The following is a 72,089-nucleotide window of genomic DNA, read 5'->3' as shown; positions in this document are numbered from 1 at the left end:
AAGAGACCTAACTAAGCCCGTGGAAGAGCATCTAGGCTAGGTGGGCTGAGAGCATTTCTGTCCTTGCCCTGCAACTTCTCTTTATGTTTCTGACTTATTAGAAAACCTTGAGTCTGTGGCATCTCCTTTTACAGTGGTTGTCTTTGAAACATAGAGACAGGAGGTCCTTGTTAGTCATTTAGTGTCTGTATAGCCCTCGCATCCTACTAGAAGTGGGCAGTAAAAATTGATCTCACTCCTTCATTCTTTTTTCTTAGGTTTAGTGTATACAGTAGCCAGTAAAATCATCTGTTCACTTGAGCTTAAGAAAGCTGGGATTTAAAGCTTCATTCAGTAAGGAAGACACTCTAACTGGGCGTCAAGATTGATTTTGAAATAAGATCCAATATCACAACCCTGCCATTTGTGATTTAGCATTGAAATCATCTCTCTTCCCTGTTTTCTTGCTTTATACCTCAAATTCCAAGCCTCATTAAAAAAAATGTTTTAAGAAAAAAAAAAGCAACATTAATGGGATTTTTGGGTTGTGAGTTAGTGCTTTTAAGTAGTGACCATTAAAGATTTGAAATGTGAAATTACATCGCTTCCAAACAAGAGGTGATGTAGAAGCTATTGTCTGAAGTGTTTCTTAGCCACTAGGAGAGAGACCTCTGCAGCCACAGACAAACCACTCTGGGGTCACTCAGGGTGTCAGATACTTAGAGGGTTTAGGCTGAACTTCCAATAGGGAGGTGGTTATTATTCAGCTATTTCTCAATATAATACCTCCCCCTCCAAATTCTCAAAAGGGAGAGGTTCAGAGATATTTTTAGCAACATGAACTGTAATGCTAAAAATAGCGAGGACCTGGGGCTGTTGGAACGCCATTTTCAATTTCAGTCAACACTCAGGAATGCCTGGTCACTTCACCACTGCCGAAGGTGGACTTCTCATTTCAAACACAGTATCCCAGATTTCACTGTGGTGCTAGAATTTCAAACTGTTAACACCTTTCCAGTCCTTGTTAAAACTACATAAAACAGCTGTCTTTCTTCCAGGTGAAAATGATTGAATTCTTTCAGGCTAGATCTTTGGAGTGATTTGAGGAAACAGATCTGAAAAAAGGTATTATTAGTAAGGGCTCACTCTGAGCTCACATTTTACGGACTTGAATAGATTTCCATCTTTCTGTATTCAAACTAGCACAATAAAATAAAGGGTTTCAATGCTTCATTAAGTATGCTGGTCATTCAGACCACCAGCCAGCCAGCCAGCCAGCAATAGTCATAGAGGCTGCTGTGTGCCAGGCATCACTCTAGGTGCTTCAAGGATGCCCAGCTGGCAAGGAATACTTAATGAACAGTCACTGAATTCCCCAGTATTTTGAAGAGTGGATTCCTACTGGAGTTTGGGCAGGGCAATGCAACACCACACCCTGTGAAGCAGGTACGGGTCTTAGGAAGGGAGTATGTATATTTCAGTTCATTTTCTTCATCTCAGTAACTCAATATCAGATTTTGGTTTCTAACTGCAAGCTTCCTTCTGCTAGGCTAGTGGAAAGAAACCTTAGTCTCAGTCCTTTCTGGGGTTTCCCCATCTCTCCCCAGGATTGTGTCATATTTCTGGACCTTGTGCAATGTGAAGACACTGGGATAGGCCGTCATCAGCTCCTCCCACACCTGTCCAGTTCCATTGTTTCTGTCTCCTTCGTCTTTCAGAAAGCGTGGCTGTCAAACACTCTCGTGCTCAGCTTGGGGCAGGAGTATCTTGGATGAGTCTGTTGCTGGTCCTATTGGCCTGTTTGCACCGTATAGCCATTCCTTTCCTTCTCTGAGGCTTGCTGTCTCCCAGGTGGTGGTACCAGGGAGTGAGATATAGGTGCCCTCTGCTCCCCTCCCTGATCAACCTCTGTTCAGGCTTCTTTGAGAGCCTCCCTTATCCTGAGAACATTTGTTAAACAAGAGGCAGAAAGGCTAATAATGGGAGCAGTTCTGCCTTTTTCTCTGACACATTTTTTTTTTCCCTGAGGTGGAAAAGAGCAGATGCAAATTATGGGAACATGGGGAGGAGGGTACAAAGAAGGGGTGAAAGGGAGTAATTCTGGGAGGGAAAAAAATAAATGATTATTTCAAAATAATATCCTTTAACAACGCTGTGGATATAAATGTATTTCATCCACTGGGGTTTGCAATGGAAGGAGCAGAGAGGACCAGGAGGAAAGGAGAGCCCGACTCAAACCATCTTAACAAAGTGCAAGACACAGCTGTGCCTACTCAAGGCAGCCTTTTAAAATCAACTCTTAAAACATCACTGTTTAGGATTGGATGGCTCCATAATATAGTGGGCAATGATCAAATGGCCTGAGGTGTAACTGGAACATAGGACACTTTTTGGGGGGAAACAATTAAGTAGAAGGAAGAGAGATAAAATTTCTCAAGAATAATTTCTTCTACTTTGTGAAGATAGACCCACTGACTCAAAGAGTATTAGTGCTAAGAAAGATTGTGGAAGAGACTATAGTTTTATCATTTAATTTTCTAAAGGATGGCCCCATGTTTAGTTCATGGTAAGAATGGAACTAAATCCAAGTCTCTGAGGTCCTTCTCCTTCGTGCTCTCCAGGATATCCTTATATATGGCAAACGTACTCAACATTGAGGTTATTTTAAGGAACAAACTGAAAAAGAACATCTTCATCAATGCCAACACAACACTATTTAAACGGGTTTCAGGATGAAACCCTTGTCCCTAGAACTGTTCCTGGAAGTTTATTTCCAGGCACTGAAGATGTCATCTAAGGCCTTGGATCGCACGCAGTGCATCACCACTGTGCTCTCAGACTCAGAAGCCCAGGCCAGCTGCATGGCCACATGACCCACTGGCCCCACTGGGCCTGTGCTGCTGGTCTGAGAACTAGTAGCAGAGCAGAGAAAGAGAGAGAGAAATAGAAATTACAGCCAGGGGCTGCTGCAGCTGCAGCTATTGATCTGATTCCAGACACGAGGACAGTGATGATCTGATTGTCAAAACAATAACACATATTGTAGCCAGAGAGAGTTGCCAAGAATCTGATGATTGCTTCCATAAATGGGTGCTGTCTCATGAGCATCCAAAAGATGAGTGAAGCTCAGTTTAATTCTTTCCTTCACTGTTACTGAGGCATTGCTTTCTTCTTCTTTACAATGGGAGAATAACATGACTTTTGCCTCAGGATTGCGGTAAGGTTATGAGATACTGCGTCGAGGAAATGATCTGTAAGGTACAGTGCACTTCTCAAATGCAAGAGACTGAAAATTGTTGCAGTTGTTCAGACCTACCTAAAATGGAATTTGGGCTTTTTTTGACTTTGGAAATGAGTCATAGCTCATCTAAGTCAATGAGGAAGAAAATACATGGTGACAGGCAAGAGCGGCCCATGAATCAAGCACCATCTCTGAGGCACTTTCCTCAGAGATGAACACAGAATTCTGACTTGTAGAAATGGATACAGCAAGGCACCATTTATGAGGTTAGCAGTGGTTCTCAGCTTGAGCTGTTTGTAAGCCATCTGGGGGTGCTTTTAAAAGCTATCATTGACTGGGTTCCAGTCCAGACCATTGGAATCAGAACCACCAGGGCTGGGACACAGGTGTTCTTTTTTAAAAGCTTCCCAGATGATTCTAAAGTGTAGCCAGGGTTGAGCACCTCAGCTAAAGTGCTTCACCAGAACAACTTGCACTGTAGAGTTGAACTTTTCTTGAAACGTTCAACTGTGGAATAGAACTAGGATAGGAAAATACTTTTATGTTTCCTCCTCATGTTTCCAGAATCCCTCTTAAAGGAATTCATTCTGAAATGTGACCTTGGAGAACTGAGAAGAAAGACCACAGTCTCATTTCATAGCGCTGGAAACTCTGAACACGAACAATTCTTTAGTTTGTCTATTATGACATGATGTGGCCAACAGGGGCATTGCAGTTCCTGCTGACTCATCATTACAGATGGACCAGCCAATAGAGGGATCTTGAGCACTAAAGAACGGGCACTTGGACTCAGAGGGAACCCAGGCAAAAAAGCAAAGGTATTGGCTATGGAAAGGCTGAGGACTGAGGCAGGAAGGCAGACTCAGGAGTGGCAAGATGCCCCCTGACAACTGGGACGGCACAGTGAGCTACTCTGGAGCAACGTAAGCTATCAGAGGCATCCTGTCTCTGCTTTGGGTCACTGAGGACATGGATCCTCATGCTGGGAGAGAGTCTCGTTCTTGTCTCTCTATGCCAAGGAACTCCTCTTTTCTGACTAGGGCTCCAGCTTCATTGGGGATGTGACTGGCCTCTCTCACACCATTTCTGAGGGGTGTGGTCAGAAAGCTTCCATCTTGTACATATAAGCAAGTCCTTAAGACGGGAGTGGCCTGCCAATAAGAGGAACCAGAATATAGCAGTTACGCTTTCTACCACTTAAAATGCTTTGTTTTCTGCAGCACAAGGCATCGTGACTTTGGTTGTGTGAAGCGCCATTCCCTGTTTCACATGTACACAAACTTCATTCAGTTTCCTTTTCCTTTGCCTACCCCTCCAAGCACCCACTGACTCCAAAATCTACTTGCCTGTCTTGCGGAAGATCCATCTCCTCATCCATCATCAGTATCGTGCCAGCCAACAATCTGACACCTCATCTTGCCCCTTCCAGAACTGGCACCAGCTCAAGGCACCAAACACATTGGACTTGGACTACCCAGAGCAGAGGCAGCACAGAATTCCTTTCTGTTAAGGGTTAGTAACTTAACCTTTCCCACATATCTTTTCTCATGAGAATATCTCTCACTGTCCATCATGAAAAAACCATCAGGATTTGGGAGAGACATTTCCTTTAAAGACATCTTTAAAGAAGCACATTTATTAGTAAAGCAAAGGAGAGATATAGCTTTATTTTCTCTGTACTTTTTAACCCTGAAAAAAAGAAAACTTGATAAATAAGCAGCTATTTGGGGGGTTATTTTAAAATGTAGGGTATTATTAGCACTAGATTGCTTGCATATGTGCATATTAATGGTTATTATTTACAAAATGTCTGGCACTTTCCTAGTGTGAAGAAGATTTTTAAAATTGTAGGGAAAAAAATGAAAAGAAACAAGTGTCTGTTTTAGTTTCCTATATTTTTTGTCCCCTCTCCTCTTCCTTTCCTTAAAGAGAAGTGCATGGTAACTGAAAGGGACAAGCCCTCTAAGGTCAGAAGCACAGCCTTGCCTCCCAGCCAGGCCTCTAAGTTGCTGCTCAATGGTTTGATTTATTTCTCTGAGCCCCACTTCTTTTTTTATATAAAGTACAGAGAAGATAACTGTACCTACCACCCAATGTTATTGTGAGGTTTCAGTGTAGTACTGTTTTTGGCCGTGTCAGTAGTTTTAAGTATTTTAAGCAGTCAGAACACAAGAGATTTATTTTTCTTCTATACAAGCATATCCACAAATCCCGGAGCATTTAGTTCTTGTTAGGAAGAAAACAAAACCCTTATTTCCTGAGGTTAAAATATAGAATTCCTATTTTAATGTCATGCTCTATCTAGCTCAGGAGACCGTTAGCCAAGATTCCTGATGCTCCCTTCCCATTCCCTTCTGCCAGCCGAGGGCCTGCGGTTGGCCTGTGCTGGTCCCCAGGGGGGTGTGCCTGTGCTGGTGGTGGTGAGACTGCTCCATGGGGTGGATCCTGCGAGGCTAACTCTGCTAAGACGGTGATAATTCAGTTCCTTGATGATGTCCTGGACAGTAAGCAGGTACTGGGCATTTTTACTTGTCTCTTTCATTTAATTTATAGCCCGGTTTTAAATTGCTTCCAGTCTTTTACCCCTTGTCACAGTTCTGAACAAGATGTCATACCGGGGACCTTAAGAATTGAACACCTTTTCTCCCTTTTCTTGATCTTGTAAAAGGTGAAGAGATGAATTCTTAGGTAGGATGGGGATCACGTGCACTTTTAGGAGGTTTCCAGGTACATTATTTGGTAGGAAGAAGGTTATCACCCTAGGAGGGTGTAACCAGATTTGATCTCCAAAGTGTGATAATTAACCAACTTCTCTTTAATTTCTTCAAAACAGGATATTGCTGCTCAGGTGTGCTACATTTGTGGTCTTACTGGGTGTTCTCCCTAACATCAGTACTGGCACAAGCCATAACATCACTTCCTCAAATAATGGCCAGATCTCCTCCCCGCCTTCGATTGGACTTCCTAGGCTGTGTAATCCACCTGATGGCCTGAGATGTCCACTAAATATGCAGCCCAAACAATGAAGTTACAAAATGAACTTTCGCTAAAAATAATCCCTATTCATCACCCAAAAGTTTCAGAAGAATTTTTATCCAAGGCCATGAATGGAAGAACCTTCATTTTTATGGGGCCTCGCATGGTTTCTTTAAATCATGAGTTCCTTTTCTGTCTTTCACTTCCCATTAGAAAGTGCTGACATTGCTTCTCGGTTTTTGTAACTTACTACTCTATGTGACTTCTACAGAGCTCCTTCTTATTTTTTCTTCCTGTTATTTTGATTTTGTACACGTACAGGGTGTTAGGTGTCAACACCAATTAACCCCAAACCTAGGCTTTTAATCTTTTCATAGTGGGGCTCCACTTTGTAGCTCTGAGCAGAGAGCTCTGTGGTTTGCCAAAATTCCAGTAAGGAAGAGCCCCATCTCCACTCTATTTTCTATTACGGTTTTTACCTTCCTTCCTTCCTCCAATATACTTGTGAGTACAGAACCTTGGGGGAATGAAAAATGGCTCCTTGTCACCAAAACTTGGGGACCCTTGCTTTCTAGAAAAACCACAAAGACATAGTGCTATTCTCAAAAGACTCTCTGTCTTTCCAAATTCCCTGTTATGATTTAAGAGTAAATTTCTCTAAGCCATTTCTTATCTTATTATTCCTTTTTCCATTTCATTCATAAGTGGTAGGATTTACATTTCAAATTCTACTATAAATGAGGTTATTATTTTTAGCCCTAGTTTATCCACCTTCTTGCTGAACTCCAGAAGAATAAGCCCAGAAAGGAGGTCTTGGTAGCTTCTTCTTCCCCTGGTACCACAGTCCCTCCTAGCTCTGGGCCAGGGTACTTGTCATACATAAGTGTGTTGGGGCTGTGTGTGTACCTCTGCTTCCCCTTTACCCAGACCCAGAAATCCTAGAAATTCAGTGATGACAGATTGTGATGGTTAAATTTGTGTCATTGACTAGGCCACATGGTAACCACATATTTGGTCAAACATTATTTTGGGTGTGTCTGTGAGGGTGTTTCTGGATGAGATTGGCATTTAAATTGGTAAACTGGTAGAGCAGATGGCCCTTTCTAATGCAGGTGAGCCTCACACAATCATGTGAAGGCCTGAATAGAAAAAAGGCTGACCCTCCTGCCAGGGAGAAGGGACTCCTGCCTAACTGCCTTCAAACTGGGCCATCATCTTTTTCCCTGCCTTGGGGCTCAAACTGAAACATCATCTCTTCTTGGGTCTCAAGCCTGCCAGCATTCAGACCGAAACCACACGTGGACTCTTCTGGGTCTCTAGCTTGCTGACGACAGATTTCAGGACTTGTCAGCCACCACAATGGTGTGAGCCAATTCCTTAAAATCTCTCTCTCTCTCATCCTATTGGTTGTATCTCTGGAGAATATGGGCTAATACACAGAGGTGGTGATTTTATGTCTGGATATAACAAAATCTCTTGATGTTCAAAGAGAAGTCTTGATTTCTAGGCTTTCATGATAAGCACTGTTAGGAGACTATGTCTCTTAGAACGCAGATTTTGGATCACTTGGTTTTGTATACAGACTTGGATTTGAGACCTGGTTTCTGATCCCATCTTTACCACCAAGTAGCAGTGTGACTAGCGACAAATTGATTTTCTCTGGGCTCCATTTCCTCATCCACTGAATGAGGAATTGCAGTAGATTGTCTGACATATCTCTTTCACCCCTGAACTCCAAAGATTTTTGCAACTAAAATAATGAATACAAATTCAGATAATCTTTTTAATTGAAATCTGGGAGGGGATCGAAGAGGATAAAGGGAAGGTCGGGCATCTAGGGATTTGAGGAAACAGCTTCTGCTTCTGTTTTACCTCCTGTTTTTGTTCCTCCTGTTATCCGCCCTTAAATTAGTACCATCTGGATCCATTAGAATTAGGGCTTTGGCTACCGGTAACTGAAAATACTGATTCAGACTGGCCTAAACAGTGATGGAAGTGATCAGCCCGCAGAGCAGCAAGTTCAGAGGCAGGGAGGGCTCCAGGCATGGCGCCAGGGAGGGTCTGGCTTCGCTTCTCTGCCGCCTCCCGGCTCCCCAGCCTCGGTGTGTCGGTCACAATGCAACATGGTGGCTGTAGTTTTGGGGGGCAGGAGGCTGAGGAAACCTCTGAGGAGCCCTCACAGCTTTCCACTTACATTTCATTGGCTAGAATTGAATCACATGCCCTTTCTAAAGCAGTTGCTAACAAGGGGAACAAAGTTACCACGACAGGCTAGACAAGGGGTTGGCAAACTACAGCCTATGAATTAAAGCCAACCTGTGGCCTGCTGTTTTATCACCCATGATCTAAAAAAGGTTTTCACATTTTTAAAGGCTTATCAAAAGCAAAAAAGTGAAGAATATGTGACAAGGGCTTATGTAACCGAAAACCCTGAAATATTTACTATCTGGCCCTTCACAGGAAAAGTTTGCTGATCCACAGCTTTGATGAATTGAAGTAGGAAACTGAAGGAACTACGAAGTTTTTTTACTTGAGAAGCGCAGGGCTTTCCAGTGACGTGGCAGTATTAGGTGCAATCGCCACCCCATCTTGCCCCGCCACCAGATGGTAACCAGTAAGAAAAGGTTGTTTCCTTTCAACCTGTAATGAAAGTATACAAGCCAAGGCCCTGCGGCAGGGCCTCGCCTTTGGATCTGAATCCACGGGGCCGGGTCGGCATCAGTAAACGCTGCTGCTCACCAAACGTCTCGGTGTCCCGACCCCTTGTTCTTAGTTCCCGCGGTTCCTGCAACAGAATCAGGACCTAACTCAGAGCTGAGAAGGGGGTCGATTGTTCCCCGAGTTGCATGGAGGGCAAGGTTGGATATCTGAACAAAAACTGAGTTCTATTAGAAGGAAAAAGGGGGATGTTGGTTGTGTAGGCAGCCAATCAGGTCCACAACACTACCTCTTCTTAGCGTCTCCGTTTTTCTCACGTTTGAGGTAGGTCAACTCCACTAAACTGGAACATTGGCAAAGATCAAATATAAGGGGCGAAGAAACCATTCCTGAGAATTTAAGTTTCCAGATGAGATGTATTTTCTCCCCTGAATCTTCTGCTTCCTCTGTTTATGAACACATTTTCAGGTAATGTTCAGATCTTCCTTTTCCTCTGGAGAGCTAAATTGAGTATTTTCAGAACATAGGCACAGATATGCATTCTCGGGCACACGCTCACTCACACATACAAGCACATCGACACACAGACATACAAAGAGACCCCCCCCACCTCACGCTGCTCACTCAGAGAACATCCAAACAAACGCCAAGAACACGTGCACACATTTATCACAGCTTTTACAGAGAAAACTAATTGCGTTTCCTGGTTCAGTTTTGGGTACGCACAGGTTGTATTAGGACTGAGTCTGCATTTAACTGATAATATTTCTAATCAGACACAGGTGCTCTTTTTTGAGTGGCCTAGTATCCTGCTGAATGTAATTGGTTGTTAAATATACTCAGAAGCAAAGAAGACCCTGAGAACCCCCTTTTGAAGTGCTGGTCTTTGAGCATTCGCTATGACCCTAAACGAGCTTGTGTTGGGGATTAAAATTCATAGACATGAAAGCTGAATTCTAAAAAAGCCCTCATTTTCTTTAAGCCTATTATTGACTTTGGCAGATTATTCCATATTCTGCAGTGCTATAAATTCTTAAAACCAACCGAGGACATTGTCATTACAGTGTCTGCTTAGCTGGCCAAGAATAGTGAGTGTGAAACACAGCCTGTCTGTGCCACCAGAAACTCATAATTGAAATTTATTCTGCATATACTCAGTATATTGAACAAGGATGCAGTTTTCCTTGCCCTTTACTAGGCCTTTTCAAGGGGAAAGTAAATATCACAGCACTTTAAAGAGATTATTTTTAAAGCAAAGCAGCTTCTAGTTTTTTATTTATTCATTTAACAAAGATTTATTTGCTGCACTAATACATGGTAGGTCCAGTTTTAGGCACTGAAGAGATACCAGGAAAGGAGCGGACAAGGATTTCTAACCTTCATAGGGTTTATAGTTTATACTCTAGTGGGCTGGAAATAAAATTTGGGAGTTGCAGTATCTATACGGTATTTAAAACATGAGACTGGGTAAGGTCACCAATGAAGTGAATTTAGTTAGAAAAGAGGTTTCCAAAGACTGAGACACACCCTAGTAATATGCGGTGGGAGAGATGAAGAAGAGACAGAAAAAGAGCAGCTAGTGAGGATGGAGGGATCCAGGAAAGTGAGGTGTTCCGCAAACAGACCAAAATGTTTCAAAGAGGAGAAAATGTACAAATGTGTCAGATGCTGACAGGTTGGGTACAAGGGGGGCTGAGATTTACCATACAATTTCATTACTTGGAGGTCATTGTTGACTGATGAAAACAATTTTGGTGGAAGGGTTGGGAGGAAGGACTTGACTGAAGTTTGTTCAAGAAAGTGTGAAAAGAGAGAAATAAATGGCCAAGAAAAGCCCTAGGAAGGCAATGTGCTTGCTTGGTCTTTTTGCTCATTTCTTTTGCAATACCAAAATTATAACTGTAATTGGACACTGTAGCCTGGTAGATAAAATGTTAGTCTTCAACAGCTCGTTGAAAAATTTTTTTTTCTAATCTAGAATTTTAGACAAAGACTGTTTTAGTTAGGGTACTAATTTGGTTGCTATGATAAAGGCCAAAATAGCAGTGGGCCAAGCAAGATAGAAATTTATTTCTCTTTTACTCAATGGTCTGAGTGAAAGTATTGAAGATCAGTGATGTTGAGGACTTGAGGTCCTTATTCTGCCATGCTCAGCACATGGCTTCCATCCTGTGGTCAATGGCGGCTAACTTCCACCACGACTTCCACATTCTCATGAGCAGGAATAGGGAATAGGGAAGAGTATATTTCTATCTTTTTAAGGGGATGAACTCTAAGTTGCACATCACCTTTTCTCACTTCCTATTGGCTAGAACCTAGTCATTTGGCCATATCTAGGTATAAAGGTGGTGAGAAATTTAGGTTTGGGCTGTGTAGTTATGTGCCCACATAAATTTTTCTATTACTAGACAAGACAGAGAGAAGACAGTGGAGATACAGTTAACAATCTCTGCCACAAGAGTGAAAACAACTGAACTGGAATGAAAAGTTTATGTTTTTTCTTCTCTACAGTTAACTTGAGCATGATTATATCCATCAAGTACTATGAGGTTTTTATATTAAACTTCAGTTACTTCCATTAGGAATTAGCCATCACGTCATGCCAGTCATTTTCTGTGCTACAATGATATTTCCTTATGTCTAGCTTGCATCTTGTATTTACCAATTGTATAAAATTCTTGTTATCTGAAAATACATTTGTTTATTATATAGTCTACAAAATGCCTGCTGATAGTTATTTGTTTAATGCATCACAGTTCCTCTATTTTTCTATCTCATCTTGAGATTTTTCTGCTCCCTCTGTCCATTGGTTCTTGCTTTAGTATCTCTCCAAAGAACATTTTCCAGCCCATTTCATGAAGCCAGTATTGTGCTCACACCAAAACTGGACAAAGATGTCTCTTATGAACATAGATGCAAAAATCCTCAACAAAATGCTAGCAAACTGAATCCACCAGTATATAAGTATTATGCACTGGCTAATGAGATTTGTCCCAAGAATGCAAAGTTGAATCAACATACTAAAATCATTCAGTGTAATGTAGTGCATTAATAGAATATAAGGTTATTTGAATAGAGTGCAGAAAAAGAATTTGAAAAAGTGTAACATTCTTTCATGATAAAAACACTTAACAAAGTAGTCATAAAAGACTTTAAATATTTTTAGTCATTCAAATAGGAAGAACTGGGTTAAAATTGTTGATCATTTGGTTGAGTAACAAGAAGCATTTATTAACCTTGGAACAGGCTACTGAGATGCAGCTTGCAGTTTCTGTCCCTGAAGAACACTGGCCAGGTCAGTCCACATCTGTCCAAGTTTCATTTTTAGTGTTCTATTGAGTCTGATTATTTCATTATTACTTTATTCATAAGGATAAAAGCTGGTAAACCTCCGGCAAGCAAGCCAACAAACATTTAAGAGAGGCTAGAGTGTTCTTTTTTCCTTGTCTTCAGTATAGTGAAATAAATACTGCTATCTAAAAAGTCATATTTTGTAACACTGGACTTAGAATCATAGCAGTATTTCTTTTGCTCTGAATGGTACTCTTTACTGCTCTTTTTTGGGTTAAAAAACTATTCGTCAACTATCTACTTATGCAAGGAAAGAAAAAGACCCATAGAGGTTAACCATTTGCTTAAGGTAACACAGTTAGGATTAGAAGCCAGAATTTCTGATTCCTAGCCTACAGTTCTTTCCACTGCATCAAACTGTCTTTGTCAGGATTTCTGCTCTGAGAAAATTAACTCATGAGAATGATTCAAGCACGGTAAGACAAATTATGCCCCATTTCTGAAAGCCTTTTCACTGTTGCTGAAATGATTGCTTTAGCTCTGCACTAATGTGTTCTGACACTGCACATTTCAAGTGGGTTGTTCGATCAAACTCATCTGTGTTCACAGATTTGTTGGAGCCTGGGGGACTTTAGAGATTTTTCCAATTTAGGAGCTTCCAAGTGATTCAAAGTTGCAGAACTCTTTCTTGAAATGAAGATTTTCATAGACACCTACTACAAAAAGCAGCTACAAGTGAAGCTTCTCTCACTGAGGTGGGGGCAGAAGTGGGATCTGTCACCTTCCCTCTGTCATCCCTTACCGCCATGGATCCCTGCACCTATGTTAGAGAACTGGGCTCTGTGGTGAGAAGTATTAAGCCACAGGCCCAGTCTTTGGCCCTCATTTTATGAAATTAAGGATATACTTTGTTTTCTTAAATTATATCTTCAAGTAAATTCTTAATAAAAAAGTGTGTGTAAGGCAAACATTTGATCTCCTGCAAGTCTGAAAATGTCTTCATTTTGCCCTCACACTTGATTTGGGATATGTAAGTTGAACATAATTTTCTGTCAGAACTTTGAAAGCATATTTCATTGGCACAGAAGTCTGATGCCATCTGACTCTCTCTTTTCTTTCTTGGGAAATATATTTTTCCCTTTCTTTGGACAGTTAGAATCTGATGTTATTTAAAAATTTTTCTTTTGTTACACACTTGAACTTTATTAGTAAAATTATTAGTAATTATTAGTATTGTGTGTCACCCCCAGGATTGTGTGTATGTGCACGAATATGTGCATTGCTTATCTCCCTTAGCATGTTTATTTTCCACATAGTCCTTGCTCTTTGGGTCTTATTTCATCTAAATGTTTCTGCAGAAATGATTCATTTCCATAGCAATCAGGATTGTCAATCCCTACTGCATTTCTAGAGATGAGACCTCCTGTTATTGCTGTTGCTGCCCTAGAACCCACTTTAAAAAAACACCTGAGTTATTTAAATAATCTGCAGGTTCAGGGGCACAGGAAGGGCAGATGCTGAAGAAATAGGAACAATACAGAACTGATTCTGAAGCTAGATTCTTAGCAAGGAATTCTTCCTATTCCCACACAGTTTTAATGATTAATTTTATGTGTCAACTTGCGTGGACCACAAGGTGCTCAGGTATTTGTACAAACATTATTCTGGATGTGTTTGTGAGGGTGTTTTTGGATGAAATTAACATTTAAATAAGTTAACTGAGTAAAGCAGGTTGCCCTCCCTAAAGTGTGAGCCTCACTGGGCCTCATTCAGTCAGTTGAAGACCTAAATAAAACAAAAGAGCTCACCTTCCCCTGAAGAAGAGAGAATTCCCCCTGTCTGCCTGCTTTAGTACTGCAGAGCCTGCTGCCTTCAGACCAGAGATACACTCCTGGTTTCCCTGGTTCTCGGGTCTCTGGGCTCAGGATGGAGCTGTATGATCAGAACTGGCTCCCCAGCTTGCAGATCTTGGGGCTTGTCAGCCTCCATAATGATATGAACCAATTCCATATGATAAATCTCTCTCTACAACACACACACACACTCACTTACACACTCACACACACGCATACACACACACCCTGTTGGTTCTGTTTCTCTGGAGAACGCTGACGAATACAATGATGTCCAAACTGACAATTAACTATATGTTTTAACATTCATTTTGTTTTTCATTGACTACAATTATAACAGCCTCGCTTAGTTAACAAGCATTTTCCTTTAAAAAATGAAGAGACTTCCAATTTCTGGTCTCACGCATAAGGAACTTAGAAGCTGCCATTCCATCCTAACAATAAATAAGATGCTGAACAAACTAAAAAAACCCCAGCAGCTCTTAGATCTGTCAGAGAGCTGAGATCACAGGGCCCAACTGCTGTCCCTAAAATTGGAAAGACAAGCAGATAAAGGGAAGCCTGGCTAACTAGAGCAGAAACCTCTGTGGGAAGCAGTACCAGGGTAGGAAAACCTGAACTGTCATTGATGAATTATTGGAAGTTCAATATGGACAGCCGTGAGAGTTAAAAACTCCATGGAGACCCAGCCATAGTGGGGGTGCCTACATTTCTGTGAGCTTTACCTGCAGGAGCTTTACTGGGTCTCACAGTGAATCTTGGAGAAAAATCTTCTTGTGCTTCCAACAGGAGGGGAAAAGGATCCATCTTGAAATATGCCAGAGCTTTCTGTTAGACTCTCAGGAGAAACTATTTCACCAGAACCTAATCTGCTGGGGTTTTATTCAGAGCTTAAGCTATGTGGATAAAGAGAAATACCTGACTCCAGCCTGCTCTAGCCTTTCACATGCGGGAAGGACATACCTAAATCCTAACACATCCCTGCCATACTATTCCACCCAGGAGGAGAAAGGAAAAAGTGAGAAGCACTGCAGGAGTTCACAGTGCAGGGAACACATTACCATTCACATAAACACCCCCAAAATGAAATCATTAAATATAATATTAACATGATCTTTATGAGGAAAACTGCAAGACTCTGATGAATAATATCAAAGAACTAAATGGATGAAGAGATATTCCATATTCATGGATAGGTAGACTTAATATTGTCAAGATATCAGTCCTTCCCAATTTGATCTGTTGCCTTAAAAGACTCAATGCAATCCCAATCAACATCTTAGGAAGTTATTTTGTGGGCAGGAAAAACTGATTTGAAAGTTTATATGGAGATACAAAAGACCCAGAATAGCTAATTCAATATTGAAGAAGAAGAACAAAATTGGTGGACTAATATGTGACTTCAAGACATGATAAAACCGGAGTAAATTATAGTGTGGTATTGAAGAAAGAATAAACAAGTAGATCAGTGGAACTGAAGAGAACCCAGAAATATACCTGCATAAATATAGTCCACTGGTCTTTGATAAAGGAGCTAAGTCAATATAGTGGAGAAAATACAGTTTATTCAACAAATGTTGCTGGAACAGCTGGACATCCACATGGAAAAAAATGAATCTAGACACAGATCTTAAACTCTTCACAAAAATTAACTCAAAATGGGCCACAGACCTAATCTAAGTGTAAAATGCAAAACAATGAAATTCCCAGAAAATAACACAGGAGAAAAACCTAGATGATCTTGGGTATGGTGATGACTTTTTAGATACAGTATCAAAGGCATGATCCATGAAAGAAATAATTGGTAAGCTAGACTTCATTAAAATAAACAATTTCTGCTCAGTGAAAGATAATGTCAAGGGAATGAGAAGACAAGTCACAAACTTGGAGAAAATATTTGCAAAAGACTCATATGATAAAGGACTGTTTTCCAAAATATACAAAGAAGTCTTAAAACTCAACATAAAATGAACAACCTGGTTAAAAAATGGGGCAAACACCTGGATAGGCACATCTCCCAAGAAGATATACAGACGGCAAATAAACAATGAAAAGATGTTCAACAACATATGTCATTAGGGAATTGCAGATTAAAATAAGGAAATACCACTGCATGCCTATCAGAATGTCCCAAATCTGGAACACTGACAACACCAAACAACACTGACAATGCTGGTGAGGATGAGGAGCAACTCTTACTCATTGCTGGTGGAAAAGCAAGATTGCATGGCCACTTTGGAAGACAGTTTGGTAGTTTCTTATAAAACCAAACATTCTCTTATGGTATAATCTAGCATTGTGTTCCTTGGTATTTACCCAAATGAATCAAAAACTTCTGTCCACACAAAGACCTGCATATAGATATTTATAACAGCTTTATTCATACTTGCCAAAACTTGGAAGCAACCAAGACATCCTTCAGTGGCTGAATGAATAAATAAACTGATACATCTGGACAATGGAATATTATTCAGTGCCAAAAAGAAATGAGCTATCAAGCTATGAAAAGACATGGAGGGAGCTTAGATGTATATTGTAAAGTGAAAGAAGCTGATCTGAAAAGGCTACATACTGTATGATTCCAATTTTGTGACATATTGGAAAAGGCAAAACTATGGAGATAGTAAAAAGAGTGGTGGTGCCCAAGGTTAGGGGAGATAGAGGGATAGAGGGGTATAGAGCCAAGGATTGAGAGGGCATTGAAACTATTCTGCACACTGCCACAGTGGTGGATACATGTCATTCTACATTTGTCAAAACTGATAGAAAGTACGGTGCCAAGAATGAACTCTACAGTAAACTATGAACTTTGGGTGAAAAGGATGTGTTAATGTAGGTTCATTGACTTTAACAAGAGTATCACTCTGGTGGGAGATTTTGATGGCAGAGGAGATTATGTATGTGTGGGGACACAGGGCCTATAGAAACTTTCTGTACTTTCCACTCAATTTTGCTGCGAACCTAGAAGTGCTCTAAAGAATAGTGTGTTAATAATAAAAATTCTGTATAAATAAATACATTTGGAATTATAATATAGGAGTTTCAATTGTCATTTACATTTTAGTGTAAATTAGTTTGTGAGGATAGTCATTTTTCTTCTACCAAGGGGGAAAGTTAGCTTGAAAATGGGTATGGAAAGGAAGAAGATGGTAATGTTTTAGGGCTTAAAGAAACATTACACTCTAAGGCTTAGAGGAATAGAAATTAGTAGATGGTAGGTAGTAGAGAGTTAAAATGGCACCAGTGTTATTTTTGCCAATTTTAAAAGGTCTTCCGTTGTGCAAAGGCACTGTTGTCTTGATGTATATATGTATATTTTTTATTTTATAACAAAATGACTTCCAAGTGTAATTTCATGTCTTCTTTTCTAATGCTTTTAGCCTTGAATTCCTTTCTTGTCTTATCGTAATAACCAGAGCTTCTAGAATAATGTTGCATAACAGAGTGGTACTTGGATCCTAGCTTTGTTTCTGGCTTAAATTTGAATAATCCAGAGTTTTAATCTTAAAAAATAATGCTCACTTTTGATTTCTGTTATTAATCCAGAATTATAAAGACACATCTATAATAATAAAGTGTACTAAGAGCTTTGATTAGAAATGGTTATTGAGTTTTATCAACTATTAATGTACTTAATGTTTATATATTATAGTGTCTATAAATTTCATAACTATTTATATGTACATATACTTACACACATGCATAATTTTCATAGATGCATAAGGGTATTTTACATTTTGACCACACTTTCTCCTATAACCTAGATTAACAACCTAAGATGTGTGCTTTCATGTTTTTTTCCAAACATGAGATGTAATTCTATGTAATTCTTTACATGTGTGCATTGTATGTACTTTCTGGATTTGGCTTCCTTATTCAATGCTTTATGGAAATCCCTCCAAGCTAAACAGATGTTACATTTTAGTATTGCCCCCGCTGTTTATTAATTGCATGTTCTTGTGGTGGGTTGAGTAACCTTACTAGCACAGATTTTCCCACCTAAACATGGGGATAATGATTCCTTTCATTACCTGAGCACCCGCTGAGGAGCCATTAGGGTGCCCTGGACTTGAGAACCAAATGATATCATGTATGTAAAGCACTGAACATGGAACCTGGGAAGTAGTAGGCTCTATGTCCAGTACAGGGAGAGCAAACCCTTTTCCTTTAAAGCCCTTTTGGCAGTCCTGGCCTTTGGCCTGAGGACTTACACGACGGCCGATGCCTGAGCATCCGCTGAGGAGCCATTAGGGTGCCCTGAGTGGCTGTTTGGTTTTGAGCAACAGTTCCGGAGCCCCACGGCCCGGGGTTGAAGCCATGTGCCGTCACTTGGAAGCACCGCTCATAACTCTGAACAGGTTTCTTATCCTCTCTGTGCCTCAGTATCTATAAAGTGGAAACAATGACAATAGTACCTAGTTGTTACACTGCCGTGGGTGTCAACGAAGTGCTGCTTGTGACGCGTGTGGCAGATTGCCCAGTACACTGAAAGTGATCAATACAGCAAGCAAAGTGAAAGGGCACAGGCTTTGAAGTCAGTTGGCTTGTCAATGCCATTTGCCAGCTGCGTGACTTCAGAGGGAATTCTTATGAGTTGTCTAATCCTAATTCATCTGAGGAGTGGGGATAATGATACCTATTTTAAAGCTCTGCATAGAGAGTAAAATGAGGAAAGGTATGTCAGTGGCAGCGGCATGTGCACTGCACTCTGTACGCAGGCTGCTCACTCCGCCCACGTTATACATAGTCAGCCTGCAATTTGATGTCCTTTGGCTGTGCAAGGACTCTAACCATCCTTCATGTCTCTTTCAGTTCCAAGCATGGGCCTGCCAATGAACTTTTGGAATGTGAGTTCTCAGTGGGCTGGGGCGTGCCGGCGTCCCGGCTTATCCATTCTTCCTGGGTGGTTCGTGACAGACCCCAGCAGGCGCTGTGGTCATGCTCTGTCCTCAGCAGCCCTTTGCCACCTTGTTTCATTTCCTGCCTGCATGTGGGAATATGCATGCTGTTTCAAGTTACTTATCATGCAGCATGGGGTACGGATTTATTGCTGGTCAGGCAGGCTTTGCAGGCGGACTATGAAGTGCATGTGCAGTTAGAGGACTCCGGAATGGGACCTAGGTGAGCTTGGGGGCTGCATGTCAATTTCAGCTGGCTTTCTTGTCCTCGTTGGGCTATGCCAGCTCTCCAAGGACATCTCAGTTCCTTCTCACATCTCCGAGGAAGCTCTCCCATTACTCCCCAAAGCAAAATGAGAAAAAAAATGAAGGTTTTCAGGCAGTCATTTCTTTCAATGCAAACAGTCTCTTTTCAAAAGAACAATGCAAGGGAAGCTATCATCACATAAGACAATTTGTTCATCTTCTCTTGCTGAGATTTGCTTGCCTGTTGGCGATACAGGAACTCACTCAGTTTTCTGGATGGGCCTATACTGCAAACTGGTAAACAAAAACATGAACAAAACAAAACAAACTTGCCTCTTACACTGCAATGCAAGCAGATCTATGGAATTAGTTGGTGTGTTTGTGTGTGTGTGATTTTGAGTTTAGTATGATTCAGCAGTACCCCCTAGTGGCTATATTTGGGAACTACAGAAGGGTCTGAGATGTAAAGGAATCTTAGGACTTCAAAGCAGGAAACCTATAGAAATCATTTTTTTTTCTTTTAGTACCTAATAATATGAGCCACCGTCAGGCCCTTAAGTATATTTAGTTACATAGGACTCTTTTAAATCACCTGTTATTCTTTCTCTCTCTCTCTCTTTTTTTTTAAGGCAACTCAATTGAACACATAGAAACAACTGCATCTCTGCTTTGGCCTTAGGAGTCATTGGGATATTCTGTTTTGGCCACACTTCCGCCTATCTCCACTTAAGCAGCACAGACCCAGGAAGTGGTGACCAGTTCTACTCCTTTATCAAAGAAGATTCTTCCATTCAACTGCTGGGTGTACTGATGAATGCAATAGATTCCGTATTCAGCCACAAGCAACTCCATTCTGGTATCACTTTTCATGCTATGGATGCCAAGTATCTGAATTACTTATGAAAGGAATTATCCCAGCTAGTTATAAATAGGTCATATGCTCTGGTTTCTCTATCAGACATCCTAGATAGTTGAGAATTACCTTGTATATTGGTTACACAGATGACTACTATGTTCCCTGCATTTGAAACATAACCAGTTTTGTATGTTGTACTAAAGTGACACTGTGACAGTTTTTTCCCTTTGGTAACTGAAAAGGCACATCAGGGTCATTATCAATTATCATAAAAATGCTGAAAGAATCTCTAGAGTAGAGCATTGTTTTTCAAAATTATTAACCATTAAGAAGCTGATAATAATGAAACACTTATAAAGTTTAGCCAGCTAGAGAATATGTGAGTATAATGAAAAGAGCATGAGTGAAATACATGAATCCCAGCCTCTGCCAGTTGCTATTTTCATGAGCCTTAGTTTTCTTGTCTATAAAAATGGAACTGGTATGAGCATTAAATGAGATAATGTGTGTTAAATTCTCAGCACAGTGTACAGAAGCTTAAATAAATGTCAATTCTCCCATTCTATGTCATGTAGAAAAAGAGAAAAAGTTTAAAACAGAAAGTTGACAGTTGGTAAAGCTTGATTTGTAAAATTTTAATTAACTGATGCTATGGCTTTTAAAAAGTATAGCAGTTATAAGCCCTAACTCCGAATTCTCTGCGTGTTCACATTCTGGATCTGCCACCTAAGAAGCTGGGAATGTTGTGCAACTTACAACCTCATTGGTCACATTCCTAGGCTGCAAAGCAGGGTTAATAGCAGCACCTAGCTTATCAGACTGTATAGGAATTAAATGGTTTAATACACGTAAGTGTTTACAGAAGAGCCTGGCATAGAATATGTTCTCAATAAATGTTAGTTGCTATTGATATTAAAAGGCGAAATACACCAAAAGGGCCTAGAAAAACATAGATAATTAAATCCATATATTTCTGGTAGGAGCATGCTCTTTTAAGTGATATACTTAATATTTTATGTGTGGTGTCAACTGGCACTACTCAACAGAACTTGTGAGTCATTTATGTAATTAAAAAATTTTGCCACTTAAATAAAAATAAAAATCAGAATTAACAAGAAATAGTGACATCATGAACTTCTTGATGGGAGGCAGTGAAAAGGACACTTCTCATCTGTGATTTTTCCTGCCTCAAAACCACAACTTCTTTCCAGTTTTGAGAAAATATCAGACAAATCTAAATCAAGGGACATCCTGCAAAATAATAGGTAAGTACTCTTCAAAAGTGTCAAGATCATGAATGACAAGGAAAAAATGAGGAATTGTCATAAATTGGAGGAGACTAGGAGAACATGACAAATGTGATGTGGGATCTTAGATTGGATCCTGGAACCAAATAATGGACAGCAGTGGAAGAAAGTGGTACAATTTGAGTACAGTTTGCCATTTAGTTAATAGTATCATATTGTGTCAATGTTAATTTCTTGGTTTTGATCATTGTACATAACATACTAACGAGAGGAAAGTAGGTGAGGAGCATATGGGAGCTCTATACAATTGTGCAACTTTTCTGCAAGTCTAAAACTGATTCAAAATAAAATAATTAAAAAATTTTTTTTAAAAACATGTGAATTTAGTTCTAATAATATATATTATTTAATCCCATATATCCGAACTATTATCATTTCAATTTATCAACATAAAATCATTTACAAAAACAAACAAAAAAATCATTTGCAATTTCTTTTGTATCACCTTCAAAATCTGGTATGTGTTTTACACGGACAGTGCAACTCAGTTTGAACTAGTCATTTTCAAGTGTTCAGAAGCCACATATATCCAGAAGTTGACTTGTTGGACAACACAGGGGTAGATGCAGTAATGGGATGTCACCCAGAGGCCCAGTGACTGCTTGGCAGCATTTCTCTGGGGTGGCATCTCTTCCAGCTGTGGTCCTAGACCTTCCCATATAAACTTTAGAACCCCTACAGGGTGATTAGTCCCTCCCAAGGAAGAGGGGCTCAGTTTAACTAAAGTGTGGCAACATCGCTGGCTGGCTGAGTGACAAAATGTATTAACAGCTGACCTTTAAACAACATGGGTTTGAACTGCATGGATCCACTGACATGTGGATTTTTTTTCAATAAATATATTGGAAATTTTTTTGGAGATTTGCAACAACTTTAAAAAACTTGCAGATAAACTATGTAGCCTAAATACATCAAAAAAAAGGAAGATAAAGGTATGTTGTGAATGCATAAAATGCTTTTTAAATACTGTTTTATTATTACCATAAAATTATCAGTAGGCTATTAGTAATAACAGTTTTTAGGGAGTCAAAAGTTATGCACAGACATTCAACTGTGGTGGGTGGGCAGGTGTCAGTGCCCCTAACCCACTTTGTTCTTGTTCAAGGGTCAACCGTGATTTGCGAAGAGCATAATCCTTTCTAGAGATGATACCTCACAACCCTAGCGCTTTCTGGAGTGCGGGATGGAAACCACTAGATTTAAGAGGTAAAAGAAAAAAATGACTTCAGGTGGTACTTGGACATGGCATTAAATAACTCTGACTCACAGAATGAGAATATTTTTTCCCATTTCTATTCTCTTCATTCTTTTTTGATTGCCTTAAAGAAAAAGTCTCATTTGATGCCCTTATATCTTTAGACCTCCATAACATTTGCTAATCTCAAACACTCTCTGGCTAGAATTCAATGCATCTGTTTCTGTTTTATTTTTTGTTTTTATCAACTTTTGTTTATGGCAAATAGTGGCTTTCCATATCATTACCAATAGGAACTTTCTGTAAGTTTCAAACAAAAATATAAATAAGGACAAATTTGGTAAAAACACAAATATTAAGATAGTCATAGCCCAAGTGGCACTGGGAAATAAGATAAATAGAAACAGAAACCAAAAGCAAAACAACAATAAAATCATTCAATGACTACAGGAATGTTTCAAATTTGGGGAACTTAACAGATCAATTCTGTTTCAGCAGGGCCCCCGTACAGAAGCCTCTGAGAAAATAATCCTGGGGCTGTGGAAAGCGTGCTCTCAATAAATCAGTTTCCTCACTAAATCTTTCCATAGAAAGATTGCTTTTCTTCTCACAAGCCTCTTTTCCTCTGGCTATTGGTTCTCCCTCCCACTTTGAACTTTATTTCTCATCCTTTCAGTTCTTTCTCAGCTCCTTCACACATTTCCCACTTCCAGTTTCCTCTCCGACCCTTTGGCGGAAGTTCTGCCTCTCCTCGTCCACCAATCCCTGCTCACCTCCAACTGCATGTTCTGCCATCTGGCCAATCAGGGTGTTGCATCTACACCTTGTTCTTTCGGCTTCCTCGGATATCCTCAAAGAGGACCCGTGTACACACGGGACATTACCTGAACGTTTTGAATTCCTTTAAAGTTACTTTAACAATTTCCGGGTTCAGATTCTGGGCAACCGGAGGGTACTGTTCTCCGTAGAGCGTGCAGTTGCCCATGATGCTTTCACTCTTGACTTCCTTGGACCTGACTGGTGAGTTTTCCAGGTTTTGGTGCACACTTTTAACAATTTTATGAACCAGTGGGACTGTAAAAGGAAAATTCTAGAATCTGGTACCCTTGAAGGGCTGCTATTATTGCATTAAATTCTGGGGGTACTTAGGGAAAATATCACTAAGTGAGCCTATTCAACAAGGTAGCCAATTTGGAAACTATTTGAGGGAAAGTAATTTCTATGTCTCTCGTTCATTATTATTATAGAGTTTCATAGGAAGGAAAGATTCAAAGGAGTTTTCCCCACTATGAAATAGCATAAGAAAACTTTCCACCCCAGACCTGAAAAATAATGACAACTTCCTTGTGTCAATTCTTTCACCTCTTCTCCTTTCTCACATTTCTCATGAGTTGTCTTCTCTCTATATTCGAATTTTGAACACACAGTAAGGACTGGGCTTCAACTTGCATGAAATTGTACTGGTCGAACAAGAGAAAGTTTAAGGTTAAAAATAAATTTCTAAAGGTCATTAAATAACCTCCTCATCTTCAATACAAAACCGACCAAGAAAGCTGGTGCCACAGAACCTCACCACCACCGCAGGCCAGGCTCAGGATCCCTCGAGGACAGTTAGAGGTATTGACTACCTAACCACATAGATCACACTTCGGTTCACACAGGCACGCCCAGCCCTTTCATTAACTGTTTGCCCGGCATGGGAGGCGTTCAGCAACGTGTGAATAAGGGATGAGAAATCTTGCTCTATTTCTCTGCTACCTAGTACCTGTAGCAGCTAATACTTATTTATGGACAGATAAGACATATTAGGTACTAATGGAAGTACTTTACTTATGTTAACTTATTTAATTCTCCAACTAAGGAGGCAGGTATGGTCATTATCCTTATTTTACAGATGAGAAAACGTCTGAAGCTCATAAGACTGGAAGCTTGGGTTCCAACGGAGAAGACCTGGCTTCAGAGCCCAGCTCTGAATCTCTGCACCCAGCAGTGGGCCCCTCTGAGTGCGGCACTGCCGCTCCAACAGAATCTATAGCCAACAAGAGTCTGTGAAGGGAATCCAGTTTTTCTGTTTTGAAATAAAGCTGTATTGCACTGGAAAAATTCCTCAGCCCTGGGTATAAGAAACATCATATCTAAGAATGCAGCAAAACTTGTTATTTTATATATTTGAAGGAAAAGTTCACACATATAAACTATTGTTAGGGGCATGAAGCCTCACTAAATGAAATAAAAGTGCAGCTCTGGGACTTGAAACTGAAACAGACAACATAGAAGAAATAACTCCATTAGGGTTTCTGTCACAAATGACATCCCATTTTGGAGGCTGAGATCTCTAAAACATTGGCAATTTGGTTTTGATTTTTTTTGAGTTTATTTTTTAATCAGTTTCAAACCTACTCAATGCTTTTACATTTATTTCTAAGGCAATGAGTTCCACAGCACAAATTTCAAAAGAGAATTCTATTACTTTTTAATAATTGCTATAGAAACAGGAGATATCCAGCAGTATTTATTCCTATATACCTGGGGGTATTTCTTTGCTTAGCTCTCCATTGCTGTTTAGACTTCTCCCTGTTCACATAGGGCACTGACCCATAACCACCTGAATAGACTAATCCTTAGCAAATCCTGCAAATTAATGGGCTCAAGGAGACCCAGTAGTCTCAGATAAGGCTTCACAAATAAGCTTTGTTAGAGTGGTGCCACCTAGGGGTTGGGTAGGGAACTGGTCTCTACATTGCAGGGATTTTACCATATTTTATTATTTTATTTTTTACTTTTCACCCACAGTTGAATTTCTATACCTCTTTTTTCCAATAATCCTTCAACAGTATTATTGTGTGAGAAGTAACCCTTTAATTCCTAAAATGCTAAACCCTTTCTTAGAAATAGAGCTTTGTCCCATTATTTGGTAGGATGGACAGTAGTCCAATCATAGGTTAATTCTCCCAAAGATTGTTGGCAAATAAGTGCACTGACAGATTTGTTGCCCCCAGTGATAGATCCAGTGGCATATATTGGTGGATAGATGGGTAAAAAAATAGCTAAGTCACCTTAAGGTTTATATACATAAATTACAGCTTCATCATGCTAAAGCAATGGATTGATTTTCATTTTTTTAGTCTGGTGGAGGACTTTTTTTTTTTCACAAGAGAAGTCTTTAGTTAGGACTCTTGGGGATGAGTATATTAGTTTTCTACAGCTCCATAAGAAAATGCCATAGACTAGGTGGCTTAAATAATGGAAATTTCTCAAAATTCTAGAGGCTTCAAGATGTCAGGATGAGTTTCTTCAGAGGGCTGCATCTGTCCAGGCTTCTCTCTTGACTTGTAATGGCTGTTTTCTTCCTGTGTCTTCACAAGGCCTCTCCTCTCTCCGTACATCTCTCCTAATATCCTCCTCTCGTAAGGACACCAGTCATACTGGATTAGGGTGCACACCTGACCTCATTTTACCTTAATTTTAGGTCTTATTTCCAAATACAGTCACATTCTGAGTTACTGGGGATAGGATAGCATTCAGATCTCAACTATGGGTAACTTCATTTATTTTAGGCTAATAGATGCTTAGCTTTAGAGGTAGCCTTTAAACTTATAAGTTGAAAAGGTCTATCTTTGGTACACACATCCTTTTTTCCCTGGATCCTTTCTTCATTTTGCTGTCACTATCTTCTTTATCCTCATCAGACTCTGCCTCATTTTATTTCTTACTATCACCAATGCTATCTCTTAACAAAGAATCTGGTATCAGTCATTTATATAGTGGAACGATTTTAACTTAGGGCAATTTGCACATTATACCTTCCCCATTACAGGTAGTGAAAGATGAATTTCCTTTGTTTCCACTTAAAGGAAATGTATCCATCAGTGAGTAGATCAGTCGGTGAGGGGGAAGGTGAAATAAAGACCTTTTTCTTATCTCACCCCCTGAAATGACTATATGTATTTAGACACTTACTAAAACATTCTCTTTACAAAATTGTTCCTTGGAATTAATGGGCACTCTCCCCTCTCCAAAGGAAATAAGCAGTAAACTAAAGCAGGAGTAACTGAGGAAAGTTTAATAAAGAGCTTATTTGCAAAGGTGTGAATAGGGTTAAAGAAACCTGGTAAGAGATGGGGAAACCTCCCTGGGCAATCAATAGCAGGAAGCCATTACCCCTTTTGAGCTGAAGGTCAAAGGTGGAATGCTTACCAGAGCCCAGACAGAGGTGTGGGAGTAGCTATGGCTGTAAGAGAAGGCTCCCAGACAGAAGCTATGGTTTTGAGAGGAGGTAGTTTGGGGAATAAATCCTCAGCTTCACTTTCCTCCTGCCCTGCAACCTCCCACCAGAGCTCTCCCAACTGAACGCAAAAGGAAGCCAGGGGTTAAGGAAGTTGATGCTGTCTGTAGAGTCAGCCTTCCAAAGCACAGAGCAGGGTGGAAAAGGTCCTTCTCACTCCATGTGTTTCATTTTTTGTTGCATATGAGGCCTTGTACAAACAGTGAAAGTTAATTCCAGGCTCCCATTTTCTCCTTCTCTTTTCTGAATAATAAAATGACTGAGAAAAAGTTCCTAGTAATTACTGTCAATTATTTAATCTAAAAGTTTGTTATACATCCTACTACAGTGAGTTTTTATACTATGCTTTGAACATTTATTTTATCCCAAGTGTCAAGATGAAGAAAGCATTTTCCCATCTGTGTAGGCTTCTGCTGTTTTTGTCTGCCCAACATTCTTTTTCTTCTCTTCTGGTTAACAGCACCTTGATTTTCCTTTAGGGGCCACTTTCCCCCAACCCTTAATTCATGTGTTTGGGTGGAGCTGACCTCACTGCCATGGGATAGGCATGTGACCAGACCTAGCCAATCAGGGCTCTTCATCTCCTTTGCCACAGGGATTACTTTTTTAAAAGGCATCTGCCCCTATCAGTCTAGTGCGTCAGACCTGGACTTCTGATAGTGCTCTATACTCTTTATAAACTGTCACATTTGCAAAGCTGGCAGGATATAAATCTGGAGTTCCTTGGAATAACCTGCTTCAGAATGAAGCCTACAGAAAACAGAAAATAGAACAAAGGAAATACAAATAAAGATAGATTACTGGATCTAGCTATATCTGGAGTTCTTTTGAGCTTACTTTTAGTTTCCTTTTCTTTTCTTAAGCCAGTCTGGGTTTCTGTCACTTATAATGGAAATTCCTGACTAATATATTCTCTGTATTCTTAAAATCAAGATTGCAGTTATGTTGGGTTCTACACATTTTGTTTATCATCAAATTTCCTGGATTCAATTTTGTGCTTTAATTTTGTATTGCTGGGATAGGTGGATTAGCATGTTGAAAATACATTTACTAGCAGAAAAAAAAATTCTGTGTAGGTTTTCAGCTGGCATGTTTTCTTGGAAATAGAAGCCATCTATCCATTGTTAGGAATATCACTTGTTTGATGAAGTAAAGCAAAATGAAGACAAAGGCCATCCACCGGAATATGTAGGATTAATTTTTAGTTTGTTTACATAGTAGCAACCAGGCTACTGGAACAATGAAAAAATTTATCACGTTAAGGAGTTCCTCTTGTTTCTTACAGATTTTTAAGTTGCATTAACAATATTCTAAGGCCTCCTTTCTTCACTCTGAGAAAGCAAAGTTTCTGTTACATTTTTCTAATTGTTTTTGCTGTTATTCTCTGCCAGGCCATAAATATGTTTCTAAGGCTATTTCCAGGGCAATTTTTCAAAGCTGAAGTAGTTATGTATTCTGGCACATTACTGTTCAGACTTTGTCCATCCAACACTAAACAATAAAATAATAGAATTCATTCAATCATTTGAATGACTCCAAATGGTCTTAAAGAAGATAAAGCAAGATCTGAATTTTTGGAGTATGTATAGACATAATAATTTATCATGTGGATGTGGGTGCTTATCTGTATACAGGCTTGGGGTTTCCATTAAAGAATCAATGAGGGCCATGATCTGTTTGGAAATATATGATACAGTGGTAGGCAGGCCTTCTGGGAGGGGGCTGCTTGATCAGGAGACCATGTGAGGTAACTCTAAGGCTTCCGATATTTATTATCAAATTGTCCATCAAAAGGTTATATCAATGTTCACACCTACAACTGTGGATAAAAGTGCCCATTACCTTTTTCTTTATCCAAACTGGACAGCAGATTTTAGTTAATATCTTTTAAATATCTCTGCCAACTTGGTTGGAAAAAAATGTTTGCCATGGTTTCATGTATCTCATTTCTCTTTGCTTAGTAGTGAGCTTGAACTTTTTTTCTTTAGCATGGGTTTTGGACTTTTTCATTTTTCCTTTTGTGAGTTGCCTACTTAGGCCTTTTATCTACTTTCTAAACTTAGAATGTTCATCTTATTATGAATGACTTGTAAGAGGTTTTATATGTTGATCACATGGGCATTGTGTTATATAAGTTGCAAATATTTTTTCTGCTTTCACCATTTGACTTCTCATTTTAGATTTTTGATGCACGAAAATTTGTGAATTTTTGTGAATTAAATTTATCAATGTTTTTCCTTTATGTTTTATTTTTCACTTGTTTCTAGGTTTAAAATACTTTCTTCACCAAGAGATCAGGCAAATAATTACCTATATATTTTCCAATAAATGTCTTTATTTTTTCTAACACATGATCATTGGTTTAAAAAAATATAACAGTATAGATGAGAATGTCTGAGAAATGTTTGTGAAGGAGTATATCCTTCCAAACAGGGTATAACTTCCTAATTGAAATTTTCTTCTAATTCTTTTATGATTTTATTGTAAACATATTTAATTTTGAATCAGGAATTTATTTTACTGTATATATGAGGTAGGGCTCTTTCTTTTCAAATAGTTGGTTAATTATTCTTAATTCTTTATTTACTAAACAAATATGTATTTCTGCCACCGACTTGAAATTATTTATCTATCATTTTAGTAAATTCCTATGTTATGTGGATTTGCATCTGGATTTTGAATTCAGTTTAGTTAAGTCTCACACCTATTCTTAGGGCTCAGCCACCTTGACTCTTCACATACCAGTCCATTAACTGTCTTGGTTAGTCTCAAATTAATTTTTCCAAAACAATTCTAGGATCATTTGATAAAAATTCCTGAACATGAAAAATCCAGTTGGTATTTTGGTTGGCAAAACATTATATTTAGAAATTAATTTGGAGAGACCTAATGTTTTTATCACATTGAGTCTTCCCACCCAGAGCCATTGTTTATTCATTTATTGAAATCTTTGTTATGTCCTTTAATAAGTTTCATAGCTTTCTTGATAGTGACTACGTATACTTATTATTTTCTCCCTACAGTTTTCTGACCATTCGGTTTTTTTCCCAACATATAAAAAACTAGGTTTTTCTTACATTTATTTTGTTCTTGGCTGCCTCATAAAACTTCCTTCTTAAGGATACCTTGTCAATTCATTCTCTTTGATTTGTCTTGGTAATCAATTAGAACTAATATCTGATAATTGTTCCTCTTAAAAAATGTAAAGCACTTAGGTGTTTTAAATATCTTCCTGAATATTGAAAAGCAGGGGTAGTAACTTCCTCTAAACTTTAGGGTATTCCTTCAGTTTTTAATATTTAAGCATAATAATTGTCCAGTGATATGAGGTAGAAACTTTTTTGCATCAGATTAAGAAATATCTTTCTAGTTCTGATATATTAATAGATTTTTCCTTTTAAAAATAATGCATAGATGCTAAATTTAATGAAAGTCTTTTCAGTATCTCCCGAGACAATTATTTATTTTTCCCCTTTAAGTTAATAAGACACAAATTTATTAATGTTAAGCAATCTTTGTATTTTGGGAGTAAATCCTATTTGGTGGATTATTCTCTTAATAAGCCACTGGATTAGATTTTTTAGTATTTAATTGTCAGTGTTTGTATTTGTATTTGTAAGTGAGATTGGTCTGTGGATCTTGAGTTTGGTTTGTTAGATTTTGTTATTGGCATTATCTCAGTTTCACAGAATAAACTGAAATGCTTTCAGTCTTTACCTCTAATGGTCCAGAATAGTTTAATAGCATGGGAATTATCTATTTTTTGAAAGTCATTGAAGAAATCACCTGTAGAATAGTCTGGGTTCCCCCTTTTGTAAGGGTTAATTTCCTGGTTCCATTTTTATTTTTTTCCAATGTTGGTAGTCTACTCAGTCTTCTAATTATTTCAATTTTCTGTATCTCAGAAAACTGGCCATTTTAACCATATTAAAAAAAAGGCACATGGTATTCAATGTTGTATTTTCTTAAAAATTAAAAAACCTCATCAGTATTTGTATTTTATTTTCTTCTAATACTGTGCATTTGGCTGTCTTATGTCTATACTAATATAGTCTTGCATGTTATTGATTTTTAAAATAAAAAACAGAACTTTCATTATTCATAATTTGTCTTTCCTAATTCAGTACTTTTTGTTTTTAAAAATGTTAATTCTGTGTTTCTGCTTTTTAGTCTTAGTTTTTCTTGTATCTCTTGATTTAAATGATTAGCTCATTAGTATTATTTTATTCTAATTTAATGATAAAAACACCACTAAATTTCTATGTATACACTTATTTTCCTCAGCTATAGCTCTGGCCACACCTAATATGTTTTGGTAAATTGTGTCTTATTTCATATTCCTCTATTAGTCTACCATTATAATTTTCTATTTACTCTTTGACCAAAGAGTTATTTTAGAGAGTGATTTTTTTTTGCAATTTTCAAGTAGGTATGTCTTAACACTTAAACTTCTCTTAGTAATTTTTAGTTTTATTGTCTAATGATCAAAGAAAGTATAGAAAGTGTGCATTCTACCTTTGAATTATATTGAGGGTTTGAGTCCTAATACACAATCATTTTAAAAATAAATGTCCCATATGTGTTTAAAGAGTAGATTATTCTTTAATAGACTAAAAGCTTAAAATGTATCTAATAAATCAACTATTATAATTTTATTATTCAAATTCTATTTAAACTTTTTACTTATTTGAACTCTCAAAAACTAAGAACAGTCTCTTGTAATTATTGTGTTTGTCAATTTCCCATATATTTATGGCAGTTTTTATTTTATATATAATAACAATGATATACAAATATAAAGATTTATGGCTAGTAAAGCTTTGTTGTGAACTGTGCTTTTTATCAACATGAAAAAACTTTTTGTCTTGGATTTTTCTTTGATATTAATATTTTGACCCCATCTTTCTTTTTGTCACTGTTATACTTACACACATTTTTTACATGTTCCCTCTTTTGTTAATTATATATTCAAGTGCTTTGCCTACGTGTCTATGAGGTCTTAGTGTTTTCCTGTCAATTTGCATGAAGATTTTACATATGAAAAACATTAATTCTTTTCCCCTTTCTTGTAAACATTGTTTCTAATCTGCTTGAAATATAATCCTTAATTATGTGCAGAATTCTTTTGCATCCAATCTATTAATGTTTCCTTATGAAATTTCCTTTGTTGCTTTTATACTTAGAATATACTCCTCCATATTCTTTTTTGTAATGTGAATTCTATAATGTAAATTTTCAATTTGTATGCAGTTTATTTTAATGTATGGTGTAAAGTATAGATCTAAATGAATGTTTTTTCCAAGTAGCTACCCAAATATTCTGGCATCATTTATTAAATATTTCTTTCTTCCTAGCTGATGTGAAATGCTGAGAATTGGCTTGCTCAAAATTCCATTCCAGCCTCCAAGTAAGCCTTCCCTATATTGTAGAGGCTAGGGATCTGAAAACCACATTTTCTGGCCTCTCTTGGCAGCTGAGATTCAGGTATAATTCTGATTCCACCAATCACATGTGCCAACACAACACTTACTTTCAGAATCATGTTTAATGGAAGAAAAGCAGAAGACATTTAATTTGCCACAAATTATGGCAGAGGCAGAGTAGTCTCATAATCAGTGGATTCCTGATGTGACAGCCTCCAACCGTGGCCGTGGTAGCTTTTATGATCATGATAGGAACCACGTAAGTCTAGGGGCTGGGAATTATTTCTGGAAGCTAAGTCCAGAATCTGCTTCTCCAGCCTTTCCAAAGATTTGGTAATATCTGGCAATAAATCCTTTTCCGGCAAAGGAGAAAGAACAGTTTGTTCTCTGCAACTGAATTCCATCCTGTACATTGACTTGTTTTATGTAAGTTTTACATGAAAGTTTTATATGCACAAGGGCCTAGTTTTGATATATGTTCTTTCCCATTGAATTGTCTATCTTTGTGCCAGTATAAAATGAGCTGTTACAACTTTATAATATGTTTTAATATATGACAGGCCTAGTACAAAAAAATTTATTCTGGATGAACTTTAGTATCACTCTTGACAATTTCCTCACCGTCCTCACCCCTGCTTAGTGGGGGTTTTGATTCAATCTGCCATTTGAAGCTGCTCATCCTCTGGGCTGGGGGTCCAGGTTGAACTCACAGTGTCTTGATAATTAACTTATTATATCTGTTGCAAAATAATTCTAAGAATTGAAGGTAGTGGTTTGAATAATAACGTGACAATCTTCATGGCTTTATAATTGCCCCTGCCAAAACTTTGTATCTTTATATCAGACAACTTCTGAAAATTTCCAGTGCATATCAGAGGTCTGGATACTTCAGTACATCCATAACCTGGAGAATGACCAACGGTTATGTGAGGAGAGGCTGGGTCCAAGATTATTTACAGCTGCGTTCTTTAGGCATAGGTAAATCTAGACTCTGAGAGACTGAAATAGAGCCAAGCCTCCAGGATAAACCCAGCAACTTTGTTTTTCTTTCTTTCTAGGTACTTATAAGAGCACTAATCTAGAGGCAAGCATAGGTGGGTTCTGATTTTGACTATAGTCAAGCTAATTGGGGCAGAACATTTAACTTCTCTGAGACTTAAGGTTTCCATCCGACACCACAGGAATGATAACTGTTCTGTACAAGTTATTCATTATGTGTAGGTATCATGTAAACTGTGCCATGCCATACAAATATGAATGAACATGTTTCCTGTCTTTTATCACCTCTTTTGCCTAACTTGATATTCAAGACATTCTGCTTTATTTTCTCCATCAAACTTTTCAGCCATCTCTGATTTTTCTTGACTTTCTGTAAGTCCCAAACAGCTACTCCTTTGGTTTAGTTATCAGTGCACACTTAATTTTCTAGGTTTTGTGAGATCCTTGTCCTCTTCTCAAATGGTTCAGCCCTTACAAATGGAGAAAATTCTTGTTACACATTAATTACTTAAAGCCACCAGTGTCTCCTCAAGCCATGAAACAGTGATCACAAAATAAAGATGGATATTGACAAAAAAATATGAGCTTAGATTTATACCTGCTTTAAACTTTCATTTGCCTTTTAAAATATAATGGTTTAAGAAAGCTATGGATTACTAGGTGTAGAGTGTTCCTGGGATTAGATGTAGTAACAAAGAGGTCTGGGCATGCAATACTGTATTGAATTAAAATCCTAATGGAATTTGGGTGTTGTTGGGGAGGTGAGACAGGGAGAATTTGTGAACACTTGACAGTGCCTCTTAGGCTCATTTGGAAAAACAGCTAGGTAACAATGGATATTTTTTAAGAAGAAAAATCCAGAGGTCTTGCCTGGTCAGAATTGAAAGCTTATTACTAAGCTATTTAATCTCTTCTCTCCTTTGTGCTTTAAGGCATTCTGCTTCCTCATGCATAAGGTAGTTTCATAAAACTTCTAGTAAACAAAAAAAAGCTATCTCACACACACACACACACACACACACACACACACACACACACACACACACACACACACAGTTTATTCCTGTTAGGAGAATGATACATGATTAGAGGATAAAATTTACAGGTACAGACAATCACAAAGGAAAAAGAATCATTTATAATATAAGCAAATTAATATTCTGGTGACTATCCTTCCAATTTTTATATAGAAATTATGTATTTTTTCTTTAGAAATTTTATATAAAAATTTAAATATTAACCTCATATATTCATGATACATACAGCTTGCTTTTACCACTCACAGGCACAAATTTTTCTAATGATTCCGTGGAATCTTCAGCTTGTACCTCTGGCAATCATACTTTGACAGCGTTGGCCTCTGCTGGATGTGGTTTTCTCTTTCTTTTCTTTATTTTGGCTTAAAAGATGAACACTTATTTTTTAAAAAAAAAAACAAAAAGCAGATTTTCAGTTTACACCAGTAGGTGTCATCCATTCACACAAAGCCCAACCCAAGAAACTGAATGTAATTTGACTTAATGTCATTTCTACCAAATTGTGCTCCAGTTTATCTGAGCCTCTTGGGTGAAGGGCATTTAGGTTCTAAATAAATTTTAGAGAAAATGCTACCTTTGCCCTTAAGGTACTTTCAAAAGAAAGGAAGAAAGGAAGAAAGGAAGGAAGGAAGGAAGGAAGGAAGGAAGGAAGGAAGGAAGGAAGGAAGGAAGGAAGGAAGGAAGGAAGGAAGGAAGGAAGGAAGGAAGGAAGGAAGGAAGGAAGGAAGGAAGGAAGGAAGGAAGGAAGGAAGGAAGAAGGAAAGAAAGAGAACAGTTTTTAAATGGAACAAATTTTATAGGCCTGGAGTTATCATTTTATATCCTAAAAATCATTAATTACTGATTACAAATTCTGATTACAAATTTTCCACCCATGGACAGTCAAAGATGCTAGTGGTTTTCAGAAAGATCATCAGTATTGATCCTGTGAATAAAAATTTGAGATGAGCCAAAATATAAGATATTTTTAACACTTAACATTTTTAACATTTCACATTTCATAATTTCAAAAAATCATGACAAAATCGTGAAATGTTAAAATTGTAATAACTAGATTTTTGGTATCATCTAATAGCTCTCTTATGAGCTTTCACACACCTTATTTTTTGATCCTCACAAGGCTCCTCTGAGGTTATAAATGAGCAAACTTCTGTTCAGAGGCATAAACTTCTGTTAGGCATCTTGCTCAGGGCTGCACTGCTGATGAACAATGAAGCTTAGAAGAAGGCTCTTCTGACTTTACATGCAAACTACCAAATGAGTGTTAGCCTTTAGTGCAGAGGTTAAAAACTGATAGGCTATTGGCCAAACTCGGTCTTCAGATATGTTTTGTTTGTGAATCTTTTGAGTTTCAATCTTTTGAGAAAGATTATGTACTTATTTCAATGGTGGTGTGACGGTTCAAAACACTTCTTGGATAGCTTTCAGAATCAGGGTAACAGACACAAGAAAAATGATGCTGATATTTTAGCCCATTTAATATTTTAATTAGTAGTGGCATTATTTTCTTGATCACTTTGGGTGGAATATACAGAGAGGAAAACAGAAGATTGAAGCAACATCTGAATATCAACATCAACATTTAGGAGGAGAGAGAAACTAGAAGAAGTGGAAAAGAAGGGATGTCTGAAAGATGGAGGCTAAAAAAGAAAGCAGTGATTCTGACCATATGACCAACAAAGGGACTTGGATGAAATATTTAAAATTAGGAGGGTAAAGATTTTCTTCTGACAGGCTTTACTCAACACAGAATAGATCAGAATAGAGGCAGTCAAAGTATCCTAAAAAGTCAGAATGGCTCTTAGTTCTGGTAATTCAGTTAGGAATGGGTGGTTCTGTCTCAAGATAAAGTAAGTGTAACATCACCATAAAGTCAGTATTGTGCCAAATGGTTCACAGAGGTCACGGGAGGGAAGGAGAGTGTTGGGTGCAGTCAGCAACGTGCAGCTCATGGGTGAGTTCAGGGAAAGCAGTTTCAATGGGACGATAGAGAGAGAAACCAATCCACAGTGGGCTGAGGAACCTCTAGGAAGCAGCAAAGGGTGGGGACTGAGGGTGGATGTCTCCTTACCAAGAAAGGAGAGAGAGAAGTAGATGGCAGGGGTTGCAGGGTCTGAGGACATGTGTTTCATGTGTTCATGATTGGAGACATTCTAGCATGTGTATGAGTGGAGGGGAAGAAGCTTAGGAAGATGGTCCAGGGGCAAAACACAGGACCCAGGATCCAGAGCCCTGGAGAGGTTGGAGGGAATGGGATCCATTCTAAGCAATGGCACCATCATCAGAATGAATGCCTTGATGACAGAGTGACTAAGATGGGGCTTTTTGTTAAAATTACTAATCATATCACTTTATAGTCACATCTTACACTGTGATTTGTTTTTCACCATTCATGGAAATGTGCAGTGTTCTAGGCTATGTGGATTAATGAACAACTTTTATGGGAAAATATTATTTAGTTGTTAGAATTTAATGTTCTTTTATCTGATGAGTAGTGATGGACAAATTCTCAGAAAAGAGATAGGTCAGGATGATTAACTATTATACTATTGAATTAATTTCTATGTGAATTATGAACACAGCTATATAATATTCTGCCCTCATAAATGATTCAGAAAACAAAGTGTTAATTTGTGATGGACAGTTCCTGAGGTAATATGTTTCCTTCAAAAGTCAAGGATTCTTCAAACATTCATTCAACAAATAGTTGTGGAACACCCACTGTGTCCCAGGTGCTGTGCTGGGCACTGCCAATAAGGCTGCAAAGAAAGCTTTCCAGTCCTTGTTGTGACGCTGCTTACAACTCAAAGGGGTTTCAGGAAAGCACACGGGCCACCGCACGTTGCGGTGGAGGGTTCTACATTTAGGGATAGAAAGGGCCTTCAGGAGGACTCAGGAAAGCTGCCTGATGGACTAGAGTTACAGGAGTGGTTGCTAGGGATATGTCAGGAGAGCCTTCTTTGATAAACTGATGGCTGTGTAAGCAAAGGTCTAAAGAATGCTAGGATTTCTGCAGAAGAAGGGAGGCTGGCTGATGAGGAGGGGAAGCAGGGACAAAAAGAGGGCTCCTGGCAGTTGGAGGAAGAACAGCCTGAGGAATCTGGAGAACTCCCTGTCCTTCAGTATGGCTGAGGCAGTCGGTGCAGGACGAAGAAAGAACAAATGTGGCAAGAGATGAGGCTGCCTTGGAGCCATGTGCTGAAGGGTCTTGTGACGGACAGGAAGCCCATGGAGGGTGTAGCGGGGGAGCACAGAGGAGTTAGATTTACAGTTTACAAAGAATACTTACTCTGGTTGCAGTGTGGAAACAGATGGAAATGGGGCAAGAGTGGGGACGGCAACATCAGGCGAGGGATGCTGGGGGCCTGGTCTGAGGCAGTGACCCTGGGGGAGGAGGGACGATGCCATGGCGGACGGCCCGGAAGCAGAGCAATGGGGCTTATTGGTGGGTTAGTGGGGAGTGGAGGGGGCTGGTGAGCAGGTTTCCGGGTGATTAAATGGTGTCGTTCAGCAATACAGGGGACACAGGAGGAGAAACAATTTTGATTAGGAAGCCCACTTCTTTTCAATGTTTTTCTGTTTCAGATTGGCAGACCGAGCTTAGGTGAAGCACAGATACTTTGGGGGTGCTTTATAACCCCATTGTTTGGACCTAATGGCCCTGGTGTGGGAGCTCTACACAAGCAAATGTTGCTTTCAGTGTGTTTCAGGCAAAGCAAAAAAAAAAAATTTACCTGCAGAGCTTCAAGCAGACCAAGCATATGGCATCTCTGACTCTGGTGCCCACAAGGCAAGTAATAATAAACATTCCCCTTTTCATGTGACAGACTTTCCGTTCCCCACCCCCACTCCAGGCATCTGCATACACAAATCAAAACCCTCTTAAGTCATGGAATGAAACAATGAGAAAAAAATAAAAGCAAACAAAAAGTGCTTCCTGTGGGGCGAATGGAAATTTTGGCCCAGGCTGATTTCCAGGCACATGAAAAACAGTTCTGAATACTTAAAACCACAAGTGATTGTATTCTTAACTGAGATTTTTGAGAAGAGCAGCCCTGAGAAGGATCACATTAGGGATCTTTGATAAAAGGCACGTTTGCATCGGAGCAAGGCCTGCTCCACTTTAAGAGCAGTTCCCACCAAATGCCTTAGAAACAGAGAAGTGTACTGTGTATTGGTTGTAAAAGAGCAAACAGATTCATGTCAAATAAAAGCACACATATCCAGCTGAACTAAGGCTGAATCATAACTTGTAAGATTTTTTCTCCCCTTGAGACAGAAACATTGCACCTAAATTTTATTAGGAAATTTTTTTTTTGCCTTCAGGTATTTTGGAACTTTACCTAAGACCTAAGCCCACCAAAATGTGAGGCCAAAATACCATGCTATCATTAATTTCTGGCCAGATAAATGAGGACTATCTGTGAGTGTAGTGTGGTAATGGAGAGAGTGGGATTTGGTTTCACTGTCTGGGTTTGATCTGACTCCATTACTTACTGGCTATGTGACCCTGGGCTGAGTAGTTCATCTCTCTAACTCTCACATTCTTCATTTGTGAAATGGAAATGATAATGGGGTGTACTTCCTAGAGTAGTTAGGAGAACTGAATGAGATAATTCATGTGAATCACAGTGTCTGGCACGGAGTCTGTAATTAAGAATCCATTATTAGATTCTTGGCCTGTTTTCCTCTGCACAACTGCACCTGAGCTCTAGAATTTATGACAGCTTTTATCCAATGAAGTAATAGCAGGCCATACTTGGTTCCAGAGCTAGACCACAACTAGGTTAGAAAATGTCAGTTATCCTCCACTCCCTATCTCTTTGCTGGAAAAACTCTTCAGCACAATGACAACAGGTCAGGAAACATTTCCTCTTGATGCTGTCAGGGGGCACTGTGGAAGGGAAAGGAAGAAAATTGGGGAAGCAGATTCCCAGGGTGGCCCAGTCTTCATTGCTCAGGCTAGTGGCATTATTTTCTTGATCACTTTGGGTGGAATATACAGAGAGGAAAACAGAAGATTGAAGCAACATCTGAATATCAACATCAACATTTAGGAGGAGAGAGAAACTAGAAGTGGAAAAGAAGGGATGTCTGAAAGACAGGCTAGCTCAGCACCTCAAACAGCCTCTTTTACACCCACTCCTGGGGCCCAGGAGCCCTCAAACAGGGACCTGGAGAAACCTCAGCAACTTAGGGAAATCATGGCAGGATCAGACCCCTTACCTTTGAAAGCCCTTGCCTTGCCTGGTATCCCTAATTGCTCCTTTATAGCCCCAAACCTGGAGTTTGCTTCAGAGTTTGGGCATTTTGGGCTGATAACTGGGTTGCCCTGACCAAGCGATTTTAACTTCTTACCTGGATTTCACCTCTGCAGGCTGACAGTTGGTCCTACCATGCCACTGCCCAGAAACCTATCCTGGATCCATCATCCTGGAAGCCAGGTCAGATCTCTGGATAGTGGGCTCAGGAGTCCTTGCCGGGAATGGTTCCACCTGCTTTGGTTAAGAGCGAGAACCCTGGAGACAGACTCTGCAAATTCTGGCACTGCCACTTACTAACTGTGTGACTTGGGCCAGTACTTCACTGCTTTGTGCCCTGTGTATTCCTTATCTGTAAAATGGGGAGATTAGCAGCTTCCCTCTTATAGGATGGTTCAGAGGATTAAATCAATTAATTAATGTACAAAACATAACAAAAATGTATATATGCAAATAACCCATTTAAATAAATGTGAAACAATATTGATGGAATACTATGTTTATATTATATTATATACATGTTAATATATATCATATGTTTAGCTTTATATAAGTTTTGCATTAAGATGTGTTATTTCATATAAAACATTTAGGTACATATAAATCAAATTACTCATATTATTATCACTGTTGATGTTACTATCTATTCTATCTCCCTGTAGAGATAGAGAGAGCATGCGTAGGCATTTCAACTTTCTTGATTTCATCTGAGCCTATAGGTGCAGAATCCCTGGTTTCTACGGACTTTGCTGTAATAAGCAGAACAGGATTTAAGTTAGGTTAAAACTGACTCCACCATCTGGAAAATTATAAACTGCTCTCAGATTCCTATGTTGCTCCTCTTTCAGGTATCTTCATTTCAGTTTCTGTTGGAATTTCATTTATTTCCTGTCCTATTTCAAAGCCTTCTACCTTTGGAGCAAATAGCATAAGATAGAAATGTGTCAAAATATATGTTATTTACATGGCTATTTTTAGATCCTGCTATCTCCAATAAATATTGATTCAGAGGAATAGGGTAGTTCTGAAAAGAATGGGCATTGTCTCTTTCTCTTATTTCATTGGAACCAGAATGAGGGTAAAATTTTCCTGTCTTCAAAATCATCAACAATCCATGGATTAAGTTTAACCCCCATAAGCAATAATGCCTCCCATCTAGCCATTGACATCAATTAAGAGACATCCCCTTGCCTTGATGGTAAGTGTGATACAACATCAACTTCCTTTCCACAAAACCGCTTCCTTTGCAGTAAATAGGAAACAACTGAGAACATGAATCCATTGTCAGCTCTGAACACTGAAGGGGGAGGATTCTATCTGTTTCTGGCAAACATGAAGTCAGACCTCTGGTACATCTTTCTCTTCTGCTTCCAGGTTGAAGTTCTAACAGGTAAGTGGCCTTACTGAATATTTCTTAAGTTGTAAGTCAGGTGAGCATTAAGAAAACTTAAAGATAGAAAGGTTTAGCACCTAATAGAGAGGTCTTTTTTTCCCCCAAAAGTAGGAACAATTGCAGAAGAACTCACACACATGGCTAAGGGCATTTGTCACCCATGTCACTGTTGATGGCATTGAATTCGTACTGCTTCCTTTGATACTGTGTTTTAAGATGATGAAAAATGTCTCATCAGACCATTACAATTTTAAATTACCTGCTTGGAGTCACCTATTAGTGGATAAAGTAGAAGAGTGACTTGCTGTTCTCAGAGAAAGATGAAAGGCAAAATGACTTGTGTCAACAGAATGAAAATTAAACAGTCCTGGCATTTGGGCTTAGAATTCTTTCTGAAGGAGAATATAAAATGCAAGAGCTTTGAAAAGAAGGATTTTGATTCTAATCTTATCTGGGTGGTCTGTTGTCAGAAATGCCCCGGCTGCTGGAGTTTTTTCCACACTAAGTTGTCAGGGTCCTTCTGAAAGACCAAGGAATAGTGGATGATATAAAAATACTCTGCAGCCCCTGTAGACATTAAAAGAAAAATCATTCTGAAGTCCTGGGTTCTTTCTCTGAAATGGTATATATCAAACTCTACTTGAACAACTTAAATAATGCCACCAACCACTAAATTAATATATGTGTTTCTGCTGCCTCTTACTCAGTACACTTTTCTATTATTTTTGTTTTATCTTCAACTCTAAGCCATATTCTTGAGGCTGGGAAAAGCACAGGAAAATTATTACATTGGGCATTTCCATTAGCACAAACAGTGAAGGCGAAACTTTCAGTAAGTATAATATTATCAGAAATAAATTTTGTAGTGGTACAAAGAAATACACGTTACTTTTCTTTTCCAAAAATTAAAATTAAAAACCACAAAAGAAGAGTGGTCTAATGTTTCACCTTGTGATGGCTCCAGGTGGTTCAAATGCTCTTAAATAAAGAGGAGTGAAGAGTTAGTGTCTACTCATAAGTGCCACGGGCAGTTTGGGCTACTTACTTGTTTAACTATGCCTTTTCTATGACTAATGAAATCCTTTATCAGCATGAACAGCAAATGAATAGCTTAGGAATTGATACTCATTCATGCATGCATTCATTCATTCATTCATTCATTCATTCATTCATTCATGCAGCACCGAGCACTTGCCAGGCAGGAGGCACTGTGCTAGCTGCTCTAGGTACAGTAATGAGCAAAACCAGGCCAGTTCCTGTTCTCAGAAAACTAACTGAATGGTTGAGAGGCATTAATCAAGTAATTCCATGAATGAATGATAATTACAGAAAGAACTCAGTTATATCAGAGAAAATGTATCACAGAAGCTTGTCTAGACTAGCTGGGTATGGAGGTGGGGCTGGAGAGTGGGGCTCATTGAAGTTTTTCCTGTGAAGTGGCCTGAGCTGAAATTGATTTGGAAGACAAGTAGGAGTAAATGGGGAAAGGTGGGGAAGAACATTTCATACCCTGAGAAGAGGAAGTGCAAAGGACCTGTGGCAGGAGGGAATGAAGTAAGTTTAGGGTACTGGATGAAGGAGGATGTGCCTGACCACAGAGTGGGAAGGGGTTTGTGGTGGTATAAGACAGGGCTGGAAAAGAAAGCAGAGGCCAGACCATTCAGACTATATGGGCCATGTGAAGGATTTTGAATTTTCTTCTATGAACATTGCCCAAGTCATTGAAGTATTTGTTAGTACTACAAAAAGGCATTCTGATATGCCAAACCCATTTGGGTATTATGGTTGCTGATCCTGTGATTTGAATTAGCAATGGTGTTATTTCTGTGGAAGGATAGACCCATCCTAGGAAGAATTATTCCTAGTTGAGTCTAAGTTAATGAATAAATTGTACTTCTAGAATGAGATTCATCTTAGATTCTAATGGAATAAAACCAATGTTCACTCTCATCACACAGAAAGCCATGCCACATGACAAGCCATTTTTCTCTTTGACGGGTGGCAAAACTGAGGCATGAATGGCTACATGAAGATAGTAAACTGCTAACAATCTTCATACTCCAAGTATCATCACATTGCATTTATCTAGCAACTACCATTTTTAAAAGCTCTGAAGTCAGAGTTAAGAGCCAAACTGAACTACACGAAGGTCTTTACTTTTCTTTGGCATATTTTTAATCCTTTCAACTAAGTAGGCTTTTTCATCCCAAGAAGAAGTAGGTGTTTCTTACCTTCAGTTGATGTTTGAAGAGTCTCAGACCTGGGAAAGGCTCAGGGATGTGTTACATAGTAATTAGTGGCAAACCAATATTAGAACTCAAATGTGTTTGACTCCAATATCCACATTTTTTCCACACCATGTTGAGATAAAACATAAATCTTTATTAAAGGAGAGAAATTCTCATCAGTTTTATTGTTTGGTTGATGAATTAAGAAGCTGGAAATCTTGGTGATTTCTACCTTCTGTTGATCTCAATGTAAAATTTAAGAAAGTCTTCTTTTAATGATTCTGGAATAATAGGAGGCTCCTCCCTGTAAAAGGACCTCAGAAAAATGTGAACCTCTACCTGCATCTAGAAGACCCTCTTTCTAGACCTTATGGGCAATGGGAACCCTGTGGGTGACCTGCTGACTCCTGGTTTTGCAAAGCCCACTCTGAAAGCAGCGCAGGGACCCCACTTGAGTGGGAATGGCTGATGTCAGGTGGTGCTTGATAAATGTGCACGTCTCGTGCTGTGTTCTGGGAAGAAGCTGGAAGGATGACCCTCAGGCTCATGTTTCCAGCTTTGCTTTTGTCACCAAGGCATTGAGGTAGTGATTCCTGAATTCCACCACCTCAGGAAAAACAGCTCTTTGGTGTCTCTAGACCAGCTCCTCTCCAGAGCTCAGAGAGACCTGCTGAGCTGAGCCTACCTTTGAGCCCCTCCCGGCACCCCCTTCTAGTATTCATTGCTGGATTTTTAAAAGTCCAAATTGTCAGTCTTTTCTTTTGGTAGATGAATTCAGGCCATTCCCACTCAGCGTAAGTCCATGCTTGCTTCTATTTCTTTAACATTACATTTATTTTTATTTATTTTCTTTGTTTTTTTGTTTTTGTATCCTCTTTTTCTGTTTTCTTTTTGTTGTTTTGATGAAGATTCTTTCAACTCCCCTCTTTGCCTCTGTAATTTGGAAAGTTGACTACATTTAATTAGCCAAGTCATTACCATGTTCAGAGCATCGTAATTGAATATCTATTTATTTATGATGGGATTGAAATAAATAAGGGCAATGGCCTTGCCTGATGTGCCTACATCCCAGCTCCCCAGTGACATGGAAGCTTCAGGCTGTTCTTCCCTTCCCACGCTTACACTTCTCTGTTAGTGCACCAGCCCCATGTCTGGGCTTTGTTGAAATAATTGAAAATTTGTAGTTTCAGATCATTGCTTTGTTTCCTGTTACAGTATTTCTCTCCTGTTTCAAGAATCCCTTCTTTGCACTTAGTTCCCCTGTTTTCAGCGATAGCATCCTCCTTGCCATCTGCTTCTGTATTGTGATCTCTGTTCTGATCCAGTGATTAGAAGACTTGCATTATTTGCTTCAGGTACTCCAAGCTCTCTGAATTCCAGTGCGGGCAGGGATGTTTTTCTTTTACTTTGATGGGTGACTAATACCTTTTCTGGGAAGAGGATCCCTCAACTGAAGTCTTTTTATTTAACAGTCTATGGATATTGGTGCACTGTCTGCTGGCTTCCATGGTTGCGGACTAGTAGTTCCTTGCTAGTCTGATTTTTATTCCTTTGTAAGAAACTTAAAAAAAAATTTTCCTCTAGAATCTTGTAAGCTATTCATTTCAATATTGGAATTCAGGAATTCTACCTGGATATGCCTAGCTTTGTGTTTCCATTAACATGACTTGGGACTGGGTGAGCATTTTCAGTCTGCAGACTTCAGTGTTTTGTTTTGTTCTATTAATTTCAGGGATATTTTGTCCCAGTTGTTGTTTAACCATATCTCTGTCTTTTCCCCTGGTTTCTAGAAATGCCTATTATTCTCATGTAAGATCTTGATTCCCTTATTTTTTCATCACCAGTGGACAAAATGGATTTTATAATTTGCCATTGCTGTTAACAACTCCCTCAGATGAAATGGAATATTGTAGTTTTTTAATTACTAGCAGTATATTCCTGTTTCTTGGTTAGAAACAGAATAAAGATGTGTAGAGGGCTTACATTATCATTTTAGCTTTGCTCACTGTAAGATCCATGGCCTTGATCGACTCAGGACTTTTGATTCAGTCGACCTATAGTTCTGGCAGAATCTTGTTTACTTGAGCCACATTGACACAAACATGGCACTTTCAACAAGCAGTTAAAGATCACTTACATGTAACTGCTTTGCATTTGAGAAACCTAACTTTTTACAGCCAACATCTATATACTCCTCAGGCTCAGTACCAAAAAATCCATTCATCAAAAATAGCAACAAACCTAACCTCTATTGCACTCATGAAGTCCTGCTGATTTTGTACTAACTAGTCTAAAGCAAAAATTTCACAGTAGATCCTGTTAGTACTTATATAATTATGATGAAAGTTTCTTGTCTATGTAAATCTATATTCTTCCATGTCTACAGGCAGGTCAGTTACAGAGTAATCCTTAGGAATTCAGACTCCATCAGAGCAAGGACTCAGCCTTTGTTACAGGTTCAAATATACAGGGTAGCTCAACACACAATGGTAGGTGAATGAGGATGTCTAGGGAAATGAAGGTGTTAAGCACAAAGCAATTTCATATCGAAGGAATTATGTTATATATTTTTTGGTGTATGATAACCTTTTCAACCACAGAATACATATGTGGCACCAATGTATTTAAGACAATTATATACCAGGTACTTTAAGTATTTCAGACAATTATGTACCAGGTACATCTTGAAAGAAAGTAAATATCTGAAAATAACTTCCAAATCTAGTTGCATGTTTAAAGCTTCTTTTTTGTTCCTTTTTCAGCAATTAGGAAGTTGACTAAATGATGGGACTAAGAGACTCCTTAAGAATGTAGAATCTGGTCTCAGATTATCTAGGTTCAAATTAGGCCCCACTACATATTGGCTGTATAAACTTAGACCAGTTATTTGAGCCTCAGTTTCCTCATCTGTAAAATAGAGATAGAAATAGAAAAGTTGACTTAGAAGTTTCTCTTAAATATCAAATGATATATGGCACATAATGCATTTAGCACAATATTCAACAGATGAGAAGCACTCAATGCTTGTTGTTATTATCATTATTATTTGGAACCTTTTGAAAGCCTAGATATTCATATAACTTCCAGATCTCTTGGGCTTCAGAAAATTGACTGAGTATCATTCAGTTTGGTCTTTGCCTTTGGAGAGAGAAATAAATGTTCACCAATACACGTACATAGAACCTTTTGCTCTGATTTCCTTGCTCCTCTCCTCAGCCCACTGCAGACATTCAACAATGCTCAGTCTCCATATTCTGCTACACCATCATTTATTTACTATTACTGAGCTTCTAATATGTTTCAGGTCCTGGGATTAGTTCGGTGATGAAGCAGTCTCATTATCCTTGTGAAGCTCTTGGGTAAATGAAGACGATAGACAAATATAGTGTCAAATTGATATGTATTATAAATGTACTGGTGTAAACAAAGTTTTATTGAGAGCATAGAGTTGGAGGCTTTGCCTAGGGGGGTGTTGGGGACTAATTTAAGATAGTTTTTGAAGAATGAATGAGGGTTTCTAGGGAGGTAGAAGGGTAATGGGTGAGTCTAGTTTATGGGAAAAGAAGCAACAATGTGAAAAGAATGGCCAAAAAGTTTACTATGGCTTGAACATATATGGTCCATGAGATGATGAAAGGATTTTGTGTCATGCCAAGAAAAATGGTTTTTACCTTATAAGCAACAATCTAATTAAGAATGGTAAGCTGGGGATTGAAATGTTTTTTAGAAACATAATTTGGGGAGCAGCATAGAGAATGGAGAGATGGATATAGGGAGCAGCAGTCAAGAAGAAGCTCCCACAGATGAGGGAGGACATGAGAAGATCCTGGATTGGCAACAGGAATGGAGAAAAGCAATATAATCTGAGAGATACCTTGAGCTAGAGTCAACAGGACATGGTGACCAGTGGGATCAGAAGAGTCAGAGAGAAGGAGAAATGAGGAAGATGGAGAACCTGAGGGTCAGACTAGTGACTTCCTTAAAGGACAAGGTTTGGGTTTGGTGAGTGAACACTGAGTTCAGTTTGGAAATGTTTCTCATGATGTGTTAGGAGGTAACCAGCCGAGATGTTGGAAGGAAGTTGGAAACAAGGGGAGGCTGGAGATAAAGGTGGCTTACTGGAGTGAGATGAGAGCTGCAGCCTCAAGTACAAACAAGTTCACCCAGTAAATGCTTTGTCTGTGTACCCAAAGGGCTCTTTGCACAGCTGCTGAAGGAAGGGAAGTATAGTAGATATTCTTGTGTGTTGGTAGAATTCTTTCTCCCTTTCTTTTCTATGGAAGAGTTGGGTTCATTTAATCACATGTGATTTCCTGCTAGGACAATTTCAAATCAATGGCAATGAAATAGCTAACAGGTAACTTGTTTGCAAATTAATTACTTCATGAATATTGCTGCAGAATTTTATAGTACCTCTGAGATTTTTCCATTTTTGCAAAGAAAACCAGTTTTTATGAGAAGAAAATCAATCTTTTATTTTTTCTTACTATATACACTTTAGGGGACCACAGGTGTTTTATACCCCACAGAGTTCCTTGGAGAGTAAAAACAATTCACATATTTAGTGTGTATGTGTATGTATGTACTCTTTTGACTTTTGATTTTCTTCTCATTTTTCTTCACATTTTATGTCTTTTCTATCAATATTAAGAATGTAGATAGGATTGAGCTTATTTTGCCTACCCTCTTTAGTGATTTCAATCACTCCTTTAGATTATGGATGCCTTTGAATAGTAACAGAAGTTTAGAAATGATGCATATATAAAAATATGCTGATGAAGATTCTAAAAGTTTTAGCTTACTAGACTCATAAGAAATGACAATGTTTTTATAAAAGGTGAAAAAAAAATAGTACAAAGCACATTCTTTAAAAGGCCAGGATTTTTTTAGTAAAAGATCAGACGTAACAAAATCTAAAACACTTCAGTTTTTAGAACTTCATCTCTTACATCACATTCACGTGTTGCGCTAAGCTAAAGTTTATCATTGATCACAGAAAATGTGTTTAATAAGCACTATCAATAATTGCAAACTCAGGAGATCTTATCTTTTATAACTGTGAGATCTCTGTGGAGGTTTGTGGTTAGAAGTCTGAGTTGAGGAGAATAAAGATAGCTGATTCGTCTCTTACCCTCTACGTTGTATGGGTTTTCTAAATGTTTTTTGGCAAAAAATTTCCAAGCATGGATAATACAACCGCTTATCAAGAAGCCTGACAGGAGAGGTTCTAGCAAGACTTATCTCATACTGAAGAAATGAAATAGTTTAGATGTTAAAAGAATCAACTTGTAAATGAATTCTTCTGAGCCATAGCACCATTCTCAGGTGAATGATCTTTTCTTCAGAGATTCTCTTAGAGTTGCCAAATGGTTTCCCAGATGGAAAACTCAAGTATTGGATGTGTGGAAACTTAAGTCAGGCTTCTTATTACTACATTTAATAATAGAAAGTTGACGTAGGTAGTTTTTAGGTTAAAAATGATCAAATGAATAATTAAGAGTGCCCAGTAGTAGCAGTAACTATGGAGTTACTAGCTAGTCCTCTGACATCAATATCACACACCCTTGGCACTGTCACTCAGAAATAACTTGGTCTTCCTAGACTGAACTAAATACTTCTGTGGTCAAGGAAGATAGTCTCATTCATTTTTCATTTCTCTTAACTCCCTGAAATAGCCTAAGAGGAGTAAGATGAAGGGACAGAGAGAGGCTTAAAGGAACATGGTTTCTCCTCTGGAGGCCCCAACTGCAAATTAATAGCTCTCTTGGTTGTTTGTAGTCTCCTCTGGATATGTTCTGGTCTTGGATCTACAGAGAATTAAGGGTTAAAAAGAACTTTAAGATGTTTTGGTCTCCCTTTCTTATTTCCCAGATGGAGAGACTGAATTTCAGAGGGGTACCTTAGTCACAGAGGCTTGCTAGTGGCAGAGCCAGAATTTTCCTCTGGTTTCCTTGGAAACCATTAGTATTGCTTCACTACCACCTTGCACTGCCAACTATTACATTTCATCATGTGTTGGGCTATAGGTCATAGCGGGCACAAAGGGGGAAAAGTGGCTGAGAAAATAATCTCCAGAAAGAGAAGATATCTGCATTGTGCACATGGTGGCTGCACCTGGTGAGCACATGGTGGCTGCAGACACTTTCACTCCAAGATCTCTTTGTGGTTTACTTGCTGCCATTCTGAAGTCCTTGGGAAAATTTGCTCTGAACGTCTCTAAAGAAACAGAATCAGCCCACTGATTTTATCTTCTGCAGCAGACGGTAGAGACATGAGACTCAAAACCATAGTAGTGCAACATAACTTACACTCAAATAAGTCCCCTACTGTGCACAGCACCTATTCTCATGCTATTGGTTCTTTCCCCTTTGCTTTTTGCTTACATTGTTCCCTCTATTTTAAAAATGAAACAAGAACTATTTTCCTTTTGTAAACTTAAAAAAAATGTATTCTAGAACAAAACATTTATACAGAAAAGTGAACAAACACAGATGTACAATTTCATGAATAATTATAAAGCATGCTACCTTATTCCTATGGTCACCACAGGCCAAGAAATAAAATATTGTCAGCATAACAGAAGGCTTTCCATTTCTGTTTTCCTTCCTGATTTCAACTCTTCTTCCCCTTTACACCAGAACCAATAGACTGAATTTTGTGATATTCATTTAGGTTATATATTCTGTTTCTAGCCTTTTAGTCATCATTGAAGAAATCACAACATGTACATTTCACTTGTCAGAGTTTCAAGTTACATATATCTTTACTCTCCTCCTAGACAGTATGTTCTAGGTTGACAGGTAGTTTCTTTCAGCACATTGAAGATATAATTATAATTCCACTGTATCTTGGCTTTTATTGTCAATGTTGAAACATTACCTTCAAGAAGCTACTGTTAGGCTGAGGGTGATCTTTTCCTGGTTGCTTTTAGAATTTTTATTATGATACATCTAGTTGTGCATATTTAAAAAAAATTTGCTTGTATTTTATTGGGATTCTGAAATCTATGAATTAAGACTGCATTTTGAGTGATTTTTCTAACTTAATTTCCCAGTTCATCAACCCTCTCTTCAGCACTGTTTAATGTGCTTTTAAACTATCCAGTGAGTATTTAACTTCAGTGTGGTTTTTGCCAGTTCTAACTGGTTGTTTTTCAAATTAGTTGATTTTTTTTTTTTAGTTTCCTATGTTCTGCAGATATTATCACCAGTTTGTCTTTTATTTCTTTAAACCTAGTAAGCTCAATTGTTTTATTATGTGGATCTGATAATTCTAATAATGTAATTGTTTATGGGTTTGTTTCTGTAGCCTGTTTATTGTTATCTTGTTTCCTTACATGACTGATTATGTTTCATGGTGCTTGTCATCATATTTAAATATTTGTAGGTAGGATTTGAAGCCTAGGATGTTAAGTCTTTTCTTCCTGGAATAGTTTGCATTTTTACCTTCAGAAATCTTGGGGTACTAATAATCCAAAATCACCTTAAACAAAATCCCAGGATTGAGGTTTTCTGGACCATTAAAGCAAGTTGAAGGTGGGCTATGATCTTCATGAGGGCTGGTTTACATCTGGTTCACCTGTACTGCAAGGAATAAAATCCTTTGGAAGCCCAGCTTACTGAGGAGAGGGTTTTCTACTCTATTTCTCACTTTGAAGACTCTGAGACTTGAGTAATGAAAACCAAACCAAAGTTTGAATCTGGGGGCACATCAAATACTCGGAGTAAGAACAGTTCCTAAGTTCTGCTTATCTCTCTTCTTGTTCTTGTTCTTCAAATTAAACCTCGCAATTTCTCCTCTTTGTGCCAGCTCTTTACTCCTTTCAATATTATTTTTGGACATTTTGTTCAGCATTTTTGGTGGTTTCTGTGTGGAAGTTTGTTTGCATCATCTGTACCGTCATAATGGACAACTGAAATGTGTGCAGATATTTTCACAGTCAAATCCCCAGGTTGAAAATCTGTTCTCTAGCACAATGAGAGATAAATTAAAGCCTGTGGATAAAGAGAAAAACAAATAACATTGGTAATCTTAAATAACATTAAGGCAACTAATACAAGCAGAGTTGTGGCAAATGAATCCTGTATAACGCTAATCCCATTATAAATTGGAGTCTTTTTTTCAGAAAGCAATATGGCAATACATAGTGTTATAATAATGTTTAAACAGTTTGACCACATGTCATAGTATTTACATAAAAGCAAAATGCTGAAAACAATCCTGATATCCAACATTAGGTGGAAGTTTTAATAAATTATGATAGATTAATGTTATGGTCTATTAGTCATTAAAAGGGGTAATTATGATGGCTGTAAAAAATGGAAAGTTTATGATAAAACATTAAATGATAACAGCAGGACACAAAGTAATATGTTTGCTGTATAAAACAGATACATATCTGTAAGATAAAGAACAAAAATACACAAAGAGTGTTTCTGTTGCACTGGAGGTTTAGGTAATTTATTTCCTTAAAAATTCTTACCATTCTTACATACTTTTCTCAAGAGTGAAGATGGAAATATCAGAATTAAGTAAAATATTGTCATGCTAATTATTTTTCTCAATTTCAGCATGGAACTTACTCACATTAAAAAAAGAAAAGGAAAAAAGAAAGGCAAAGAGCAGTTTGAACTTTTAACCTATTAACTCAGAATCTGCAGCCAGGCCCAAACCCTCTCAGTTCTTCCTGCTGTGCTCCCCACATAGCTCACAAAAACAACCTTGTCTTCCTATAAGCTTAAAATTCATTATAAGAAACAAAAGAGTAAACAAAAATCTGGAGTTTTACTCTTATCATCAGACCTTGCTTCCATCCTCAGTGGATGAGGTTCAGAGAAGAAACATTTCTGTCATTTGAAAATGGTTAATCTATTCTTTGACTTTCTAGCAGGAGGGTCTCATGTAAATATATATTTATATATAATCATTCATTTTTAGTTTAAGCTATTTTATACTTTTTGAAGTTTTTTTCCCAAACTACATTATTCCCCAAATCACTCGTTTGACTAAATGCTCATTCTCCTGCAATTTCAATTTTAAAAGCCACTTCTTCAAAGTGGTTTTATCTGATTCTCCTATCAAAAGTAGAACCCAAGCCCACCACCTTGATTGGAATACTAAGTGCTCCATTCTTGCACACATTATGGTGCATTAATACATATTTATTTGTTTACCATCTGTTTCCAGAATGAATGCTGCTAAAGGGCAGGAGCCATCTCTGTTAGATTCATACTATATCAATTTATTAAATAATATATTACATATTATATATCAACATATGATAAACAAGTTTCTGGTTTGGTGTTTCTGAGGGCACAATTTTACCTTTGGTCAAACTGTTGTGAAATTCTTTCATTGTGGAGTGATAGTCGTAACTTTCTGAAATGAAGAGATCATGTTTGTGTTCAAACATAATTACTAGGGCAACATCTTCATGAAGTGCCACTTCTACTGTTTTCTTTTTATCCAGGAGAAATCAAGGATTCTGCCAAGTCTGAGATGTTTACATTTCATAATGGAGGTGTGCAAATTTTATGCAAATACCCTGAGATGGTCTGGCAATTTAAAATGCAGTTGCTGAAGGGGACGCAAATACTCTGTGATCTCTCTAAGACAAAGGGAAGTGGAAACACGGTGTCCGTTAAGAATCCGAAATTCTGTCAGTCTGAGTTATCCAACAACAGTGTCTCTTTTTTTCTGTACAACTTGGACAGTTCACATGCCAGCTATTACACCTGCAAACTATCCATTTTTGATCCTCCTCCTTTTCTAGAGATTCTTAGTAAAGAATATTTGAATATTTACGGTAAGACATTGTTTTCATCTTCTAGACTTGAGTATATAGCCATTTTATAACTTTTCTCACTAATGAAACCAAATGAGTTTCTTTTGCATTAGAGTTCATGTTGGTGCAGTTGATGGTAATCATAGGCAAGGGATGTTTTGTTAATAATAATGATTAGTATTAGTAATATGCCACTTGATCGTGTAGGTTAGAAATAGAAGTAGGTTGCATTGTCGTTAAAACACATATGCCATTAAACGTTGGGGAAGAAAATTAGGACAAATACCCAAGCCCATGGCTTTAATGGGTTTTCATGGTTATTACCTCTACTCACCCACAGTTTAAGATTTTGCCTTTGTGCTGGGTTTGTGGAATGCAGTGAGATGATTGAAAATAGTTTTATGCCATTATTTTTTCCCTTTTTTTGCAAAAGTGTAGGCAGAAAAGTCCTTCTTATTAACCACATATGTAAACGTGTATGTGCATAGCGTCTTGGGTTTCAGTGTTTGGATCCTTGCTCTGATACTGATACGATGCTACCTGCTATTTACTGGATTTCATAAGTGTAATGAAGACAAGCTCCATTTGATTCAATAGCTCTTCTGAATTTGATAAAAGAATTAATGATTCATCACTGAAAGGAGAGATCTGATTCTCCGAGTTTTTCCCTTAACATGTCTTTTTTTCCAACCCAGAATCCCAGCTTTGTTGCCAACTGAAGTTCTGGTTTCCCATAGGATGTGCGGCTTTGGTTGTACTCTACATTTTTGGGTGCATATTTATTTGTTGGCTTACAAAAAAGGTGAGCAATGCCTATCTCTTCTCACATCTGCTTTCTTAAGGAATATCTCAGGGGTTATTCATTCATCAAGGTACATATTGCTCTTGCCAGAGAAATTTGGTTAACAGGTGGATGATGTATTTTCTTCAAGATATGCCTAGTAGTTACACAACTAACTTGGAACAGAAGTTTGATTTTACAGTGGCTTCACTCCAAAAGGATTTAATGGCTTACAGAGAGATATGTTATTATTCAAAGAGATAAGGAAATTGGGGCCAAGGAAAGACCGAAAGTCAGGAGGAAGGTTAAAACATAAAAATAGGTGCTTCTGACTTTTAAAAATTGTTAAACATGCGCTGCAATGGTGATTCTACATTTCCAGAGTCAGGGCAAAGATGAAATAATTAAAATGTTACCAGTTTCACTCAGCAGGTTAGTGGAAAACAATGAGTGAGAAAGTGGGGAAGGCGCTGGGAGTAGCTGAGAAGGAAATGGCTCCCTTCCCTACATGGTGAAGTCATCAGGACTTCTTGCTTTAAAGAAAACCACTGAATCAGCTATGCAGTAAGATAAAATAACAGTAATAATAATGACAACAAAAATCTTTCTGTGTTGGGGAATCTTTTTTTTTAGTCTTCCACGATATATGTCCTCAAGCAAAGACCTTACACCATTTTGCGTATTACGCAGGTATGCTGGTCCTCAGTATATCCACAGCGTGATCACTGGCTAGACAGACAGCCTGTGTATCTGTGCCAGAAGGGAGTTTGAAAAGAGAGAGAAAGGACGAAAAGTGTAAGATAGGGCCCACAATCTAAGTCTACAGGAGAAGGAATGATAAAAGCATAAACAAAAAAAGGAATTCAGCAGAAAGCTTTTTACAGAAACCCCCCTTCATAGTGCTCTCCTGCTCAGCTGACGTCAGGAGCCTCCCATACCCCTTCAACAAAAAAAGTCAAAAACAGGACCATGGATGGAGATGAGGAAAAACTGATGGCAAACCAAGCTTCTGACTTTTTCTTTCAGAAGTACCGACCCAGTGCGCATGACCCTAATAGTGAGTACATGTTCATGGCAGCAGTGAAAACAGCTAAAAAACCTGGACGTGCAGGTACGGCTCCATTTGGCGGGTTGGGCAGAGAAGAGTGCTCTTCATATTAAGCCTGGGTTTTTAATTTTTTATATTAAAGGAAGGTGAAAATGTGTCGAAGGCCTAATTTTAGTATTTTCTGTGAAAATCTGGACTTTCACTTGAACTGATTGGGCATTTTCTGCAGCACATCGGAAACAAACAATAAACTTGTAAACCACTATTAAAAGCAAACAAAAAATTCACAAACCACTATTATATCGTAATTTCCTCATTGATATTTCAAAAATAGGGAGGAGTCTAAGTTTTCCTTGTTAAAAAGTTCAAGTCATACAGTGAACATGCAAATTAAATGCAAGTTCCTGAGTGTGGTACTTGGGGGATACACAGATACATGGAGATTTTTGACTGAGATTTGGAACAAACATCTGGGCTGGAGGTACCAAGGGGAAGAAGGAAAAATTGGTGACAGTATTGTAATTTTGATGAAAGAACGTGCAAGTTGAGAGTGGTGGGTGGCCCCAGTTAGGCGGGACTCTGACCTTCCCATTCACAAAGAGTGTGGTCAGTTTGAGGGCCGTTAGGTGGAGGAGCATCCAGAAAGCCTAAACCTTGTGGAAAGTTTCAAGTCATTCGCCTTTGAGGTTGCAGTGATGTGAGGTGCATTAAGAGACAGAAGCATTTTTGCCACCACTCAGTGAAATGCTTGTATAAAAGGGACACACATAGCATCTGTTGTCATGGAGTTAAAGCAGGGAAAGGGAGCTAAATGCTCATTTAGTCCTCATATTTCAGATGAGAGAAATTGATGCCAAGGTGTTCAATGACTTCTCGGCTTCCCCAGACAGTTAATGTCATAGCTTTGACACTAACAAAGAGCTTGTGTTTCATTTCTTTGCTATTGAAAAAAAAAATTCTTTCTCTCAATCTCTGTGCTCATAATAATGTCAGTCTTAGTCTGGATTCCAGAAAGCAGACCCTGAGACAAAGACTTGGGTGCAAGTAGTTTATCTGGAAAGTGATCCCTGGAAGAGGGGTGAGGGATCAGGGAGAGTGGGGCAGACAAGGAGGAAAAGCGCATGAAGGGGGCATTACCAAGATCTCAGCTAGAGGCCACAGAACCCTGAGAAGTATGCAGACAACTCCAGAGTTGTGGTTCTGAAGGATGGGGAGGGGGAGATTATCCACCAGCTCCCATCCCCACTGGCTTGCAGTTGCCTGCAGGGTGCATTTACTCTCCTTTGTCCCTAAACTGTGCCCTGTGCTTGGGCTAACAAGTCATCAGAGAAAGCCCTGAGGCAGAAAAGCAGAGAAATGCAAGGTGGGGCTCTTGTGCTAGAATGGTCAGCAAGGGAAGAAACGGCTACTCCAGCTGTGCCTGGCATCAAAATGGGCAGTTTCAGACCCCACCTACCAAGCCTAGCATATCATTTTGCAAAAGATGTAAGCAAATAATAGCTGTGAAAATGGCTAGAGTGGAAGCTTCTTGAGGGTAGGCATGGTCTTCATTCTGTATTCTGAAAGCATTGCATACACAGTTCCAAGCAGAGCATGACTAAGGACTCTTATCAAATATTTATTGTATGATTATTACATGAATAGCATGAGCATTATGTGTTGGGGAGGGGAGGGAAGCCTCAAGAGAGTCCTTGTCTTCCATCTGTAATGTAATGTCAGTGGGAAAGTGATAACAGAGGGTGGAGTCACTCAATTGCAAAGTATAGAGTTCAGATAATGCCTGTGACAGGGGTTGAGAATGGACTGGGTAAAACTTCATGGATAATATGGAACTGGTACTGTATCACGAAGCATAAAAAAGAGTTTGGATGGGTTTGGGTATATGTGTGTGTGTGCATGTGTGTTTATAAGAGGCAGAGGAAGGGGGAAAACCCATTGAAGGGTATTGGCACATGGAAAACTTTTAAAGAATTTATGCTAAATTTTGTTTCAGATGTGACCCATAACTCAGAATTCTCTGGCACCCCAGCGTGAACCACATTGGCCAGTTCTCCTGACTTGAAGTGTGAGCTTCCCTTATTCCCTGGTCTGACTGACTTGACTACACACATCTTCCACTGACGTTTTGTTCAGTCTGGACCAGTATGACTGTATCAGTCACTTGGGATTTTAACAGACTGCCTAAGGACTGCTGAGTTCTCTCAAAACAAACACCCTCTTGCAATTAGCTTTCTAGAAAGCCCAACTCATGTGTGCTCAACAAATAGACCTCACTGGGATGGAATCCCTGTCTTCACATCTGCTTCTAGCGATGCACCAGCCAGAAAACAAGCACATCTACAAATATTTTAAAAGATGCCAAGGGTACTGAATCTGCAAAGCAAATGGCTGCCAAGGGCCAGAATCTGTCTGCATTTCTCCACAGACTACCTCTTCTTCCTGTGGGCACAGGCATTCCTTTTTCAGTCAGACTGTAGAGGGAGATGCTTCAAAACTGTAGCTATTTTATTTCTGAGGTGTGGATATGTAAGTGTACTCTGCCAATTCATTAGTACACAGAACCCTTCTCCAAGCTGTGAACCCCAGGCCATCATTCCACCAAGAGTTTTTAGATGCCTTCTGCCCTCCACTTTCCTTTTTAAAGTACTTTTACAAGACTACTTGACAGATACTCTGAGTAGGGAGCTATGGCTACATTTTTTTTCTCTGCTGCTCAATGAAATATTATATATATATATAATATATATATTCTACATATAGTTACAGCCTAATGAATACAATTTGCCTATAGTCTCCCTACAAGAATATTTTTGCTCCAGAAAGACATTTTATTTTCCCAAACACAGTTAAAATGGTTTACTCTGCTGACTTGTTGACATCAGTGGTAGAGAATATTGCCAAGAATCAGAAGCGACTTTATTTTATGATCCTGTTTTTGACCATTATCTATGTTTTCGTGGTGCTATTAATTATAAACTAGGCTATTTCATAGATCACAGTAAAATTTCAAGCAAACAAATCCACCTTTCACTGTCAAGCATTGTCCTGGGGGTAGAGCCATTGGTGTATTCAGTATGAAAGCTGCAGTTCCTGGAGGTCACTGCCAAACTACAGCCATGCCGTCTGTGGCCCCCATCAGCCTGGAGCAGCCATCTAGACCTGGGTGGAATTCCAAGTGTTGACAGATCCTCCTGAGTCCAAGGACAACCACCTGCCGAGGCTGAAGTCCGCCCCAGGACCATACAGGGTCTGCCTGCCTTTGTGTGCGTCCAGGATCTGTGAAGAAGCACAGATGTCAGGGAGTAACCAGCATGATTCCCTCTCCTAGCAACCATTCAGCCTGGAAACTGACTCTGGCCCTTCAAGATAGTTTTCCTTTAAATACAATTTGGTTGGGAAGATTTTTAAATATACGTAACATGTGATTATTTTTAGCTGGATTATTTTCTCCACTTCCTGTCTGCATACCCAAGGCTTCTGAAGCAGCCCATGTGTATGTAACAGCATTTTTAACTTTTGGTAAAATGGGGTTATATGGTAGTTTTAAAATTTGTAATTGCCTGCTTATATTACTTTAAAAGTGAGACCTGATGTTTCATTATGCATACTTACATTATTTTAAGGATGTGTAATGCCGGACATGTACAGTAAAGTACTGAATTTGTAATTTGAATCAAGTATAGTGTTGTTTATTTTCAGCTGACTCAGACAACCTGGCTAGCTTTGCAAAGGCGTTTTCCTGAGTTGTTTGCAGCTTCCTGGGCTGGAGGTCAGGGTGGGGCAGAGAGAGCCTTCATGAGGTCTTCCTGGCCTGGTTGTCCAAGCCGTGCCCTGAAGACCCCTCCCTCTCAGCACTGGACATTTCAAAGCGAGTTCTTGAAGGATACAATTTCTGTGAAATAAAAACTCATGAAATCGATTTTAGCAGTAGTAAGAAGTATGTGAGAAATAAACATCTGATGTTCAGCCACGAAAATACCTCACAGTGTTTTCTTGGGGGAGGGAAGTGATCGCCTTGGCTGGTGCTTGCAAACTGGACCTTGTCCTTGCGGACAGCCACATGGTTGTGGACAGACACTCTTTGCATTTTCTTTCTTTCTCTTCTTTTTTAAATATTGAAACCACCACAAACTTGTAAAAAAACTTAGAAAGACAGCAAAAGGACTAATTTCTGACCTTAATGCCCTATCACCTTTGAATAATACGTGTTTCCTATAAAGAAGAGCAACGTCCTCCATAATCACATTACACCATCAACGCCAGAAAATTCATATTGATACATTGCTGCCATCTAATCCTCAGACTGCATGGAAGTTTTTCCAGGTCCCCATAACGTATTTTGTAGCAAAAGATTCCACCCCGAATCTCCCTCTGCACGCAGTCGCTACTTCTTTGGTCCTTCAGCCCGGACAGTCCTCAGCCTAGACTTCCATGGCCTTGGCTCTGATGTTACTTCATAATTAAAATCAGGTTATTAATCTTTGGCAAAAAGAACACAGAACAGTCTGCATGGTTTCCAATTTTTTTCAATGAGTAAACATTTGTTACTATCATTATATTATTTTGATGCTTAAATTGCCCCATCTTGGGCCAGCAGGAGCCTATTCTGGTTCTGGTGTCCTAGCACATCCCCGTCATCTTTCAGCACTTCTTTGCTTTTTGGATGAACACGACATTCCAGGCTCAGCTTGTGGTTTCCTTGCCTCAGTAGCTGGAATCAGCTGTTTCTCCAAGTAGGCCTAGTTTCTTTGAGTAGGGGATAGTTTTTGGAAGCCAAGATCAAAGCTTAGTGAATGTTCATTGCTACTAGGATTTCCCTGCTCCCAGGCCCCTCAGTGCACAGAGCTGGGATACACACACACACACGCACACAAATATAGATATAAATATTTGTATGTATATGTGTATGTGTGGGTATACAAATATATATATATACATATATTTAAAAATAGATAAAAATGTGTATGTGTATATACCTATGTATGTGTTCAAATTGTGTACTTATATTTTTATAAATGAAACTGTGCACATATGTATATACACACACAAATACATATATATGCATATGTTTTACATCTATATTTATTTCTGTGCCATCTATATATGCTGAGGTCCACAAGTTCACACTAATGCCTTTAATTCCAAAACAACACTGCAAGGTTCATTCTAGATTTATTTCTGTCTGTTATCCTTATTATGTTTACTTATTTGACCAATTCCCCCAGCATGAAACCAGTCTCCCATCCTGGCTGCACCCTCCTCCCCACATGGGAGCTTCCTCTTCCTGCTCAGGTCCTGACTGGTCAGTCCCAGCTGCCCAGGCCTGGAATGGGCCCGCTTGGGCTCTGGCTCCTCACGCTGGGCTCTCCCACCCCATGGATGCCCTTCTTATCCTGTTTGGGCTCCAAGACCCCAGACCAGGCCCCTCTTCCATCCCCAGCTCCGGGCCACAGTGGCTCCCGTGGCCGGGGGTGGCAAACTGTATGGCCTGTGTTGTACACTGGCTCTCGGAGTTTGCCATTGTGTTCAGTTCCAATTGCTTACAGTTTTCTGGTTGATACCCTTTATTGGCAGCTAGTCCTTCCAGGTCTCACTGCCTTACTTCCCTATTGGCGTTTCTTTCACTTGTCACAGAATCTGCGTATCTTGGAATCCGTGTCTCGGCCTCTGCTTCCCGGGCTCCAGCTCAGGCCTGCCTTCACCTGTCCAGGCCTAGCCGAGTGGTTTTCCACTGTTGCTAGTCCTGCTCCTTCATCCTCCCTTGTTTATTCCTTGACTGTATCTTCACTTTTGGAAACAATCCCTTCATTGCCCTCTTCACTTAACCTTTAAGTTATCTCCTATTTTGGCATAGACTCTGACTGCATCACACCCCAGAAATATGGCTTGCTCCTTCTACTCCATCTCCCTTCTGTGTCCATTACTCTGGGACACGGGCTTCCTAGGATCTGACCTCCTTGTTTAGGAATACCAGCTTGAATTTTGATAAATAAAGTTCTCCACTTTTATATGTTTCTTGCTGTGAAATCCACATTCTTCCCAAGAAGGGACCACTTCTTCTTTGTGACCCAACCCCTCTTCCCACTTCCAACCTACTCCATTTTATTTATTTATTTTTCTACTGGGTGGTTAAGATTTCTCTCAGTGCCATGGAAGACTAGCTGGGTTGCTAGTTAATCTTTGTTCTATGAAAATGAGGAACAGGAAAATTTGAAATTTTCCCAGGTGGTGCATACATCAGTCCCAACATTTAATTTCCCCCTTCCAGGAAGGTGAGGAAGACGGTGAATTTACCAAGTCTTTCCTACATGAAGACAAGCTACCCTTGGGTGTCTTTTACTCTATGCCACCTTTTCTTTCTATCTTGTTGATTAGTGTTTATGAGTTCAGTGCATGAATCTGAGCTCTTCTCCTCCTAGCCATGTAATCCTTCTAAGGCAGCGAGACAGCCTGTTATCAAATCTAGAAATGACCCCTAATATCAGCTCTTGTGGATTCTTCTTTCTTCCAAGTCCTATCCATTCTTGTGCCATTCAGGAACATGCTCTAACCATTACTAAAAGTCATCCCTTTTATTGTAGTCTCCTTTGCATAGGGCTTACGAAATTTTTCATTTTCAGAAAGCTAATAGCAGTGGTTAGGCAAATTCACCAAGAATCTGGTCTCTACAGGTGGAGTTGGACTAAAGCCTTCAAATAATTATGGACATCAGCCACTGACCTTTCTCCTTAAGGAAGGGTACCCATTGAAGCAGTTAAAAAACTGGTCTCTGATTTCACACAAGAGAGCTTTTTGTCTTCTTGTTAGTGAAGAGTATAATGGCTTCTAAGTATGGTTCTTTAACAAAAATATTACATCCTATATGTGACGTCTCCTTTCATGGTCTCTCTCTATTCTTTTTTTCTGACTTAATGGTGATAGTCCAGAATGACTGCAGCTCGTCTAATGGATTTGGCAATCTTTCCCATCATTATTCCAATAATTTGGAAGTCATGGGAAATGCCCTCTTGAGCTAAGCTCGGAAGATACTGGAATTCAAAACGCAGCCGAATACCCCATCGTGTGTCTAACACATCAGACAAGTTCCCCTAAAATCCCAGGATAAAATCCAGATACCTCTGAGTCCACTCAGAGTTACACTGAAAAAAATGACATTCCATCAGAAATAAATTTTAATTGCAAATATATATTTTCCCAGTCTTTTGAGAACAGGCCAAAATCAAGAGGTTTCAATCAAGAGGTACAGCAAAACTTCATTACCAAAAAAAAAAAAAGAGAGAAAACATCCTCAGTATCAGTGCCCCTCACATGCCTGGAGGCAGCTCTCAAAGCAGCTCCTCCTCCCTCTTTGTTCTGTAGCCCCTTTGAAGCAGCTTGCACCTCTCTTCTGTCCCCTCCCCACCTCTTCCTATTCAAGCCCCTGATAAAATAACTCTCTCTTTCTTCCTAATTCACATTGTCTTTATATTGGATTCCTCTGGCTGCTGTAACAGATTACCATGAACTTGGTGGCTTAAAACAACACAGACTTATTCTCTTGAAGTTCTGGAGTGCAGAAGTTCACAATCAGTTCCACTGGCCTGAAGTCAAGGCACTGGCAGGGCTGGTCCTTCTGCAGGCTTCAGGGAACAATCTGTTTTCTTGCTCTTCCAAAGCCTCTAGTGGCTGCGGCATGCTTTGGGTTGTCATCACTCCACTCCCTGCTGCTGTTGTCACATTGCCTTCTCCACTTCTGTGGTGAAATCTCCCTCTGCCTTTTTTCTTATAAGGACACTTCTGATTACATTTAATTCTGTCTGACTAATCGCCATCTCAAGATCCTTAGCTAATCCCATCTGCAAACATCTGCAAAGTCTCTTTTGCCATGTGAGGTAATCTATAGGTTCCAGGGGTTAAGACTGGGATGTCTTTCAAGGACCACTATTCAGCCTTCCACACTCCCCTAACCACTTGGATTTTGGGGGGCAGGGCATCCCCTATGAATTGTTCCTTTTGCTTCCAACCTGGGTCCTACACTTAGGATTCCCCACCCACGTCTCTAATTCTCTTTCTGAAACTCCACGCCCATCCTTAACGAAGCTCCAGTTATTAACTCCTTTAGATTCTCTCCCTGTCCAGTGGGCCATGTTCCAAGTCTAAGTTCTGCTGTCATGATTAGTTTCAGACTTCATCTTACTGGATGGTGGATACTCATTACTCTTAGCAGAGAAGGTGCAGGGGTGGAGAGCAACAGGCCAGTGTGGGACTCAGAGCTGTGGTCAATCGTGAACTCAGTTTTGCCAATTCCAATTTCCTTTACATTATATCCATCAAGAGGAGCTGCAAACCCTTTGGCTTGTTTACTAGCTGCTCCTTTACAGCAAGCACATGCCTGAGCAACAAACTATACTCCCATGTTATGAAAAAACTCAATTGTCTTACTTAGCCTGGAGCCCACCCTGTCCCTTGTGTCATTGGGTCCCCATCACAGTGAAATAAAGTTTTTTTTTTTACCCCATTTGTCAGAGCTTGTCAGAATCCTAAAAGAAGTTGACATTAGCTTTTAATGGCTATTTACTTTATCATTGTGGGAAGTGGGCTAGATTTGTTTAAGTTATGTTGGGGTTTCCCCTCTAATGGAAATCAGGTTGGGGATCTCCTATTTCCCTCCATCCCATGATGTATATTAAATGCTGTGGGGTCTAAATTTATTTCCTAGCAACAATCAAGAAAAATGGCTATTTCTGGGAAGCATTCCTCTCTTAACATAAAGAAACCCAAGTGAGTGAACATGAGAAAATTGGAACCATTGACTGCCTTCCAGTAGAAACTTGGATCCAGCCTAACACTTTTCAAACAGTGCTTTGAGTATAAGTCCTGTTGGTATATGAGGAGCAAAGGAGAGATTTAAAATAATCAATTCTCTGTCCTCTTCCCTGCGTAATCCCACTTTCTCACCTTAAAGGAACAATTACTTTATGTTGAATTCTGTGTTTCAAGCAAAATGTTACAGAAATCCAACCATTGAGATTTTCAAATGTCTAGAACAGTCAGTTTTATATGAGTGAAGGCAAGGTCTGAGATATCAAATCTGACCACCAGGAAAAGTATTTATAAAGCTCAGCAGAACAAACACAGAATCTCCAAGGATCCACAGTCCAATTTTATAGATGGTCCAAGAATGATTTCTTATGATGACATTTCTAGCAAGTATGAGAAGCAGAGTAGAAACTGTAGTCTTAGTTCTGACACCATTGTTTATCTCTTTTTACACTTGCTTCATCTTTCCCAACTCAACTTCGGTGCCCTGTATCCTCTCCCTGAACTTTCATTTTCCGATCATCTCTCATCTCCTTCCACCCACAGAGGGTGACTGGAGGGGATACAGAAGGAGGATGGGTGGGTGGGAAACAAGTGGAGAGAGCGAGATGGGGGGGATTGTCAAATCCCATTTCCTTTCCATTCTTCCCCTCTTCACCAAGCCTTGTCCCTATGTTCAAGACCCCTGCCTACCCTCTAGGGCCAGTGATCTCCCAATACCTCACTCTGCTCTTGACCTGACCCCCTTCCTCATCCAAATTCTAACCACACATGAGAAGCTCTGGCCAAAAACTCTTTTTGAATTAAAGGTCATTGGAAATGAGGGCTAATCCCTGAGTTCCAGGACTCAGATGCTATAGTTTCTCTCCCAACTGAATCCTGTCAGTTTATTTGTACTCTACTATCACCATCCTTGGTAAACCCTGAGAATTATGCAATTACCTCATCATCACTCCAGCAAGAAATAACTTGCCAGCATTACCCGAGTCTCTACGGTTTCCTCTGGTAAGCACTCTGAGTAAGAGACATGGTCAATCTCAGTCACTTAGGTTTCAGAGTTCTACCTCAACATATCAGCATCTATATTTTACTCTGACACCACAGCTTCAGCTGGGGTAATCTACCTACCTACTTACTAATTTTCAGGCTCTTGGCCTGCAACTGGTTTGGATATATGAAATATAACTAAGAAAAACAATGAAAAAGATGTTCAGCATCACTATTTACCAGAGCAGTGTAAATTAAAATACAACAGCACTATCCACCCACTGGTATGGCTAAAATGAAAGTGTGGCCAAATATGTAGCAATTGGACCTCTCGTTCATTGTTAGTGGAAGTACAGAATGGTAAAGCCACTTTAAAAAACAGCTTGGCAATTTCTGATAAAGTTAAGTGTACGCTTACTATAGGACCTAGCAATTCCACTAGTAGGACTCTTCCCAAAAGAAGTGAAAACACTAGTCCTCACAAAAACCTGTATGCAAATGTTCATAATTATTCATAATAACTTAAAACTGAGAACAACCAAAGTGTCCATTAACTTAGTCATACCCAGGTCCAAAAATCATAGTAACCCTACTTGTGATAAAAAAGGAAATGATACATTCAAGTATTGAGTTTAACTTAGAACTTCAATTGAACCTTTTGGAAAGAATTTACAGGGCAGAAATAAAAAAATGAAACCTCAGAGACATAACCTATGATTGAAGAAAAAGATGGGGCAGAACGAATTTCTACACTGTGCCTGGAACATTGAGAAGCTGAGGAAAGACAGTAGTAGTGCCTTGAGGATACAGGAGAGAGAAATTGGTTTTCACAAGACCCCTAGAAAAAAAACTTCTGTAGCATTTGTTGGAGCTTCAATTTAGGGATCTACTGAGGGTGAGTCACCAGCAGCAAACAATGTAGGGAGTAGGGTAATATTTTTTCTAGAAACAGTTTGCATAGGCCCAATCAATTCTACTTCAAGAGGTAGGGGTAGTAGCCACTGTGTCATAGGACTGAAGATGTTTACTCAGAAATGGGTGTGAAAATGATGGTCTAAATAGATACCATGCTAGGTATGGCACCTGGGCAGAAAGGGAAATGGAAATAGGATCTTGTGACTGGTACTGTAACTATTGCAAATTTCTGCTATTTCTAAGAAGGCTATGATATCTTCAATACCTCTCTCTGAGAAAAGCTCTCGGAAGCCCTTGGATTTTCCCTCAGATGTGATATTAGCCTCTTAGGAGAAACTAACTTCTTATGAGAAATTTCTCCCAGTTGGGTTTAAGTTCATAGTCATAGAACTTTAGATAACAGACAGCAGCTGACTAGCATCCTGGCAAGACTAAAATTGAGACCTTCTTCTCTCTGATTCATCTCCTTGCCTCTGTCCCACTGATTCACTACCACGGTCTTTGGCCCCGTTAGCGTGGGGCTAGACCAAGTGTTGTGTTCAGGAAATAGTTCTGCATGAGATGAGCTTTCTCGGGGCAGGATTTTATCATGTTTGAAGTTTCTTGAGTGTAGTGCTGCTGCTACGATAATGTAGGGGTTTCTCTGGATTATTTGAATGTTGGCAAACACAAGAATTTATGCTTATTTCAATGATAAACATCCCAGGCAGCAGTGGCTGACAGAATCTAGATTGAACCAGATAGTTGAGACTAAGTTCTTTAGCTGAGCCTAAGCAGAATAAGAACGTTGGCAGTGAAGAATTAAGGATGTTAATTCTTTTGCACATTTTTTGGACATTGACTTGCAAGATATTTTAATCTTTGGGTTTCACTTTCTTCTGGGAATTTCACACCAGGAGGAAGTTTGTATGCAAATTTAGGGCATCTTTTGTTGTTGGAAACTTATTAGTGGAATATGGTAGTGTTGCCATTTAATCATATTGCCTAGCCTCTGTGAGCTGTATGGGGCAGTGTAGTTGGGCATTATTTGGGATGGGAAATAGAAGAGGGGGCAAATTCTTAGCCTTAGACACAGTGTAGATTTGGATTTAATCTAATTAATATGCTGTCTGGAGCATTTGTATGCTTCCCACCAGTAGCTACCTACCAAAGGAGCAGTAGGTGGTACAGACGAAGCAGCCTGTGAAGGTGGAGACAGGACTGCCTTGATGGACAGCCATTTCCCCTCTTTCAGAGGATAGTCAGTCCCTTGGTTGATACCATTCATGGTGAATCCCAAAGGGAAAGAGAAAAAAATTGAGGAAATTACTGGGGGACCCCTCCTTTCTCAATTTAAAAAAAAATATATGACGGCCTTTAACTAAAACCTTTGTCTTTTACTCTTCTTTCTTACTCCACCCCTTCTGATGATAGGAGACATCCATTGGTCCATGTTGATATATTCGAATGAGCTGACCTATTACAAAGTTCCAAACACAGGGGGTGCTAATTTCAATTATTTTCTCTCTATGCTGAATCAGTGTGATGCAGAGAGACTGGACAGTATTCTTTTTCTTAGCAGATTCAAGTTTTTCCCTCGGGTGTACTTTCCTGAGGTCTAACTGAGGTATGATTGGGAGGTGGTATAGTAGAGAAGATCAGAACATCTTTTTTATTGCATAAATTAACCACATACTCCACCTTAGCTTTCATGGTAATAGATCTACCATTTTGATCTCCATTTTTCTAACTCTAATTGAGAATCCCTTTCTCAGTTGGATTTTTGGCTCAGGTATGGAGTAGAAGTGGTATTTTTTTGTATTCTCTCAAGCCAGATGCCCCAGTGCAAAATCACAAAGATTTAGTAAATACAGTAAACAGTAGGGTTTGTTAGAGACATAGTGGGAAACAACCAGGATGTAGTTTGGGGCCAACCATGGGCAATGGCTTCAGATTTAATATTTTTAGCAGGTGGGGGGAGTGTTGCAGGTATTTGAGCAAGGCAGAAACACTTCCAGAGATGGGTTTTCCAAATAATAATCTGGTGGGAGTATGTAAGTACACTGAAGAGATGAAAGGAGATGATCAAGAGGAGAGGTAATGGTTAGGGAAACAGGCAAGGAAGAATGATAATTTGTAGAGGTGTAACCTTACAGATGATTCTCTAGTATGGGAGAAGGACATGCGATTGTCAAAATAATATACTTGTTCAGAGCAGGAGTTGGCCAACTTTTTCTGTAAAGGGCCAGATACATGACTAAGGTTTTGTGGGCCATACAGTCTCCATGGCAACTATTCAACTCTGCCATTTTAGCAGGAAAGCATGCATAGACAGTATTTAGATTAATAAGCAAGGCTGTGTTCCAATAAAACTTTATTTACCAAAACATCCAGCCTACAGGCTGTGGTTGGCAGGTCTCTGGATTGGAAGGTTGTGACACCATTTCTAGGTATTAAATTATCACCTTTGAGCTGTAAAGCCACCCTGTTGTTTCCTGCAGATGATAAGAGCGTTGCTGGGGCTGAGACCCTGCAAAGCACGTTTCTGTTTGCCAGCTACTCCCTGCGAGGTCTGCAGCAGGGAGAGGGGGGCTCGCTCCCTGTTTTGCTTTCTGTTCCTGTCAGGGTCATCACAGCGATGGCTCTGCACCCTGGCAACTGCGGGTGGTTCTGATTTCCAGTTTGTTCCCACACTCCCAGAACCAGCCTCTATCAGAGCTGCCTCAGAGATACCAGCACCCACCACCTTTGATGGGTTCAAATATGACATGACCTATAGAAGAAATCTATTCTCCTACCTTCTACTCCATTCTTAAAATATATAGAGATGGATGTTTCCTATATAGAACATTTTCAGTAATTCTCATCTAGACTTTGATTCTTATTTTTGAAATTTAAACCAATTTCTTCCAGCTATCCATGAAAAGAATTTACACGATTACTGAATAACTGCTTAGGACAAGTCCACCAACCCTCTCAAGATACCATGTCATATCCTTGAAGATAGTAAACCTCTTCTCCACCTTCTCTTCTTTAGGAGAAATGGACCTAATTTTTTTATTTTGTCTGACATCCAAAAGGTGGTTTCAGTTTCTCTTTTTTGAATGCCTGATTGGTGAAGTCAGGGTTGGGGCATTAATTAAGACAAGGTCAGCCTACCAGAGAGCCTTAACTCAGATGACCAGCCTCTGAGTTTTGAAACTTTTGAAGTTTAGGCTTGTTTGAAGTTTTGGGTTATTTACTTGAATTATTTGAATGTGGGTTTTCCCCTACTTTTATTATCTTTATTATCAATAGCAAGTTCTGGTGTCTCAAGGCATGAATATTATAATTTTAAGCACCCAACCCAACTCAAACTTGAGCTTGCTGTGCTCTTGTAGGGCCCCTTGAACCACCGCTGTCTACGAGGGCCATCTGGGAGACATTTTTATTTAGAGGAATTTGTAAAGGTAGGACACAGAGCTTAGAGAGATAATGAGACTGAATTCTGGTGCCTATAATCTAGAAACTCTGCCACCCCCACAAAGAACAAAACAAGCTCTTGCTAAGCACTTTTTTCCATAGTATAATTTGCTTTTCTAAAGAAGTGGTACTTCATGTTGCTGTAGATCAAATTAACATATGAGTCTTTAAAGATGACAAACCTGAATTCAAAAATGACACTTAAAAGAAATAGGTTAGACATGTTTTTTAGTTACATGCTTGAAAGAAACTTTATAATGTGGTTCTACGATTTTCACTAATAATTTGTCTAAAATTAGTCAATTTTCTATTCTCATAATTATCAGGAACTTTTTGGCTTTCACAGCTCACACCTCTTCATTTTCCCACAGTTATCACTTGCTTTGAATTTTCCAGTTTCTTTATATTACTACCTTCAGTGTCACCGACTTCTTTGTTCTCAGGGAGAGGAGGCTAGAACTGTGCTGGAGTGGAGGTGAGCCCGGGGCCTTTGCAATGAGGCCACTGCCTCCCATCTCAATTATACCCAATCCATGTAGTGCTAACCTTTGCAGATAATTTTTCTTATTACTCAAACCATGTTGTCTTTTGTCTGTGCACATCTCTTCATGCACTCAGTCATTTCACTGTTAGTCAAATACACTCAGGTCTTATTTTTCTCACTTACAAAACAGTTTCTGAAGTCTTCTCTATCTCTACAGTTTTGCTATCCTAGCATCTTAAAACCTTTATTTAGCTGCATCCCCAGCCCTTGAATTTCAGTGTTTCCTAAAATCTTTCCTGGTGATCATTTTCAGGTGATAAAATCTTTCCCAGTAATAAAGATAATTTCTCAATGATTTCAGAGGTGGTATCGTTCACAGCTGAGAGCTAGTCCTTCAGCAACTTTTTTCTCAGGCAGGTCAGAGAGAGGACAGTCTTTGTAGGCAAAATACCATAAACTACATTTGCATGATGAATTCCTATCTTTTTTTTTTCTTCTTCTAATTTTTGGCAAGGCCTTGTACTTCTTAAAACTGTACAGTCAGGTATTTTATAATTTACTTGTCTAATTTCTGGGAAACTCTTAATGTTCCTCAAGTCAATTACTTTGAGATATTACTTCAGTCTGGGATTTGCTGTTTTCCCATTTTTAGTATTTTTATGTTGTGACTTTGATGTTTTCTTTCCCTTGAAATTAGATGGCGAGAAGGGGATTGCCCCTATGAGGATGGGTGGAAGGGAACGACTTTGTAAACTAAAGCCATTTTATTTGTGGCAGTCCCATGGGGAATCTGTTTGAATCAGCAAACACATAATTCTTAAGTTTCTAGAATAAAAATGTGTGTGGTACAAACTTCTTTTAAGTGATTTCATAGGAAAAAAAACACTTTTAAAATGTTATAGATGGCAGTCAAAATGCTTCCTGGACTTAAGTAGCAGTAACAGTGAGCAATTTCAAAATCAGAAACATTTGGAAGAAATTTCTAACAAAACATGCTAGAGATTGCATAGAGTATTTCAGTGTAATTACTGTCTTTTGTCACCAGCTGTCAGTCTTAAGAATTTATAGTGATTTCTCTCTGTGGAGAAAAAGGAACTCTTGCGCACTGTTTGTGGGAATGTAAATTGGTGCAGCCACTATAGAAATAGGCATGGAGGTTCCTCAAACAATTATAAATAGAAATACCATATGATCCAGCAGTTCCACTAATGGGTATTTATCTGAAGGAAATGGAATCACTATCTTGAAAAGATATCTGGACCTCCATGTTCATTGCAGCATTATTTACAATAGCCATGACATAGAAACAACTTCAGTGTTCAGTGATGGGTGAATGGATAAAGCAATTGTGACACACACACACACACACACACACACACACACACACACACACACACACACACAGGAATATTATGCCGCTATAACAAAGAAGGAAATCTTGCTGTTCCTTCCTGCTTCCACAGGCCTGAGCCCCAGGACCCTAAGTGTATGTGTCGAATGAAAGGTCTTGTGAGCCTCCCTTGGTTCCAAGAATCTAGGAAATTACTGGAAAGGGCTGACATGGGAGACACCATTTTGCAGAAGGTGAGCTGTGGCCCAGTTGATGGGTGGTCCCCCCACACCCAGCTGGTGAATGGTAAGGCCAGGTCAAAGTCTACATCTCCTGCCTTCATATTTGAAGCATGCTCTCAGCAGCCTCATTGCTGCCTCAGGGGCCTGCACTCTACCTGGCTTGGAGGTCTCAGTCTGGGCATAGGGCCAGTTAAGGGCATCTAGTCCTGGTTCTTTGGAATGGCGTGGGTAGCTACTCTTCTGGGCTCATTCCTCCGGCTCAGCCATCCACTTGCATGCATTCCTTTCTAGATAAACTCCCTTCCCACCAATGGTGCATCTAAACTGGCTCTTTACTCAGATGGCCTATAACCCTCCTCTGTATCCCTCCTCCAGCTCCCTCAGCTGCCCAAGGTGAAAATTCCAGAGAAGGCCCCTAAAGAAGGCTCACATTCTGTGAACACCTGCTTTCTCCAGAGACCAACTTGTCCAAGGAAGTTTCCAGGAGAGTAGAGCTGGAAAAGAGGATCCCACGTACCACCTTTTCTAGTCCCAACATATTGTGGTGAGACTCCCTCATTCAAAGTCTGACCCTTCCATAGGTCAATCTCAAGTCCAAATAGAAATCCAGCTCTCCTTTAGAATGGCATGAGCATCGAAGGTCACCTGCTGAATTACCACCCCACCTTCCCACTTCTTTCATCAACCACTTTCCCTTTGAAAAAACAAAAACTTCTGAGCTCACATTCTGGGCTGGCTCTGACAGTAACTAGAGGTTTGAATTTACTCTCTTTGGACGTCCGCTTTCTTTACAGTTTGTCTCAGGTGGGGCAGAGTGAGGAGTACTCCGGATGACATGTAAGTTTTTTCAGATCTGTTGATTTATGAGAAAATATTCATCTTTCTTTCTCCAGTCTAGTTTCCCCTTTTGACTAAACTGTTATTTCCTGGAAAGCAGGGACTGATGTGTACGTCTCTGGATCTCAATGCCCTGGCACAGGGTCTGACATAGAGAATGCAGAATTAATATCATTGAGCAAGTGACTGAATAAATAGCCTTCATCTTTTGTTAATGACAGTAAGTCTCCCTGCCTCCTGGGGTTAAAACCTCAAGCGCTCTGGGCCTCCCTTCTTGCCCAAGCCTCTCATTCCACTTTGCCTTTGCACATTAAA

General features: G+C 39.2%; 1 protein-coding gene across 1 annotated transcript; it reads left to right on the top strand.

The window, feature by feature from the left end:
- The first annotated feature begins 40,802 nt into the window (after window positions 1-40,802).
- Window positions 40,803-58,412, top strand: ICOS (inducible T cell costimulator). Its single transcript, XM_017678801.3, has 5 exons — window positions 40,803-40,895; window positions 52,596-52,931; window positions 53,606-53,712; window positions 54,718-54,802; window positions 56,733-58,412. The coding sequence occupies exons 1-5, from the start codon at window positions 40,838-40,840 to the stop codon at window positions 56,771-56,773; spliced, it is 627 nt and encodes a 208-aa protein (XP_017534290.2). The 5' UTR covers window positions 40,803-40,837; the 3' UTR covers window positions 56,774-58,412.
- Window positions 58,413-72,089: the final 13,677 nt, after the last annotated feature.

This window comes from Manis javanica, chromosome 12 (assembly GCF_040802235.1).
Source record: "Manis javanica isolate MJ-LG chromosome 12, MJ_LKY, whole genome shotgun sequence".
Taxonomy (NCBI): domain Eukaryota; kingdom Metazoa; phylum Chordata; class Mammalia; order Pholidota; family Manidae; genus Manis; species Manis javanica.
This window is presented reverse-complemented; position numbering and strand designations above follow the sequence as displayed.

Bases quoted from the DNA above. Each gene is read 5' to 3' on its own strand.
- ICOS (XM_017678801.3), top strand. From the start codon at position 40,838: ATGAAGTCAGACCTCTGGTACATCTTTCTCTTCTGCTTCCAGGTTGAA. The intron at 52,932-53,605 runs GTAAGACATTGT...TTTCCAACCCAG, and splicing joins AGAATATTTGAATATTTACG to AATCCCAGCTTTGTTGCCAA. The intron at 53,713-54,717 runs GTGAGCAATGCC...TTTTTCTTTCAG, and splicing joins TTTGTTGGCTTACAAAAAAG to AAGTACCGACCCAGTGCGCA.